Source organism: Melozone crissalis, unplaced genomic scaffold (assembly GCF_028551555.1).
Source record: "Melozone crissalis strain CALT ecotype California unplaced genomic scaffold, PUWL_Pcris_2 ptg000018l_1, whole genome shotgun sequence".
Classification (NCBI taxonomy): Eukaryota; Metazoa; Chordata; class Aves; order Passeriformes; family Passerellidae; genus Melozone; species Melozone crissalis.
In genome coordinates, this window is record NW_026535796.1 from 2958375 (window position 1) to 3028778 (window position 70404).

General features: G+C 51.6%; 4 protein-coding genes and 2 pseudogenes across 4 annotated transcripts; 5 read left to right on the plus strand and 1 right to left on the minus strand.

Annotated features, from left to right (window-relative positions):
• Nucleotides 1-6354: 6354 nt before the first annotated feature.
• On the minus strand, nt 6355-9071 carry LOC128937111 (mas-related G-protein coupled receptor member X2-like; annotated as a pseudogene).
• A 3007-nt stretch (nt 9072-12078) lies between these two features.
• On the plus strand, nt 12079-12998 carry LOC128936900 (mas-related G-protein coupled receptor member H-like; annotated as a pseudogene).
• Nucleotides 12999-14481: 1483 nt separating this feature from the next.
• LOC128937113 (mas-related G-protein coupled receptor member H-like) lies at nt 14482-26388 on the plus strand. Its single transcript, XM_054276478.1, is given in 5 exon segments — nt 14482-14543; nt 17949-18428; nt 18637-18784; nt 25445-25754; nt 25757-26388. Coding segments are annotated over 5 exon segments (1632 nt in total).
• An 8096-nt stretch (nt 26389-34484) lies between these two features.
• LOC128936898 (mas-related G-protein coupled receptor member A1-like) lies at nt 34485-35462 on the plus strand. The gene has a single exon (XM_054276178.1). It carries the CDS (start codon nt 34485-34487, stop codon nt 35460-35462), a length of 978 nt encoding a protein of 325 aa, XP_054132153.1.
• A 4726-nt stretch (nt 35463-40188) lies between these two features.
• Nucleotides 40189-41089, plus strand: LOC128936901 (proto-oncogene Mas-like). The gene is given in 2 exon segments (XM_054276181.1): nt 40189-40647; nt 40649-41089. Coding segments are annotated over 2 exon segments (900 nt in total).
• Nucleotides 41090-54597: 13508 nt separating this feature from the next.
• On the plus strand, nt 54598-55518 carry LOC128936899 (mas-related G-protein coupled receptor member H-like). The gene has a single exon (XM_054276180.1). It carries the CDS (start codon nt 54598-54600, stop codon nt 55516-55518), a length of 921 nt encoding a protein of 306 aa, XP_054132155.1.
• Nucleotides 55519-70404: the final 14886 nt, after the last annotated feature.

Genomic DNA, 70404 nt, shown 5'->3' on the forward strand with positions numbered 1-70404 from the left:
CTTTTCCATCTTTTCCCACCCACAGCTTCCATGTGGAGCAGCACAGGGAAGGGTGAGGGACAGGACAGATGGCAAGGAGGATGTGGCAGCCTGGTCCTGTGTGCCTGGCACAAAAGCCAGGGAGATACCTCCTTCCTGGCTGTGGACAGGACACAGCTGGAGCAGGAAAACAACTGGAGAAGGAGAGGATTGCCCATGGAAATATCAGAGAGAAAATGGCTTTGGGATGGATCTGAGCTGGACTCTCAGGTGTCAGTTGATATCACTGAGCTGCTGGATTCCTTCAGCAGGACACTCATTACAATATTCCCTCCCTTTTCCCACAGTGTTTATAGGTTTGAATTCCCTACAGACCTCAGTTCTGCCCCCAAAATCAATAACCAGGTTCCCCCAATGAGGGGGCCCTGGTGAAGGTGGGAGAGAAGAGTCTGACCTGGTTTCCTCTGGCAGCCTGGAGAACTTGCCCGCAGTGCACTGCCCTCAGCTGCCAGGCTCCAGCTGCTGTCCCTGGGCCGGGATCTGCAGGAGGTTCCCTGGAATGGTCCCTTGGCAAAGGGGAGCGCAGCCCGCGGGCTGAGCCCGAGCAGCGTCCGGCGCGGGCTCTGTCCCAGCTCCTGCCACAGCCCCTGCTCTCCGTGCTGCCTCGTGTTCTCCAGGGCTCTCACACACAGGCAGCTGCCTCAGAGCCTGCCACGGGCTCAGGGCTCTGCTCCTCAGCTGCTCTTCACTCTGCCTGGGAAATGAGCAATGGGAGAGAGCCTCAGCAACCACACCTGTGCCCAAAGCACTTGGGCTCCATCTCAGCTTCTCTTCGATTTTTAAAGCAACCCCAGTTCCAAAATTTTTGTCTTTTGAACTGCCTGAACTTCTTCCCTCTCATTCCTTGGCTGGATCCTTAGGACCCTGCACTACAAATGCCCTGTTAAACTTTTCTTTCTAAATCAAATCTAATTTTGCCGTGTATATGTCACAATTTCAGTGGCACATCTCCTTCACCACACAGTTTCCAAACAGATTTGTGCAATAATAAATTCTGTTTGTGGGCTGGAGTAGTGACACACATCTGATGGATTATTTAGGATGTCAGCAATGTCACTTCTTCTCAGAGGCAAATCCATGCTGCTCTCTTGGCTTTAATCCTTAAAAAACTGCAGATTTCATTTCAGTCATCTTCTACACTCCTCTGGCAGTCAGACAGCAGCGTACAGTGAATTACAAGGAATTCCCAGAAAGATGAGGTGAGATGATTCCTACCCAGGCTGACATGTGCCTCAGGGATCTGGGATGCTCCTGCTGGAAACTGCTGGCCCCTGTTTGTGTCCCCAGCTATGCAATCTCACATCCCCTCACCAGCCCAATCCTTTCAAGGGCAAACACTTCATGATCCAGGAGCTGATGGGGCTCCAGGAGAGGTGGAGAGGGACTTTGGACAAGAGCATGGAGTGACAGGACAAGGGGGAATGGCTTCCCACTGACAGAGGGTGGGGTAAGATTGGAAATTAGGGCAGAAATCCTTCCCTGTTAGGGTGCTCAGGCCCTGCCACAGGTTGCCCAGCGGGATGGGGTCAGGTTAAAAACAAACACAAGGGCTCCCATGTCTGAGGAGGAGGTTGAGCTCTAATGAAGGGGTAGAAAGGGGATCACAGCACCCCAAAACCTGGTCCCTAATAGCTTTTATTGCATCATCAAGGGGATAGGCACTAAACGGGGTGGGCTCTAAGTGCTGCTGACCTGCTTACCTGACTGCAAGCAACTGAGTTCTGTCCTTCCCTTGGATGTGTGAGCCTGCATTGCAATGACAGAAATGGGAATTCTCAGCTCTCTTTGCTTTCATGGGACCAGGGAAGCTTTTGGCAATGATCCTGAAAATCAACCCAGAATGGGAGTTGATTCTGAGAAGCACACACATGCTTGCACAGTGCTGTGAGCACTTCCAGCACTGCCAGCAGCATTCTAGCACCACCAGCAGCTCTCTGCTGCTGGAGGGACAGTGACTCCTCTGGGTAGATAAATGAGGAATGGTAGAAACTTGCTGAGAGAGGGAAAGCGTTTTGAGAATGTCCAATTTGGAAAAGAGTTTCTAATCGGGAGGAAATGAGGAGCCATGAAAAGAAATCTGCATGTCAAGCTACTTCCTCTATGGCAGGAAAAAATGTTCAAGACAACTCAGAGGAAGTGAAATACAGCTATAGACAAAGAGGCAATTTCCTACTCCCCCATGACTTCACCAAGCCTTGGGAAGCAACACCAGGACAGGGCACAGAGAGAGGAGCCAGCAGGACGGGAATGGGGAGCTCCTGGTGACCTGGGCACTTTCTCCTTCATGTCCCTGACCTGGCAGGAGCCGCTTTAGGACACGGATCCCAAAGGAGCAAGAGGGACCAGGAAGCGCCGCTGATCTGCACAGAGCCCTTTGCCTGCTGCTGCCCCACAGGGAACAGGACAGTGGAATGTTTGCCTTCCTCACTACCCCACCTTCCTCTCCTGCAGCAGCTGCTCTGTTCCTGACACCCACTCCTGCTGACCGCAGGGCCCTACCCAGGTCCCTCCTTGTCTGCCCTGAGCTTTGCTTCTGCATCCTCTGCCAAACAGCCAAACCCTCCCACCTCCCTCTCACACCCCACCATTGTCACTGCCCTCCTCCCCTGCACATCTCACTCCTCCCCACTGAATCCTTCCCACTGCAGGAAGCTGCTGAGGAGCCATACGGTCCATCCCTGGATTCTCCAAGCACCGACTGCCCAGCCACTCTGACCACAGCCAGGGCCACATCCCACTGCCTGCCCAGCGTCCATCCATGGAGGTGACCACCGTGTCCCCATCTCCTGCCTCACCCACTGAAGGAGATGATCTGTGTGAGACGGATGTCACCAGCGTGGCCATACACAGTGTGACACTGCTCATCAGCCTCTGTGGGCTGGCTGGAAATGGGGCTGTGCTCTGCCTCCTCAACCGGGAATGCCCCAACTATGGCTTCTTTGTCCTGGCTGTCACTGATTTCCTCTTCCTTCTCTCCACAGTCCCCTCCACCCTCCTCTTCCTGGTGGAGGAAGTGTCCTGCTCTCCTATCTTGCACCCGCTATACCTGAGTTTCCTTTTCCAGCTCTCAGTGGTCTCCTACTACTGGGCACTGTTCTGGCTGATGCTCAGCAGCCCTCTGCTGAATGCTTACAAGCTCTGCTGGCGCTGCTGCTGCAGGGAGCTTCCCGAGCGCCTGAGGTGGGTGGTAGACAGTGTCCAATACTGTGCCATCTTTGCTGTATTCACTGTCATTCCCACTGTGACATTCCTGTGCCCATCACACCAGCAGAAGCACTGCCAGGCAGTTTTCATCTCCACAAACATCATCATCTTACTCCTCTTTGTTGCACCCATGCTTGTTTCCAGCACAGATTTCATTAAGGCCAAGTGGTGCCCCCAGCTGCAGCAACCCAAGAGGCGCGACATTGTTATCCTCATCATGGTGCTCTTCACTCTCCTCCTCAACCTCTGCAATTTCCTGCAGCAGCTCAGTTACATCGCTGTGTCCTCACAGGTTTTTTTCCTGCTCACCTGCATCAACAGCAGCATCAAACCCTTCATCTACTTCTTGGCAGGGAGGTGCTGGAGGCCCTGCTCTGTGCAGTCCTTCCGGCTCACCCTCCAGAGGGTCTTTGAGGAGCCAGAAGGAAACACTGCCCACAGAGATGATCCTGCCATGGACATGGGGGTGTGAGCCTGCTGATCACTTCCACTGCTCTGCTGAAGGACCTCGGCACAGAGGCTGAAGGTTTCCTGGCTCTTCCCAGTTAATCAATACCCAGAGGATCACCCTACCCGTCATGTTGTATTCCTGCAGGAGAAGGGAGCACAGGCATTGCCTTGGGTGATTTTTGTGGTATGCGCTGCAGGGAGAACATTGCAGCATGGCTTTCCTCCTCCCTCCTGGATCCACATGGCTCCAAGCAGTGCAGCTGGGCTCAGTGCTGTTCCCCAGCTCCATTCCCCATGCAATGACCCTCATGGCCTCAGCCCCAGGGAATGAACTCCATCTCCTTTGGCTCAGCAGATGAGTTCCATGGTGTTTTCAGGGAGCTCTTGCCTGCAAAGAATGGGACACCTTAATCCCTGGGGACAGACCCAGCACTACAGGATGGCAGTGATTTCCCAAATCCGTGCAGGGCTGGTGCCTCTGGATGGCAGGAGAGGGGTTGGGATCACAGGGAGCATCCTTCCCCTTCTGTCCAGCAGAGCCGGCCCTGCATTCCCAGCTGATGGGAAGGGACACCAGGTAGGGCTGCAGAGCTGGGGAGGGACAGCAACATTCCCTTATCCTTTCACTGGGAATGTCTCACATTCTTCAATTCCAGAATTGAATCCTTCTGAGTAAAATGCAGGGTCCATGGGGAACTCCACTGAACTCCTGTGCTTGTATCCAGAAAGTACATGGAATATGGAAATTCCCATCACCAGATGCTTGGATCATTTAATTGCACAGAAATTAGGGGGTTATGCTGCTCTTGTGCAGAATGGGGCCATCCATCCTCTGGTTCCCCAGCATCAGTGTCCAGGGAAGCCCTTGAGCACCTCCATCCTGAACCTGGCCACCCTCAGGAGGAGCTGCACAGCCACTCTGCACAGCAGCTCCAGCCACAGCCCAGCCTCTCCTGATCTTTGTCATTCTGTAACCACCCCTCAGTCAGATTTGGATTCAAGGTTTCTGTTTCTTTCCACTCTGGTAGTCCCACCCTCTGAATTTGTTGAAGAAACAACATCCAGGCTTCACTGTAGAGCCTATCCCTGTTAAACAGTGTCCAAAATTGCTCATTTCAGACTTTTTTTCCCATTCTAAAGCCTCTGGCTGCTCTGGGAGCAGGGCAGGTTCCTGTCTCATACCAGAGCCCTTCCTAAGGCACGTGCCTGCAATGCTTGGGATGATGTTGGCAGTGCCAAGAGCTCCTGATTCCTGCTGGGACAGACCTGGGCAGCAGCCACATCTCTTGCTCAGGGGGAAGTTGTCCCTCCTTTTCCCACTGCCTTAAATCCAGGGGAAAGCAACGTGCCACTGCTTCTGGAAAGGGAAGTGAGAATGAAAGATGTGGCTGGTGAGTCAGGCTTTGGATACACACATGAGGTTAAACACCATAGGATCATGTATTAACAGATGTGTTAATAATTAATAGAAGAGAGAGACTTTGACATTTTAGAGGGTTTTTCTCTCTCGGTCTCCCATTTACTGTCCACTGGAGAGACAAAACTTTCCATGGTGAAACATCTTGTCCAGGGAAGAACAACTCAGCCAGAGCGTCCCTCCCAAGGCAAGTGCAGAACGATCATGATCCTCCAATCTCATTTTTCTACTTCCCAGCACCTTCCTTGTGTCCAGTGTCACCCAGGCCACTCCCTACCTGAGCTTCCTTTCAAAAGAACAAGACTTCAAAGCAAAACGTTTCCTGGCTGTCCATTCCCATGGAAGATGGACAGATAGAATGAGATGATCTCTACCATTGGTTCCAACCTGTCCTGGGATGACTTTATGATGCTGAATTGTGTCCCCATTCATCTGTTTAGCCCAGAAATAGGTTTTGCACATTTCAGACTGGCTCTTGAGCAAAGAGAGGCAGAGCAGATGCAGCAGTTTGTTTTCAGAAGCTGCGCTCACTCCTCCCCATTCCTGCTCCCAGACCGTGCTGTCTGCAGCACAGACATGCAGCACAGAGCTCTCCTTTGCTTTTAGGCTTTTTCAGCTAGCTGAGGCAGAGAAGTTCCCTGGACTGTGGTTTTCCTTTGGCTTGGAACTGTTCAAACCTGCTCTGGACTGAAAACCCAGAAGAGCACTGGGAGCTCACACCTGTGGCCCACCAGGGCCTGGGACGCGGCATTTTCCAGCACCAGAGGGACTGAGAAGGGACTGAGTGAGCCAAACTGCACTCCACAACAAGGAATGTCTGAATTTGCCAACTCTTCAGAACAGAAATAGATGTTATTGCTTAATATTGTTTTAATTCCTTATGCTTCTGAGTACTTTGCTTATTAATTAAACAGTTTTTTCACCTTCTCTAAGGAAATCTTTGCCTGAACCAGCTGGGAGGGAGAGGCTGCTTGAATTTGTTTACTAGAGGGATCCCATTTGAAGGTTTCCTCCAAATTTTCCCTAAACCAGCATGCAACACAAACCATTCCATGATGATTCCTCCTGTCACCCACAACTGCCCCAGGCAGGAGTTCCCCTGCTGCACACAGCACCAGCCTGACAGAGCTCAAGGAGCATTTGGAAAATGCTCTCAGGCACAGGCTGGGATTGTTGGGATGTCCTGTGCAGGGCCAGGAGCTCAACTCCATGATCCTTGTGGGTCCCTTTCAACTCTGGATATTTTATGCTTCTATTTTATGCTGACTATCTTGCATGATGATTCCACCTGATGATGACTGCTCCGTGTTATCTCTATGCCCTGGCTCTGGCACTAAAGCCTCAAAAGCCCTCTGCAAGGCAACACTACCAGAGGGGGTGAATTCCTTTGCACAGCTCCCAGCCAGGCAGTCAATCAGAGGGAGGGCACTGCTCTGGGCACAGGTGAGCAGGAGAGAGGGGCTGGGGGCAAAGACAGAGAAGTCAAACGCCCTCAGCAAGAGCCAGTGCCCAAAATCAGCAGTGAAGAAGGGGAAGGAGATGACAGGAGCAGCAGGAGCAGGGCACAGAGCTTCCCTGGCAGCTGTTTCCATGAGCAGCACAGGAGCCTGGCCAGCAGGGCCAGAGCAGAACAGGGCAGGCTGAGCACTGAGAAGGGGCAGCTCAGCACCAAGGCCATGGGCACCAAAGGGCAGCAATGGAGGGTGGCAGTGAGCAGCAAGGAGAGCAGCCAGAGCAGGGCACACAGGAGCACCGGGAAGCACTGGGAGCCGTGGCAGGGCCAGCAGGACACGGGAGGACAAACAGAGTTGTGACAGCACTGAGGGCTGTCAGAGAGGAGACAGCAGCAGTGAAAGCCAAGAGGATGGGGACCTTCAGCCCAGCTGGCACAGCCCACGAGCCCAGCTGGTGGCAGAAGCTCTCTGGGACAGAAAATATCCCCAGGGTGATGGTGATGGAGAGCAGGAAGGTGGAGGCAGCCATGGCCAGGCTGAGCACACAGGGGGTGATGGGGTTCCTGTGGATGCAGAAGCTGAGGAGCCAGAGCACAGCCCCATTCCCACCATCCCACACAGGCACAGCAGCAGCAGCAGCAGTGGGAGTGACAGAACAAGGGGCAATGGCTTCCCAGTGACAGACGGTGGGGTCAGATTGGATATTGGGAAGAAATCCTTCCCTGTGAGGGTGCTGAGGCCCTGGCACAGGCTGCCCAGAGGGATGGGGTCAGGTAAAAACAAACAGAAGGGCTCCCATGTCTGAGGAGGAGGAGGATGAGCTCTAATGAAAGGCGGGAAAGGGGATCACAACACCCCAAAATTTGGTCCCTAATAGCTTTCATTGCATCATCAAGGGGATTGGCAGTAATCAGGGTGGGCTCTAAGTGCTGCTGACCTGGCTGCAAGCAACTGAGTGCTCTCCTTCCCTTGGGCTGTGTGAGCCTGCATTGGAATGACTGAAATGGGAATTCTCTGCTCAATTTGTTTTCTTGGGGCCAGGGAAGGTTTTGCAATGATCCCAGAGCCCTTCCCAGAATGGGAGTTGTTTCTGAGAAGCACCCACTTGCTGGCACAGTGCTGCGAGCAATTCCAGCACTGCCAGCAGCATTCCAGTGCCACCAGCCCTACCAGCAGCTCTCTGCTGCAGGAGGGACAATGACCTCTCAGGGTAGATAAATGCAGAATGGTAGAAACCTGCAGAGAGAGGGAAAGCATTTGGAGAATGTCCCATTTGGAAAAGAGTTTATAATCAGGAGGAAATGAGGAGCCATTCAAAGAAATCTGTATGTTGACCTACTTCCTCTATGGAAAAAATAGTCAACACTAATAACTCAGAGGACGGGAAATTCTGACATTGCAAAAGATTTAATTTCTGTCTCTCCCACTGAGCCTTGTGAAACAACACCAGGACAGGGCACAGAGAGGAGCCAGCAGGATGGGAATGGGGAGCTCCTGGTGACCTGGGCACTTTCTCCTTCATGTCCCTGACCTGCCAGGAGCCGCTTTAGGACATGGATCCCAAAGGAGCAAGAGGGACCAGGAAGCGCCGCTGATCTGCACAGACCCCTTTGCCTGCTGCTGCCCCACAGGGAACAGGTCAGTGCAATGTTTGCCTTCCTCCCTACCCCACCTTCCTCTCCTGCAGCAGCTGCTCTGTTCCTGACACCCTCTCCCAGTGACCGCAGTGCACTCCACAGCTCCCCCCTTCTCTGTCCTCCGCTTTCCTACCACATCCCCTGCTGAACTGCCCAAACTTACTGCCTTCCTGTCCCATCCCACAATTTCCACTGCCCTCCTCCCCTGCATATCTCACTCCTCCCCACTGAATACTTCCCACTGCCAGGAGCTGCTGAGGAGCCACATACTGGGATTTTTCAAGCACTGACTCCCCATCCACTCTGACCACAGCCAGGGCCACATCCCACTGCCTGCTCAGCACCCATCCATGGAGGTGACCACCATGTCCCCATCTCCTGCCTCACCCACCGAAGGAGATGATCTGTGTGAGACAGATGTCACTGATGTGGCCATACACAGTGTGACCCTGCTCATCTGCCTCTGTGGGCTGGCTGGGAACGGGGCTGTGCTCTGCCTCCTCCGCATCGGCTTCACCACCAACTTCATCTTCACCGTGGCTAGTGCTGTCTTCCTCTTCCTCCTCCTCACGCTCCCACCCACACTGCTCCTCCTTGTAGAGGATGTGGTCTGCTCTGCCATTATGCCCCTGGGGTCCTTGAGCTTCCTTTTCCCGCTGTCACTCATGTGCTGGGGCTGTACTGTGTGCTCTTCATGAACAAGTCAGGGTTAGGCTCTGCAGCCTTCAGTTTCTTCTGCTGCTGCTCCTCTTTCTTTTCTGAGTGCCTGCCATGCATGGTGGTGAGTGTCCTGCTGTGGTTTTCTTTGCTGTCATTGCTCTCAATCCAACAGTGGCTTCCCTGGGCCAGTTTCATGAAGAGCACTGCCATGGCCTCTCATCTCCATGCGCACCCTCCACCTCCTCCTCTTTGCTCCCTTCATGCTCATTTCCAGTATATTCTTCTGCATTCAGGACTCATGTTGCTCAGACAAGGGCAAGCCCAAAAGGCTCCAAATTATTTTCTTCCTCTCTCTCCTCATCACTCTCCCCCTCAGCCTCTGAATTTCCTGCAGCAGCTCAGCTACACCATTCTGCCTTCCCAGCCTGGTTTCCTGCTTGCCTGAATCAAAAGCATCATCAAACTCATAATCTAATGCCAGGCAGGGAGATGCTGGAAGAACTGCTCCTTGAGGTCCTCAGGAAATCTCTCTGGAGGGTTTTGTGGTGCCAAAAGAAAACACTGCCAGCAGCAATGGTTCCACCAGGGAATGATTTCAGTGATTCCATGGCAGTCTGAGCCTGTTGATCCCCTCCACTGCACTGATGAAGCACCCCAGGACATTGCCTGAGGGTTTCCTTGAGTCACTTGATTAATAAACATCCACAGGGTCACCCTCCCACCTCAATTCCTGCAGGGGAAGGCAGCAGGGGCATTGCCAAGGGCCATGTGGGAGGGATGCTCTGCGGGGAGCACATTGGAGCATGGCTTTCCCTCCTCTCTCACACCTCCCAGAACACTTAAAACCTGCTTTCCTGAAAGGGATCCTTCCCAACACGGCTGTGACCCCAGAATTCCCCCTGGCACCTGGTTCCTGCATCCCACTGAGGTCTGATATCAATAAACAGCACCGTGAACCCTGAGCTGCCTTTGCCCCCTCTGCCAGCGCTTCCCGGCTTCCTCTGGCTGCTGCTGCCAGCCGGGAATGTGGCTGGAGGGAGAGGACACAGCCATGGCTTGTGCTCCCTGCAGCAGCCATGATGCCCAGTGCCAGAGCTGGGCTGGCACGGACACGATGGCCCAGGGGCTCAGCATTCCCCACCCCGAGGGCTCTGTGAGTGTCACAGCAGAGATGTCCCTGCTCCCGGGTGCAGCGGGGCTGGCGGGCAGGGGGGGCAGCGTCCCCGGGGGTCTGGGCGTGTGGGAGGGAGCAGGAGGCGCCAGGAAGGATCTGGATGGTGCTGATCCCAAATGTCCTGATTGGAGAGCAGCAGAGCCTGAGGGACAGGGCTTCAACACGGGGAGCGGCCATGGGATGGGATGGCATGGCATGGCATGGCATGGCACGGCATGGCATGGCATGGCATGGCATGGCATGGCATGGCATGGCATGAGGAGTGGAGATGGGAATTTGGAGTGATACCAAAATCAGCCAGAATGAACTTTCCAACACAATGAGAAGCATGAGGAAGCAGACGACACACAGAAGGATCACTCCAAATTTCTGTTTGGGGTGAGACTTTACAACAGGGGTTTTATCCATCACAACCACACAGAGTCAATAAAGTGTGTTTCTTATCTAATATATAAACATCACTTTCCTAGGACTCATTTCCATGCATCCACCTCCTTCTCCAAGTCCTTTCCTGGGCCTGGAGGATTATTCAGAGGGGTCTCTGGTGGTCTCATTCACTGAGTGCTGAGATATTAAAGGTGACCTTGCCTTGAACTTTTCCTTTGGCCATGTGCTCTTGCTGCTTGTTACAGAACTTGCCCCAAAACCCCTGCAGGCTTCCAAATCTGTTTTTGCACTGGCTCCAGCCACATTTATCATCCTGTGTGATCCTGAGGAGCACCTTGGAGCTGGGCTTTCCTCCTCCCTCCTGGGTCCTAGAACCCTATGGCCAGGAGGAGCAGGGCACTGCGAGGAGTCCCTGGTGGAGCAGGGGAAGATCAATGGTGTTCGGGGGGGGACGGGGTCCCAGGGGCATCTGGGGTATTGGAGTCATTTTTGGAGTGGCCAGGAGAGGGTCAGAGCGGGTTGCAGGGGGTCTGGAAGCCGTGAATCCCAAATCTCCGCACTGGAGGAGAGCAGAGCCTGACAGGCCACGCTCAGAGTGAGGGAACAGCTCCATCTGGGAAACCTGTGGGATGTGATAGGATGGGGTGAGGATGGAGCGGGGTGGGGATGGGGAGTGGGGGCAGGAATGAGGATGGTATGGGGTTAGAACAAGGAAGCAGCTCAACTGTGCTTCGTTAGGCCCAGGGCATCTTTTTGCAAGTATCATGGAGCCATTCCTAGACTCGGAGTTACTTCTGAGAAACACCCAGCTGCCTCACCAGCACTGCCAGCACTCCAGCGCCACCAGCAGCTCCAGCATTCTGTTGCTGCAGGAGGGAGCATGACCTCTCAAAGAAGAGAAGTGAGGAATGGTAGAAACCTACTGTGAGAGGGAAGGCAGTTACAGAATGCACCTTGAGCTGGGAAGGACTGTTTCTTATCAGAAAATATTGCACAGCCATTTAAAAATCGACCTCCTTTGTAGCAAAGGAAAAAAAAGTCAAGATCAGTAACACTAAGCTGTGGAAATCTGATACAGACAAAGTTGTAAAACCAATTCCGACTGCCCTGTGACCCCACTGAGTCTTGGGGAGCATCACCAGGACAGGGCAGAGAGGGATAGGAGTGGGGAGCTCCTGGTGATGTGGAGACGTTCTTCTGCATGGTTCTGACCTAGGAGAAGCTGCTTTAGGACATGGATGCCAAAGGAGCAAGAGGGACCAGGAAGCGCCGCTGATCTGCACAGACCCCTTTGCCTGCTGCTGCCCCACAGGGAACAGGTCAGTGGAATGTTTGCCTTCCTCCCTACCCCACCTTCCGCTCCTGCAGCAGCTGCTCTGTTCCTGACACCCTCTCCTGGTGACCACACGGCCCTCCCTAGGTCCCCCCTCCTCTGCCCTGTGCCAAACAGCCCAACCCTCCCACCTCCCTCTCACACCCCACCATTCCCACTGCCCTCCTCCCCTACACATCTCACTCCTCCCCACTGAACCCTTCCCACTCCAGGGAGCTGCTCAGGAGCCACATGGTCCATCTCTGGATTCTCCAAGCCCTGACTGCCCATCCACTCTGACCACAGCCAGGGGCCACATCCCACTGCCTGCCCAGCGTCCATCCATGGAGGTGACCACCGTGTCCCCATCTCCTGCCTCACCCACTGAAGGAGATGATCTGTGTGAGACAGATGTCACCACCGTGGCCATACACAGTGTGACCCTGCTCATCTGCCTGTGTGGGCTGGCTGGAAATGGGGCTGTCATCGGCCTCCTCAACCTGAAAATCCCCAACTATCGCTTCTTTGTCCTGGCTGTCACTGATTTCCTCTTCCTCCTCCTCACAGTCCCCTCGGCCCTCCTTTTCCTGGTGGAGGATGTGTCCTGCTCTCCTGTTATGCCCCTGCTCTACCTGAGTTTCCTTTTCCAGCTCTCAGTGGTCTCCTACTACTGGGCGCTGTTATGGCTGATGCCCAGGAGACGTGTTGTATATATGTACAAGCTCTGCTAGTTCTGCTGTCGCTGTAACCTTCTTCTACGCCTGACGTGGGCGGTGGAAAGTGTCCAATACTGGGCCTTCTTTGCTCTCTTTGCTGTCATCCCCACAGTGACATTCCTGTGCCCATCAGATGAGCAGGAGCTCTGCCGGGCAGCTCTCATCCCCATGTACATCATCATGCTGCTCCTCTTTGTTATACCCATGCTCATTTCAATCACAGTTGATTTCATTAATTCCAAGGTGGGCTCCCAGCAGCAGCAGCCCAAAAGGCGCGACATCGTTATCCTCATCATTGCGCTTTTCACTCTCCTCCTCAGCCTCTGGAATTTCCTGCAGCAACTCAGTTACATCGTTGTGTCATCAGAGGTTTTTTTCCTGCTCACCTGCATCAACAGCAGCATCAAACCCTTCATCTACTTCTTGTTGGGGAGGTGCTGGAGGCCATGCTCCATGGGGTCCCTCCGGCTCTCCCTCCAGAGGGTCTTTGAGGAGCAGAAAAAGAAACTGCATGGAGAAATGATCCTGCCATGAACACGGGGGTCTGAGCCTGTTAATTCCTCCCACTGCACTGCTAAGTGACCCTAGGACAGTGACTGAGGGATTCCTTGAGTCACCTGATCAATAAATATCCAGAGCATCACCCTCCCCGTCATGTTGTACTCCTGCAGGAGAAGGGAGCAGGGGCATTGTCTTGGCTGATTTTTGTGGGATGCTCTGCAGGGAGCACATTGGAGCATGGCTTTCCTCCTCCCTCCTGGATCCACATGGCTCCAAGCAGTGCAGCTGGGCTCAGTGCCGTTCCCCAGCTCTATTCCCCATGCAGTGACCCTCATGGCCTCGGTCCCAGGGAATGAACTCCATCTCCTTTGGCTCAGCAGATGAGTTTCATGGTGTTTCCAGGGAGCTCTTGCCTGCAAAGAATGGGACACCTTAATCCCTGGGGACACACCCATCATGGAGTGGCAGTGATTTCCCAAATCCCTGCAGGGCTGGTGCCTCTGGATGGCAGTAGAGGGGTTGGGATCACTGGGAGCATCCTTCCCCTTCTGTCCAGCAGAGCCAGCCCTGCATTCCCAGCTGATGGGAAGGGACACCAGGTAGGGCTGCAGAGCTGGGGAGGGACAGCAACATTCCCTTATCCTTTCAGTGGGAATTTCTTACATTCTTCAATTCCAGAATTGAATTCTTCGGAGTAAAGTGCAGGGTCAATTCTGAACTCCACTGAACTCCTGTGCCAAGTACATGGAATATGGAAATTCCCATCACCAGATGCTTGGACCATTGAATTGCACAGAGATTAGGGGGTTATGCTGCTCTTGTGCAGACTGGGACCATCCATCCTCTGGTTCCCCAGCATCAGTGTCCAGGGAAGCCCTTGAGCAACTCCATCCTGAACCTGGCCACCCTCAGGAGGAGCTGCACAGCCACTCTGCACAGCAGCTCCAGCCACAGCCCAGCCTCTCCTGATCTTTGTCATTCTGTAACCACCCCTCAATCAGATTTGCATTCATGGTTTTTGTTGCTTTCCCCTCTGGTAGTCCCAGCCTCTGAATTTGTTGAATAAACAAAATCCCGGCTTCACTGCAGGGCCTGTCCCTGTTAAACAGTTTCCAAAATGGTTCATTTCTTTCTTTTATCCCATTCTAAAGCCTCTGGCTGCTCTGGGAGCAAGGCAGGTTCCTGTCTCATACCAGAGCCCTTCCTAAGGCACGTGCCTGCAATGCTTGGGATGATGTTGGCAGTGCCAAGAGCTCCTGATTCCTGCTGGGAGAGACCTGGGCAGCAGCCACATCTCTTGCTCAGGGGGAAGTTGTCCCTCCTTTCCCACTGCCTTAAATCCAGGGGAAAACAACGTGCCACTGCTTCTGCAAAGGCAGGTGAGAGTGAAAGCCTTGTGCGGTGAGTCAGGCTTTGGACATACACATGAGAGTGAGACACCTGGACATCTGAGAAGGTTTTTCTCTCTCTGTCTCCCATTTTCCTGTTTATTGGAAAGACACTTTCCAAGGTGCAACCTCTTTTCCAGGGATGAACAACTCAGCCAGGGAATTTCTCCGAAGGCAAATGCAGGAGGATCATGATCCTCCAATGTACGTTTTCTACTTCCCAGTCACCCAGGCCTACCCCTACCTGAGCTTCCTTTCAAAAGAGCAAAGATTTCAAACATAAGTTTTCCTGGATGTCCTGTACCATGGTAGAAGGAAAGATGGAATGAGATGATCTCTAACGTTCCTTCTAACCCAAACAATTCCATGAGGATTCCTCACGTCAGTCTGCATCCAGCCAAGGCAGGAGTTCTCCTGCTGCACACAGCAGCAGCCTGACAGAGGTCAAGGAGCATTTGGACAATGCTCTCAGGCACAGGCTGGATTGTTGAGATGTCCTGTGCAGGGCCAAGAGCTCAACTCCATGAACCTTGTGGCTCCCTTCCAACACTGGGTTAGAGTGGCTCTATTTCATGATGGTTCTCTTTCATGATCATTCCACTTGATGATGACTCCCAGGTGTTGTCCCTATTTCCTAGGCACATCCTCAACAGACCTCTGCAATGCAACAATTACAGAAGAGGTGAATTCCTTTGCGCAGCTGCCAGGCTCCAGCTGCTGTCCCTGGGCCGGGATCTGCAGGAGGTTCCCTGGAATGGTCCCTTGGCAAAGGGGAGCGCAGCCCGCGGGCTGAGCCCGAGCAGCGTCCGGCACGGGCTCTGTCCCAGCTCCTGCCACAGCCCCTGCTCTCCGTGCTGCCTCGTGTTCTCCAGGGCTCTCACACACAGGCAGCTGCCTCAGAGCCTGCCACGGGCTCAGGGCTCTGCTCCTCAGCTGCTCTTCACTCTGCCCGGGAAATGAGCAACGGGAGAGAGCCTCAGCAACCACACCTGTGCCCAAAGCACTTGGGCTCCATCTCAGCTTCTATTCTATTTTATAGCAACCTCAATCCCAAAATCTTGTCTTTTGAACAGCCTGAACTTTCCCCCTCTCATTCTTGAGGTGGATCTTTGGTACCCTGCAGTACAAATGTCCTGTTAAACTTTGATTTCTGATTCAAATCTATTTTTCCCACTTGTATACTGCAAGTTCAGTGGTACTTCACCTTAAACATTCAGTTTCCAAGAGGATTCATACAATAATAAATTCTGTGCATGAGCTGGAGCACTGGCAGAGAGCAGATGGATGATTTAGGAGTTCTGCCAGGTCATTTCTTCTGAGAAGAGGCAAATCAATGCTACTCCCATGGTATTGGAATGTTGGGGGACACAAGACAGATGATGGACTTTGGACCTGGTTAACATAGGAGTTTGATAACAGAATGCCTTGGCAAAAGCAAACAGAACTTTGAAAATTAGACCTAGATTGCAAAAAGAATTAATAAGGCAGGTTTACCGGAAAAAGAAAATCCCATTAAACTCTGGAAGCAAGAGATGTTGTTAGATGCATAACATTGTGTATGTGATTTTAACCTAATCATTGTAGTACACATTACTAGTCCCCCTGAAATAGTATATAAAGATTTGTATCCCACAATAAAATTGGATTCTGATCACCAAGTCAGTCTCCCCATCTCTCTGCATTGACAACACCGTGGCTTTAATCCTTGGAACGTTGCAGGTTTCCTCTGAGTCATCCTCTACACTCCCTTGGCAGTCAGACAGCAGCCTACAGTGAATTCCAAGCAATTCCTAGAAAGCTGAGGTGAGATGATTCCTACCCAGGCTGACATGTGCCTCAGGGATTGGGATGCTTCTCCTGGAAACTGCTGGCCCTGGGACCAGAACTGTCACCTCTCTTCCCTGCTGACACCGTGTTTGTGTCCCCAGCTATGGAATCTCACATCCCCTCACCACCCCAATCTTTTCAAGGGCAAACACTTCATGATCCAGGAGCTGATGGGGCTCCAGGAGAGGTGGAGAGGGACTTTGGACAAGGGCATGGAGTGACAGGACAAGGGGGAATGGCTTCCCACTGACAGAGGGTGGGGTCAGATTGGATATTGGGAAGAAATCCTTCCCTGTGAGGGTGCTGGGGCCCAGGCACAGGTTGCCCTGTGAGGCTGTGGCTGTCCCTGGATCCCTGAAAGTCACCAAGGCCAGGCTGGATGGGGTTTGGAGCAATCTGGTATAGCGGCAGTTATCTCTGCTTGCAAAGGGACAGTCTGGGATCAGGTGTCACAAACAACCCCAAGCGTTCCGAGGACTGAGGAGGAGCAGGAGCAGCTCTGGTGAAGGGCTGGCAGGGAGTTCACAGCACCCTGGTCCCTGATAGCTTTCATTGCATCATCAAGGGGATTGGCAGTAATTAGGGTGGGCCCCAATTGCTGATAGCCTGGCTGCAAGCAACAGAGTGCTGTCCTTCCCTTGAGCTGTGTGAGCCTGCGGGAGAATGCAAAAATGGGAATTCTTGCCTCAGTTTTGCTTCATTGGGCAAAGGGGTAGTTCTGGCAATGATTCTGGAGCTTTTCCCAAAATGGGAGCAGTTTCTGACAAGAAGCCAGACTCTTCACCAGCACTGCCAGCACTGCCAGCAGCATTCCAGTGCCACCAGCACCACCAGCATCCCTCTGCTGCTGGAGGGACAATGACCCCTCAGGGAAGAGAAATGAGGAATGTTAAAGAGAAGGCAGTTGGAGAATGGGACATTGTGCAGGGAAGGAATGTTTCTAATCAGAAGAAATAGAGGAGCCATTTGCAAAATCCTTCATGTGGACTTGTGACAAAAGCCAATTCCTTTGGGGCCAAGAAAAAAAAATAATCAAGATAAATAACAATGAGGGAGTGGAGCTCTGACGTAGCTGAAGTTGTAAAACAATTTCCGCCTGCCCTATGACCCCATTTAGCCTTGGGGAGCAGCACGAGGACAGGGCACAGAGAGGTGCCAGCAGGATGAGAATGGGGAGCTCCTGGTGATCTGGGCACTTTCTCCCTCATGTCCCTGACCTGGCAGGAGCCGCTTTAGGACATGGATCCCAAAGGAGCAAGAGGGACCAGGAAGCGCCGCTGATCTGCACAGACCCCTTTGCCTGCTGCTGCCCCACAGGGAACAGGTCAGTGGAATGTTTGCCTTCCTCCCTACCCCACCTTCCTCTCCTGCAGCAGCTGCTCTGTTCCTGACACCCTCTCCGGCTGACCCCAGTGCCCCCTCCAGCTCCCCCCTCCTCTGCCCTGAGCTTTTCTTCCACATGCCCTGCTGAAAACCCTCGCACCTCACTCTTCCCCACTGAATCCTTCCCACAGCAGGGAGCTGCTGAGGAGCCACATGGTCCATCCCTGGATTCTCCAAGCACTGACTGCCCATCCACTCTGACCACAGCCAGGGGCCACATCCCACTGCCTGCCAGCGTCCATCCATGGAGGTGACCACCGTGTCCCCATCTCCTGCCTCACCCACTGAAGGAGATGATCTGTGTGAGACAGATGTCACCAGCGTGGCCATACACAGTGTGACACTGCTCATTGGCCTCTGTGGGCTGGCTGGGAATGGGGCTGTGCTCTGGCTCCTCAGACTGAAAACCTGCAACCTTGGCATCTTTGACCTGGCTTTCACTGACTTCCTCTTCCTCTTCTTTGCACTCCCCTCCGCCCTCCTCTTCCTGGTGGAGGATGTGTCCTGCCCTCCTATCCTGCCCTTGATGTACCTGGACATCCTTTTCCAGCTCTCAGTGGTCTCCACCTACAGGGTGCTCTGGATGATGCAGAACACCTTTATGTGGTACAAGCTCTGCTGGCTCTGCTGCTGCTGGAAGCCTTCTCTGCGCCTGGTGTGGCTGGTGCTTAGTTTCCAATTCTGTGCCTTCTTCGCTCTGTTTGTTGTCATTCCCACAGTGACATTCCTGTGCCCATCACAAGAGCAGCAGCACTGCCGGGCAGCTCTCATCTCCATGTACACCCTCATCCTTCTCCTCGTCGTTGCACCCGTGTTCATTTCCAGCACAGTCAGCTTCATTAACGCCAGGCAGAGCTCCCAGCAGCAGCAACCCAAGAGGTATGCCATCATTATCTTCCTCATTGTGCTCCTCAATCTCCTCCTCAATCTGTGTGATTTCCTGCAGCAGCTCGGTTACAGCACTGTGTCCTCACAAGTTGTTTTCCTGCTCACTTGCATCCACAGCAGCATCAAACCCTTCATCTATTTCTTGGTGGGGAGATGCTGGAGGCCCTGCTCCATGGAGCCCCTCCAGCTCTCCCTTCAGAGGGTCTTTGAGGAGGCAGAACAGGGTCTTTGAGGAGGCAGAAGAAAACAGGGTCTTTGAGGTGGCTGAAGAACACATCGCCCACAGCGATGAGTCCATCATGGACACAGCGGTCTGGGCACTTCTCGCGATCCGCCCTAGTGAATGGGTAACGTGGTGATTTTAAGGTGCAAAAAGAACACACAGAGGCACAGGGGATTTGCAGTAACAAAATCAACAAATGCAGTTTTATTGACTTAAACACAACAGAAATGCGTTGGTGAGGGGGGAACCAGGGAAAAAAGGAGAAGATAAGGAAAAGAGGGAGGAAAGGATGGGAGATGGGTATAGCTACCAAAACGTGATGCTGCTTTTATCCTTTGAGGTCCAGCCGTCAAAAGCTCACCAGGCCACGTCCAGGGAGATCCCAAAAGGCACAGCTGACCAGGACCCCAGTTATACCATCTTTCACTGGGGGAAGGGGAATGGTTTCTCAGCTGAAACAAAGGTCTGCGAGGGGGAAAAGAATAGGGGGTACACAAACTCAAGCCAGGCAACAGGTACCATTGTTTTCACGGCCCAGTGCTCACACTGCGCTTACTCTGGGCAGCTTTTCCTCCCCACACTGCACACCTCCCCCGAGTTGAGAAGGGTTCCATCCCAGTCTCTGGAAGAAGGTGTGAGGGGGGTTTTCTTGCACAGGGGTTTCTTGTCTTGGTTCCTTGATGAAGAGGCCTACATCTCTGCTTGTCTGTCATGATGGTGGAAGGCAGGCGAGAGGGGTCTTCTCTTGGAAGAGGGACCACCCCAAAGCTCAAACCAGCCAGGCCAGGAGGTGGGGAGAAAGTCCAGGTCCATTGTTCAGAAAGGGCAGGGTGCCCCTTCAAGATCAGCGTGGCGTGTTATCAAACAACACCTGTGGACACATTGAGCTAAGAAGAATGTGATTCCCCATATCCCACCCGCTCAACAGTTTTTGACTTTTTGGTGGTCTTCCTGGCAATTATGACGCAAAAATCAAGGATATTTCGAACAGACTCTCACAGCACTTTGATCCCTTCCACTGCTCTGCTGTAGGACCTGAGGAGAATGGCTGACGGTTTCCTTGAGCCTCCTGATGAATCAATACACACAGGATCACCCTCCCCATGGTGGTGTATTCCTGCAGCAAAAGGGAGCAGGAGCATTGCCTTGGGTGATTTTTGCGGGATGCTCTGCAGGGAGCACATTAGAGCATGGTTTCGTCCTTGATCCTGGATCCACATGGCTCCAAGCAGTGCAGCTGGGCTCAGTGCTGTTCCCCAGCTCTATTCCCCATGCAATGACCCTCATGGCCTCAGCCCCAGGGAATGAACTCCATCTCCTTTGCCTCAGCAGATGAGTTCCCTGGTGTTTCCAGGGAGCTCTTGCCTGCAAAGAATGGGACACCTTAATCCCTGGGGACACACCCAGCATGGGGTCGCAGTGATTTCCCAAATCCCTGCAGGGCTGGTGCCTCTGGATGGCAGGAGAGGGGTTGGGATCACAGGGAGCATCCTTCCCCTTCTGTCCAGCAGAGCCGGCCCTGCATTCCCAGCTGATGGGAAGGGACACCAGGTAGGGCTGCAGAGCTGGGGAGGGACAGCAACATTCCCTTATCCTTTCAGTGGGAATGTCTCACATTCTTCAATTCCAGAATCAAATCCTTCAGAGTAAAATGCAGTGTTGAGAGTGAACTCCACTGATCCTTTGTGCCTGTATCCAGAAAGTACATGGAATATGGAAATTCCCATCACCAGATGCTCGGACCATTGAATTGCACAGAGATTAGGGGGTTATGCTGCTCTTCTGCAGAATGGGGCCATCCATCCTCTGGTTCCCCAGCATCAGTGTCCAGGGAAGCCCTTGAGCACCTCCATCCTGAACCTGGCCACCCTCAGGAGGAGCTGCACAGCCACTCTGCACAGCAGCTCCAGCCACAGTCCAGCCTCTCCTGATCTTTGTCATTCTGAAACTACCCCTCAATCAGATTTGGATTCATGGGGGTTTTTTGCCTGCATTGGGGTAATATCGGACCCAAAATTTGTTGAATAAAAAGCATCCAGGCATGACTGCTGAGCCTGTCCCTGTTGAACAGCATCCAACATGGCTCATTTCCTTCTTTTATCCCATTCTAAAGCCTCTGGCTGGTCTGGGAGCAGGGCAGCTTCCTGTCTCATACCACAGCCCTTCCTAAGGCACGTGCCTGCAATGGTTGGGATGATGTTGGCAGTGCCAAGAGCTCCTGATTCCTGCTGGGAGAGACCTGGGCAGCAGCCACATCTCTTGCTCAGGGGGAAGTTGTCCCTCCTTTTCCCATTGCCTTAAATCCAGGGAAACCAATGCACCACTGCTTCTGGAAAGGGAACTGAGTGAAAGCCTTCTGTGGAGTGAAACTTTGAGACACACATGAGGTTTAAGATCTTAGGAACATTTATAATGCTCATAAGCATTTCTAACTCCTAACAAGTTGATTATAATTAAGAGAACAGAGACACTTTGACCTCTGAAAGGGGTTTTCTCTCCCTGTCTCCACTTTTTCTGCCCAGTGGAGAGTAGGATCTTTCCACAACATCTTATCCAGGGAATGACATTTCAGCCAAGGGGATTCTCTCAAGGCAAGTGCAACAAGATCATGATCCTCAATGTACTTTTCCAAGTTCCCAGCACCTTTCTTGACTCCAGTGTCACCCAGGCCACTCCCTCCCTGACCTTCCTTTCTAAAGAGCACCGACTTCAAACCAAAAGTTTTCCTGGGTTTCCCTGCCCATGGCAGAAGGAGAGATGGAATGAGATGATCTCTAAGGTTCCTTCCAACCCAAACTATTCCATGATGATTCCTCAGGTCATCCAGAAACCACCCCAAGCAGGAGTTCCCCTCCTGCACACAGCACCAGCCTGACAGAGCTCAAGGAGCATTTGGACAATGCTCTTAGGCACAGGCTGGGATTGCTGGGATGTCCTGTGCAGGGCCAGGAGCTCAACTCCATGGTGTTTGTGGCTCCATTCCAACTCTGGATATTTTATTGTTCTATTTTATGATGCCTCTCTTTCATGATGATTCCACTTGATGATGACTCCCCTCTATTGTCCCTATTCCCTAGCTCTGGCACAAAGACATCAAAAGCCCTCTGGAAGGCAACACTACCAGAGGGGGTGAATTCCTTTGCACAGCTCCCAGCCAGGAAGTCAGTCAGAGGGAGGGCACTGCAGTTGGCCAAGGAGCCAGAGCACAGCCCCATTCCCACCATCCCACACAGGCACAGCAGCAGCAGCAGCGGGACAGGCACTTTGCTCCACTGCCTGTTGTCACACTGGCTCCAGTTGTTGTGGCTCTCCTCATTCCAGCTCCCCTGGGATGCCTTCCCACCGGGCTGGCTGGAGCACAGGAACACAGCAGAGGGATGATTTAGGATTTCACCAATTACATTTCTTCTGAGAGAGAAGGTAAATCCATGCTGCTCTCTCGGCATTGATCCTTAGAAAGTTGCAGGTTTCATCTGAGTCATCCTCTACACTCTCTTGGCAGTCAGACAGCAGCCCACAGTGAATTCAAGGAATTCCTAAGAAGCTGAGGTGAGATGATTCCCACCCAGTCTCACATGTGCCTCAGGGATCTGGGATGCTCCTGCTGGAAACTGCTGGCCCTGGGACCACAACTGTCACCTCTCTTCCTGCTGACATCATGTTTGTGTCCCCAGCTATGGAATCTCACATCCCCTCACTAGCCCAGTCCTTTCAAGGGCAAACACTTCATGATCCAGGAGCTGATGGGGCTCTAGAACCGGTGGAGAGGCATTTTGGACAAGGGCATGGAGTGACAGGACAAGGGGGAATGGCTTCCCACTGACAGAGGGTGGGGTCAGATTGGACATTGGGAAGAAATCCTTCCCTGTGAGGGCACTGAGGCCCTGGCACAGGTTGCTCAGAGGGATGGGGTGAGGTAAAAACAAACACAAGGGCTTCCGTGTCTAAGGAGGAGGAGGATGAGCCCTAATGAAGGGCTGGAAAGGGGATCACATCACCCTGGTCCCTGATAGCTTTCATTGCATCATCAAGGGGATTTGCAGTAATCAGGGTGGGCTCCAAGTGCTGCTGACCTGGTTGCAAGCAACTCAGTGCTCTCCTTCCCTTGGGCTGTGTGAGTCTGCATTGCAATCACAGAAATGGGAATTCTCTGCTCGGTTTGCTTTCCTGGGGCCAGGGAAGGTTTTGGCAATGATCCTGAAAATCAACCCAGAATGGGAGTTGTTTCTGAGAAGCACACAGATGACTGCACAGTGCTGTGAGCACTTCCAGCACTGCCAGCAGCATTCCAGTGCTACCAGACCCACCAGCAGCTCTCTGCTCCTGTAGGGACAGTGACTCCTCAGGGTAGATAAATGAGGAATGGTAGAAACTTGCTGAGAGAGGGAAAGCATTTGAAGAATGTCCCATTTGGAAAAGAGTTTATAATCAGGAGGAAATGAGGAGCCATTCAAAGAAATCTGCATATCAAGCCACTTCCTCTATGACAGAAAAAAATGGTCAAGAAAAATAACTCAGAGTAAGGGAAATTCTGATGTAGCCAAAGATGCAATTTCCTGCTCCCCCTTGACTCCACCAAGCCTTGTGAAACAACACCAGGACAGGGCACAGAGAGGAGCCAGCGGGACGGCAATGGGGAGCTCCTGGTGACCTGGGCACTTTCTCCTTCATGTCCCTGACCTGGCAGGAGCCGCTTTAGGACACGGATCCCAAAGGAGCAAGAGGGACCAGGAAGCGCCGCTGATCTGCACAGACCCCTTTGCCTGCTGCTGCCCCACAGGGAACAGGTCAGTGGAATGTTTGCCTTCCTCCCTCCCCCACCTTCCTCTCCTGCAGCAGCTGCTCTGTTCCTGACACCCTCTCTGGGTGACCCCAGTGCCCTCCAAAGCTCCCCCCTCCTCTGCCCTGTGCTTCCCCTCTATATCGTGACACTGAGATCAGCTGAAATAAACTTTCTAACACAATGGGAAGCATTAGGAAGCAGGAATTCCCTAGCTGCAAGGCACATACAGAAGGATCTCTCCCTGGTCTGTGTGTGGTTACAGGGGTTACAACGGGGGTTTTATCCATCATAACCATACACGGTCATTTAAGTGTGTTTCTTAGCTAATACATAAATATAATATTCCTAGAACTAATATCCATGTGTCCCACTCCAAGTCCTTTCCTGACCCTAAAGGATCATTCAGAGGGGTCTCTGGTGGTTGCATTCACTGAGTGCTGAGATATTAAAGGTGACCTTGGCTTGAACTTTTCCTTTGGCCATGTGCTCTTGCTTCTTCACAGAGTTCTTGTTACAGAACTTGCCCCAAAACCACTGCAGGCCTGCAAATCTGTTTCTGCACTGGCTCCAGGCACATTTATCATCCTGTGTGATCCTGAGGAGCACATTGGAGTTGGGCTTTCCTCCTCCCTCCTGGGTCCTAGAACCCTGTGGCCAAGAGGAGCAGGGACACTGCCAGGGTCCCTGGTGGAGCAGGGGAGGAGTGTGACTGTCAGGGGAAAAAATCAGCCCTGGGTGGGTTCTGGGGTGTCAGAGCAGGCTGGAGGGGTCAGGAGAGGGTCAGAGGGGGCTGGAGGGGGTCTGGATGCTGGCAAAGGCAGAGGAGAGCAGAGCCTGACAGGCCACGCTCAGAGTGGGGGAACGGCTCCATCTGGGAAAGCTGTGGGATGTGATAGGATGGGGTGAGGATGGAGAGTGGGGTGGGGATGGGGTGCAGAGATTGGGATAGGATAGGATAGGATAGGATAGGATAGGATAGGATAGGATAGGGACAAGCTCAGCTCTGCTTCTTTCCACCCAGGGGAGGCTTTGGCAATGATCCCAGAGCTCCTCCCTAAATAGGAGTTACTTCTGACAAGCAGCCAGCTGACTCACCAGCACTGCCAGCACTGCCAGCATTCCAGTACCACCAGCACCACCAGCATCCCTCTGCTGCTGGAGGGACAGTGACACCGCAGGAGAGAGAAGCAAGGAATGGTAGAAACCTATCAGGAGAGGGAAGGCAGTTGGAGAATGGGACACTCTGCAGGACAGGAATGTTTCTCATCAGAAGGAAATGAGGAGCCATTTGCAAAATGTTTCATTTGGTGCTTTTCTCAAAAGCTACTTCCTCTGTAGAAGATAAAAACCAAGACAAAAACACTGAGGAAGTGAGGTTCTGAAATACCAAAAGCTGCAATTTCCAACTCCCCTTTGACTCCACTGACGTCTGGGGAGCAACACCAGGACAGAACATACAGAGAGGAGCCAGCAGGACGGGAATGGGGAGCTCCTGGTGATCTGGGCACTTTCTCCTTCATGTCCCTGACCTGGCAGGAGCTGCTTTAGGACATGGATCCCAAAGGAGCAAGAGGGACCAGGAAGCGCCGCTGATCTGCACAGACCCCTTTGTCTGCTGCTGCCCCACAGGGAACAGGTCAGTGGAATGTTTGCCTTCCTCCCTAGCCCACCTTCCTCTCCTGCAGCAGCTGCTCTATTCCTGCCACCCTCTCCCAGTGACCGCAGGGCCCTCCCCAGATCCTCCCTCCTCTATCCAGCACTTCCCTTCTGCATCTCCTGCTGAACAGTCCAAGCACACTGCTTCCCTCTCCCAACCCACAATTCCCACTACCCTCCTCTTCCCACTGCCCTCCTCCCCTGCACATCTCACTCATCCCCACTGAACCCTTCCCACAGTAGGGAGATGCTGAGGAGCCACATGGTCCATCCCTGGATTCTCCAAGCACTGACTGCCCATCCACTCTGACCACAGCCAGGGGCCACATCCCACTGCCTGCCCAGCGTCCACCCTTGGAGGTGACCACCGTGTCCCCATCTCCTGCCTCACCCACTGAAGGAGATGATCTCTGTGAGACAGATGTCACCAGTGTGGCCACCCACAGTGTGACCCTGGTCATCTGCCTCTGTGGGCTGGCCAGGAACGGGGCTGTGCTCTGGCTCCTTGGGTCCCACTTTTTGTCCAGGAACAACACCATCCTTTACATTCTGATGCTGACTTTTTTGGACTTCCTCCTCCTCCTCTTTGTGTTGCCCTCCACTCTGCTCTTCCTGCTGGAGAATGTGTCCTGCTCTAGCATCATGCCCTTGCAGTACGTGGGTTGCTTTTCAGGATCTCAGCAGTGTCACACAGCGTGTGGTTGTGCACACTGACATTCATCAGCATCAAGAGGTGCAGGTCCACCCACTGCCTGCTCTGGCACTGCTGCCACCATCCCAAGCAGCTGTTGAAGGTGATCCATGCCATGCTCGGGGCCTTCTTCATCACTTTCATCATTGTCATTGCCATAATATTTTCTCCATGCATTGTCCTGCTATCTGAGCATTGCTGGGTTTCTTACATCTCCATGCACGCCTTCAACCTCCTCCTCTGTGCTCCCTTCATCCTCATTTCCAGCAAAATTGTCTTCACTCATTTCAAGCCTGGCTCCCATCAGCAGCAGCCCAAGAGACTCGATATTGTTATCTGCCTCTTTGTGCTCTTCACTCTGCCCCTCATCCTCTGCCATTTCCTGCAGGAACTCAGCTACACCATTTTGCCCTCCCAGGTTCTTTTCCTGCTCATCTGCATCCACAGAAGCAGCAACCCCATCATTTGCTTCTTGGTGGGGAGGTGCTGGAGGCCCTGCTCTGTGGAGTCCCTCCTGCTCTCCCTCCAGAGGGTCTTTGAGGAGCCAGAAGAAAACACTGCCCACAGCCATGAGACCACCATGTACAGAGAGGCCTGAGCCTCTTGATCTCTTCCACTGCACTGCTGAAGGACCCTGGGACAGTGGCTGAGAGATTGCTTGAGTCTCCTGATCAATAAATACCCACAGGATCACCCTCCCTGTGCTGCTGCATCCCCAGCCCCTTTCCAGGCCACTCTGAACTCTGATCTGTGCTTGGGAGGCCTCAGCCTTGAGGAGCAGCCCCTGGGCTCAGCTCCTGTGGCGCTGATCAGAAACACCCTCTGCTCCCAGCAACTGCTGCTGTCCAACCACCTCCTGGGCTTTTATCAACAGCCTTGCAAATTATTGTACTGCCCTGGATGCCACAGCATCCCTGCTCTGCCACTGTCCCAGGAAGCTGCCGGCCCCAAGTGTGGCCAGGCTGAACCATTGCTGTGAGTGCCGCCCATGCCTTGGGGCCCTGTGAGCAGCGGCCCCAAAGGAGAGCCTTGGAGCTCTGCTGGGCCCAGCAGCGCTGAGCAGAAGCTCCCTGGCACTGGGGCCTCTCCCAGCTGGGATCTCTCCCGGCTGCTGCCCTGGGCTGATCCCTGAACGCCGACGGCTCCTGGGCCCATCCCCCCAGGGCTCCAGGCCCAGCCCTTGGCCCAGGGAGATGCAAAGGGATCCGCAGGGAGCATTTCACTGCCTGCCAGGGCAATTGCTCACAGGCACCTTGCACTCACTCTGCCTGGCTGGCTGTGTGCACACACGTCTGCATCTGCTCTGGCAAATGTGGCAGAAATGCTGCTCTCTCAGCTGTGTTAGTAGTACCTGAGACATCTCACTGGGGCAGGCCTGGAAGGAAGTATAAGACGTAAGTTAAAGCAGTTAAGAGATGTTCCTCTGTTGAATGGCTAACTTGAAACTATAAATGGAATACTGTTAAGTTGGAGTGCTGTAAATCTTTTAGGCTCTTTTCTTTTTTATCCTTAACCTTCTTTTTATCCCTACCCTGTGTCCTTTTGTCAGATGCCCTTGAACACACACAAAAACACACACAGGGACAGCACTTTGGTGTGCTGTTGCTCATTGTTAAACCTTTTTACTGATTTTACTGTTTTTACTGATATCCTTGCTGGTTCTTTGGTGCCTTCAGAAATTCTTCCTCTGCCCTGGCTTTGGCCTCTCCCTCAGCAGGCTCAGATGGTGCAGCTCCAAGGGGAGGAGACGTCCGTGCTCCTCAGCACAGCCACCCCCTTCCAGGAGCAGGGTGACATCTGTGTTTGTCACCATTGTCTCCACGGGGCATCAACCCCCTCCCTGTGGCTTCTCTGAGGTCTCTGAGCTGGGGCTGTTCAGCCTGGAGAAGGGAAGGCTTCAGGGAGACCTTAGAGCCCCTTCCAGGGCCTAAAAAGGCTCCAAGAACTGGAGAGGCGCATTGGACAAAGGCCTGAAGTGACAGGACAAGGGGGAATGGCTTCCCACTACCAGAGAACAGGGTTAGATGGAATATTGGGAAGAAATTCCTCCCTGTGAGGGCAGAGAGGCCCTGGCACAGGTTCCCAGAGATGCTCTGGCCTCTCCATCCCTGGAATTGTTCCAGGCCAGGCTGGATGGGGTTTGAAGCAGCCCGGTCTAGTGAAGGTCTCCCTGCTTGCAAAGGGTGAGATCAGGAATAAACAACCACAAGTATTCCCAAGGCTGAGGAGGAGGAGGATGAGCTCTGGTGAAGGGCTGCAAGGGGCACCCCAGCACCCCAACATCTGATCTCCAATAACTTTTATTGCATCATCAGGGGTACTGTCAGTAAGAAATGTGGGCTCTGATGCTGATAACCTGCTGCAAGCCTGTCGTGGTTTGGCACTGGCCAAACGCCAGGCAGCCATGAAAGACATTCACTCACCTTCTCCTGCTCTCAGCTGGGCAGAGGAGAGGGAAACAAAAATTAAGAAAGGGCTCATGAGTTGAGATGAGGACTGGGAGAAAAAACACCCCAAGAATAGAAAAATTTGTTCAAATTTAATGGTATTAAGTAAATTTATTATTAACAGATTCAGAGGATGATAATGAGAAGTAATATAAAACTTTAAACCACCCTTTTTTCCCCAGCCTCTCCCTCCTACCCACAAACACTGCAGGGAGCCAGGGCAAGGGGGTTCTTCACCAGCATTCGTGTACTGCCAGTAAAAAACTATTTGCCTGGGAAAAACACGGGTTATCCATTAAACAAAGAGATTCTGCAAGTTCTGGTAGGAATTAAACAAGACATCAATACCATGAGGTAAAAAATTTGGAGCACTTTGGGGAGCATCTATAAAAAATGTTGGATATTATGGTGTATAAAAATGCCTGAAAATTGTTGTTTCTTCGGAGGTATCTATGGCAAATAAATTTCCAATATGTTCACAATTTTGATGGAAAATTGTTATTAGTCTAACACACTTATTTGGTTAGACGTAAAATGTCTTGATTTCAGAGGGGACACAGCCATGGCTTGTGATCCCTGGAGAAACCATGATCCCCAGTGCCCAGAGCTGGGCGGGCACAGACATGATGGCCCAGTAATGAGCCTTAATCTGGTCTTATCAGGAGCAGAGCATTAGCCAGGGAGCTCCTTCCCCAGAGGGAGAGAGCGCCATAGGCTGCTTGCTCAGACCAAGGCCACAGAGTCAAACCCCTAGCAAGCTTGTGATATATTCAGCTCTTAAACTGATTAGCCAGCTTTAGATTTCAGCTTGCTGCTAGAAAGTTTGCGCTTTGGCTTGAGGTTCCAGCAGACTGAGAGAGAGCAGAAGGAGCCGAGGCTGAGTGATTCCACAGCGATGTCTTTATTCAGGGTGCTGTGAAGGGTTTCAGCTCCTCTTCTTCAAGGTTAGTAGGGTACAGTATGCTACTTTTATAGCCTTGGCAGCCTTCCAAGCCTGACCAATGGCATAAGGTTGGAAGAATCATAAGTGACCAATAGGTAGGAGTTACAAGATTTTTCCTTAAAAGGGTATAGATTCTGGGTCAGGGGGACAGGAACTTCTTTGCTGCATCAGCATTCCTATTGTTACATTCTCCAGGGCACCTTTGCTAGGCCTGTGGGGTTTACTACAGCCCAGGGGCTCAGCATTCCCCACCCTGAGTGCTCTGTGAGTGTTACAGCAGAGATCTCCTCAAAGATCTTTAATTTTTAATTTTGTGAGCCAGGTGCAAAGGTGTCTCTGCCTTCAGAAATTCTTCCTCTCCACTGCCTTCAGCTGCTCCCTCAGCAGGCTCAGGTGGTGCAGCAGCAAGGAGAGGAGGAGGCCGTGATCCTCAGCACAGCCACCCCCTTCCAGGAGCAGGGTGACACCTGTGTTTGTCACCATGGGCTCCACGGGGCATCACCCCCCTCCCTGGGGCTTCCCTGAGGCCACCAGCCCCACCACATCCCACACCTTCTCTCCAGCCCCACCACACCCCACACCTTCCCACCACATCTTCCCAGCAGCTCCATCATGTCCCACCCCTCCCACACCACCCTCCCATCCCACTCCCCATGCAGCCCACCCACCTCCCGTCCTTCCCATCCCTCCCAGCCCCGGGGCTTAGGCTCCACTCCACTCCCTCCCCACGGGCTGCTCACCCCAGCCTGCCCCGGAAGGCTTTGGGGCCGTCTTTCTCTTGGAGATGCCCCTCCCCAGCTCCATCCCTGCTCTCCAGCCCCCCAACCTCCTTTGGACACAAACAAGAGGCACTACAGGGATGGCTCCACTGCTGTTCATTGCACTGCAGAAGCATGGAATTGCCAGGAGGAGCACAAACACTGCTGGGGCTCCTGAGTGGGGCAGGAGAGGAGCGGGGCTGTCTGGAGGGGCAGGCAGCCTGGGGGGAATTTCTAGAGGATGTCAGAGGGGGCATGAGGCCTTAGGATTTTAGCCTTTCTCTTTTTCACATCTCGTACTGCATTAGTGCATAACCCTAAACTGCATGGAAAGTGTTAGTTAACTGTCTGCACATTTTGGTCAGACATAACAATCCCTCTAGGCCTGAAATTCAAGGACACTGCCATCAGCATGGAAAAGTACAGACAAAAATGAATTGGGGGAGGGCAAACTGGGGCTAAATGACTTCATTACCTGAAGCTGTAAATGGAGGATTAACCTCTGATCTGTAAATGGACCAAACTTACATCTGTCTGAAAAACTCATGACCATTGTCCATTTTGGGTGCAGCCCCTCTTGCAGGCTTTGAGAGCCCAGGGTGAACCTTTTGAAGGCCTTTCATCAATGCCTCCTTTTATGCTCTTCACCTGCTCTGGCCTCTGTTCCAGGGAGCCAGCCCAAGGCATCAGGCAGACAGGGGCTGGAGGGGGCAGGAGGACTCTGGGTGCCACCAATCCCAAATCTGCCACTGGACAGCAGCAGAGCCCAACACGCCACACCTGCAGCCAGGGAGAGGCCAGGAACTGGGAACCCATCGGCATGCGATGGGATGGGATGGGATGGGATGGGGTGGGATGGGATGGGATGGGATGGGGTGGGATGGGATGGGATGGGATGGGATGGGATGGGATGGGAATGGATGGCTTGGCATGGCATGGGGAAATGGGTGGAGATGGGAACTGGGAGTGATACTAAATTCAGCTGGAATAAACTTTCAAAAACAATGGGAAACATTAGGAACCAGGAATTTTTTACCTCCAAATGACACATAGATGGATCTCTCCATATATCTCCTTGGAGTGAGACTTTACCACACGGGTTTTATCCATCATAACCACACAGAGTTATTAACGTTTGCTCCTTATCTAATACATAAACATCACTTTCCTAGGACCCATTCCCAGGCATCCACCTCCTTCTTGAAGTCCTTTTCAGATCCTGGAGGATCATTCAGAGGGGTCTCTAGTGGTTGCATTCACTGAGTGCTGAGATATTAAAGGTCACCTTTCCTCTAACTTTTCCCTTGGCCATGCAGTGTTGCTTCTTGTTACAGAACTTGCCCCAAAACCACTGCAGGCCTCCAAATCTGTTTCTGCACTGGCTCCACCCACGATTATCATCCTTTGTTCTCCTGAGAAGCACATTGGAGTTAGGCTTTCCTCCTCCCTCCTGGGCCCTAGAACCCTATGGCCAGGAGGAGCAGGGACACTGCCGGGGGTCCCTGGTGGATCAGGGGAGGATCGGGGCTGTTGGGGTTCTCGGGCTGGCTGTCTGTTCTCTGCCCCGAAATGCGTGGGATGGTTCTGCAGCAGCCCGCACTCTGAAGAATGAGTCTGGACTCTTCACTTTTCAGTCTTCACGTTGTTTCATAATTCTTATCTACAAAATTTTCTTTCTGCCCAGCCAAGATCTGGTCAGCACATCAGCCACAAGCACTCTGACCGCCCCCGAGGTGCTGTTGTCTTTTTATACTACAAACGACATATATGATATTTACTTTTAATTCCCAATACCTATCACCTATGTTAGACAATGCATTTCTATTCTAAACCATCCCCAAATGCCAACATCACAGCAGAAAATGGAGAACAAGAAGAAGAAAGAAGCGGGACTAGACACGCTCTGATTCCTCCATCTTGTCCCCATAACCCCTATACCAAAAATCCCAAAATCTACATTTTCACCCTGTGAATATTCTAGTATTACACCATTCAAACCTGTGTGGCTTTCACATCCCCATGCCAAGCTGGCAATTCATTGCAAGGATCAAAATCAAGCCACCAGGTGTTCCGGGCAAAATGCCCGGGTCTCCAAGTCCCCCGACGTGGTTCTCGGCAACTCTGGACATCCAGAGGGATGTGCTGAATTCCCAAAGGGGTGAACAGGGGGCCCTGGGGACGGTCTGGAGTGTTGGAGGCGGTTTCGGAGGGGTCAGGAGAGGCTCGGAGCGGGTTGGAGGGGGTCTGGATGCCAACAATCCCAAATCTCCCCACTGGAGGAGAGCAGAGCCGGACAGGCCACGTTCAGAGTGGGGGAATGGCTCTGTCTGGGAAACCTGTGGGATATGATAGGATGGGGTGAGGATGGAGAGTGGGGTGGGGAGAGGGATGGGGATGGGCATGGGGATGGGGATGGGGATGGGGATGGGATCGGGATAGGAGGAGGAAGCATCTCAATTGTGCTTCCTCGGGACCAGAGCATGTTTTTGCAATGATCTCAGAGCCCTTCATGGAACAGGAGGTGTTTCTGAGAAGTACCCAGATGCCTCACCCACACTGCAAGCACTGGAAGCAGCATTCCAGTGACACCAGCATCCCTCTGCTGCTGGAGGGACAATGACCCCTCAGGGAAGAGTAATGAGGAATGGTAGAAACCTATTTAGACAGGTCAGGCAGTTGGAGAATGGGACACTCTGCAGGGAAGGAGTGTTTCTCATCAGGAGAGAAAGAGGAGCCGATCACAAAATATCTTCATTTAGAACTTCTGACAAAAGCCACTTCCGCTGTCAGAAAAAAAAACCACCAAGAGAACCCCCACACCCAACAGAAATAACTAAGAGGAACTGAATATCTGAATTACGCAAAGTTGTAATTTTTGACTTCCCCAAACCCCCATGACGGCACCAAGCCCAGAGAAACAACATCAGAACAAGGCGCAGAGAGGAGCCAGCAGGATGGGAATGGGGAGCTCCTGGTGAGCTGGGCACTTTCTCCTTCATGTCCCTGACCTGGCAGGAGCCGCTTTAGGACATGGATCCCAAAGGAGCAAGAGGCACCAGGAAGCGCCGCTGATCTGCACAGACCCCTTTGTCTGCTGCTGCCCCACAGGGAACAGGTCAGTGGAATGTTTGCCTTCCTCCCTACCCCACCTTCCTCTCCTGCAGCAGCTGCTCTGTTCCTGACACCCTCTCCCGGTGACTGCAGGGCCCTCCCCAGCTCCTCTCTTTCCTCCTGTGCATCCCGTCTCTATCCCAATACTGAAATGGGCCAGAACAAACTTTCTAACACAATGCAAAGCATGAGGAAGCAGGAATTCTTGACCTGCACAGGACACAGAGGGATCTCTCCTTGTGTTGGGTGTATGGTGAGACTTTACAACAGGGTATTAATCCATTAGAATCGGCTGTAGGAATTTGGAAGTTTTTCTTATCTCATACATAAACACCATTTTCGTAGAACTCATTTCCATGCGTCCACCTCTTCCTGGAAGTAATTTTATGATCCTTGAGGTTCATTTAGAGGGGTCTCTGTGGTGGTCACATTCAATGAATGCTGCCATATTAAAGGTGCCCTTGCCTTCAACTTTTCCTCTGGCCATGCACTGTTGCCTCTTGTTCCAGAATTTGCCCCAAAATCACTGCAGGCCTCCTTATCTGTTTCTGCACTGGTTCCTGCCATGTTTGTCATCCTGTGTGCCAGCCTTTACATCCTGTGAGAAACAACCACCCACGTTTTAAAATTTTAAAGGTTTATTAAACCTTAACAAAAAATGCAACAAAAGGACTAAATAAGGAGAAGCAGGCCTGGGAGCTTCCCTCATGGCTGCCCACTATGTGGCTGGCTGATCTTCAGGATGGATGCTTCACCTTTGATACCCCGGAGGTTGCATCAGCTAAACCTGGCTCCTCCCAAAGTCTGTCAGTCAGCCCTTCTTTGTGTTTATTGCTGGAGCCTGCTTTCCTGCAGCTTGACTGGAGGGTCAGGTGTTCTCATGCTGCGACTCTTCCCCCCCCAGCAACAAGCTTTTGTACAGCCCTTCTTTCCACCTGTCCTAGATGACTCAGGCTCTCTGATGGCAACAACACAGTAAGGGGAGAAGGGGACTCTGGGGACAACAGGGGACATCTAAACAACAGACTGCAATAACGTACATCAATAAAACTTCTCTTAATATTCACACAGTATTCATCCCTTAACTGTGAGAGGAATCATCCCATTATCTATCTATTACACATCCTTTAAAATTTTGGCCACTTTACTTTTGAAAAACTTCAGAAGAACTGAAAATGTTCATTCTCTATGTTATTTATCAGCCTCCAGCTAACCAGCCCGACCCTCCCACCTCCCTCTACTACACCACAATTTCAACTGCCCTCCTCCCCTGCACATCTCACTCCTCCCCAGTCCTCCTCCACCCACACCCTTCCCACTGCAGGGCGCTGCTGAGGAGCCACATGGTCCATCCCTGGATTCTCCAAGCCCTGACTGCCCATCCACTCTGACCAGAGCCAGGGGCCACATCCCACTGCCTGCCCAGCGTCCATCCATGGAGGTGAGCACCGTGTCCCCTCTTTTCACCTCACCGACTGACACACCTGCTCAGTGTGAGATCAATGTCTCCAACATGGCCATAGACTTCATGATGCTGCTCGTTGGCCTCTGTGGGCTGGCTGGGAATGGAGTTGTTCTCTGGCTCCTGCACGTTAATGCCATCACCCACTTCATCTCCAAACAGGCCAACGTTGACTTCCTCTTCCTCATCTTCATGTTGCCCTCCACCCTGCTCTTCCTTGTGGAGGAGGTTTCCTGCTCTGCTATAATGCCCCTGATGTATTTGAGCTTGCTTTTCCAGCTGTCGCTGTTCACCTACATTATAGGGCTGTACCGGCTGACGTTCATCAGCATTCAGAGATGCAGATCCATCCTCTGCCTGGTATTCTGTGGTTGCCAGCTGTCCGAACACTTGTTGTGGGTGTTGATGACTCCCCTGTTCTGGGTCCTCCTCTTCATTTCCTTCGCTGTCAATCCCACGGTGACTTCCCTGTGCCAGTCACACGAGCAGGAGCAATGCCAGGTGACTGTCACCTCCATGTACGCCCTCAACCTTTTTCTATTTGCTGTACCCATGGTCATTTCCAGCACAATCCTCTTCATTCATCTCAAGCCTAGCTCCCAGTATCAGCCACACAAGAGGCTTGACGTTGTTATCTTCCTCGTTGCACTCGTCAGTCTGCCCCTCAGTCTCTGGTTTCTCCTGCAGCAGCTCGGTTACACAGTTGTGTCCTCCCAGGCGCTTTTCCTACTTGGCTGCATCCACAGCAGCATCAAACCCTTCATCTGCTTCTTGGTGGGCAACTGGAAGAGAGACTGCTCCATGGGGAGCTGCTGGAGACACTGCTCCATGGGGAGCTGCAGGAGGTACTTCTCCATGCAGTCCCTAAGGGAGGCAATCCACAGTGTCTTTGGGGAGCCAGAAGAAAACACTGCCTGTGGAGGTGATCCTGTTGTGAACACAGTTATCTGAGCCTATTGATCCATTCCACTGCACTGCTGAAGAATCTCAGGACAGTGGCTGAGAGATTCCTTGAGTCTCCCGATCAATAAATACCCACAGGATCACCCTCCCTGTGCTGCTGCATCCCCAGCCCCTTTCCAGGCCGCTCGCTCCTCTGATCCGTGCTTGTGGGGCCTCAGCCTTGAGGAGCAGCCCCTGGGCTCAGCTCCTGTGGCGCTGATCAGAAACACCCTCTGCTCCCAGCAACTGCTGCTGTCCAACTGCCTCCTGGGCTTTCATCAACAGCCTTGGAAATTATTGTACTGCCCTGGATGCCACAGCATCCCTGCTCTGCCACTGTCCCAGGAAGCTGCCGGCCCCAAGTGTGGCCAGGCTGAGCCATTGCTGTGAGTGCCGCCCATGCCTTGGGGCCCTGTGAGCAGCGGCCCCAGAGGAGAGCCTTGGAGCTCTGCTGGGCCCAGCAGCGCTGAGCAGAAGCTCCCTGGCACTGGGGCCTCTCCCAGCTGGGATCTCTCCCGGCTGCTGCCCTGGGCTGATCCCCGAACGCCGACGGCTCCTGGGCCCATCCCGCCAGGGCTCCAGGCCCAGCCCTTCCTTGGCCCAGGGAGGAGATGCAAAGGGATCCGCAGGGAGCATTTCACTGCCTGCCAGGGCAATTGCTCACAGGCACCTTGCACTCACTCTGCCTGGCTGCCTGGCTGTGTGCACACACGTCTGCATCTGCTGGGGCAAATGGGGCAGAAATGCTGCTCTCTCAGCTGTGTTAGTACCTGAGACATCTCACTGGGGCAGGCCTGCAAGGGGCTATCAGGCATAAATAATGTTAAATGCTTCTAAGTGATATTCCTCTGCTGAATGGCTAACTTGAAGCTATAACTGAAGTATTATTAAGTTGGAGTGTTGTAAATCTTTTAAATTTTTTTCCTTTTTATCGTTACCCTACATTTTATCCCTACCCTGTGTCCTTTTGTCACACGCCCTTGAACACACAAACAAATACACAGGGATAGAACTTGGGTGTGCTGGTGCTTATTATTAAAACTTTTTACTGATTTTACTGGTTTTTACTGATATCCTTGCTGGAGGTTTTGTACCTTCAGAAATTCTTCCTCTGCCCTGGCTTTGGCCTCTCCCTCAGCAGGCTCAGATGGTGCAGCTCCAAGGGGAGGAGCAGTCCGTGCTCCTCAGCACAGCCACCCCCTTCCAGGAGCAGAGTGACATCTGTGTTTGTCACTGTTGTCTCCACGGGGCATCAACCCCCTCCCTGTGGCTTCTCTGAGGTCTCTGAGCTGGGGCTGTTCAGCCTGGAGAAGGGAAGGCTTCAGGGAGACCTTAGAGCCCCTTCCAGGGCCTAAAGAGGCTCCAAGAACAGCATTGGAGAAAGGCCTGAAGTGACAGGACAAGGGGGATGGCTTCCCACTGCCAGAGAACAGGGTTAGGGGGAATATTGGGAAGAAATTCCTCCCTGTGAGGGTGGAGAGGCCCTGGCACAGGTTCCCAGAGATGCTCTGGCCTCCCCATCCCTGGAATTGTTCCAGGCCAGGCTGGATGGGGTTTGAAGCAGCCCAGTCTAGTGGAAGGTGTCCCTGCTTGCAAAGGGTGAGATCAGGAAAAAACAACCACAGGTATTCCCAAGACTGAGGAGGAGGATGATGGACTCTGGTGAAGGGTTGCAAGGGGCACCCCAGCACCCCAACATCTGGTCTCCAATAACTTTTATTGCACCATCAAGGGTACTGTCAGTAAGAAATGTGGGCTCTGATGCTGATAACCTGCTGCAAGCCTGTTGTGGTTTGGCACTGGCCAAACGCCAGGCACCCATGAAAGCCGTTCACTCACCTTCTCCTGCTGTCAGCTGGGTAGGGGAGAGGGAAACAAAAATTAAGAAAGGGCTCGTGACTTGAGATGAGGACTGGGAGAAAAAACATTCCAAGAGCAAAAAAACAGGTTGAAATTTAATAGTAATTAATAAATTTAATATAAACTGAGGCAGAGGATGATAATGAGAAGTAATATAAAACATTAAAACACTTTTTTTTCCCCCAGGCCCCTCCCTCCTACCCACGAACAGTGCAGGGAAACAGGGTGAAGGGATTCTTCACCAGCATTGAAGCACTGTCAATAAAACACTGTTTGCCAGGGAAAATCAGGTAATTCATTAAACTAAGATAGAGGGCATCTTCTGGTAGGAATTGAAACAAACAAAACACCGATATCAGAATGTAATAAATTGGAAGCATTTGGAGAGTATCTATTAAAAAATCTTGGATACTATAGTGTTTGAATATGCCTGGAAATTGTTGTTTCATTGGACGTATCTATGTCAAAAAAATTTCCAATATGTTCACAATTTTTTATTAGTCTAACACACTTATTCAGTTAGACTTAAAATGTCTTGATGTCAGAGGCGACATAGCCATGGCTTGTGCTTTCTGGAGCAACCATGATCCCCAGTGCCCAGAGCTGGGCTGGCACAGACACGATGGCCCAGGGGCTCAGCATTCCCCACCCTGAGTGTTCTGTGAGTGTCACAGCAAAGATCTCCTCAAAGGTCTTTAATTTTTAATTTTGTGAGCCAGGTGCAAGGGTGTCTCTGCCTTCAGAAATTCTTCCTCTCCACTGCCTTCAGCTGCTCCCTCAGCAGGCTCAGGTGGTGCAGCAGCAAGGAGAGGAGGAGGCCGTGATCCTCAGCACAGCCACCCCCTTCCAGGAGCAGGGTGACACCTGTGTTTGTCACCATGGGCTCCATGGGGCATCACCCCCCTCCCTGGGGCTTCCCTGAGGCCACCAGCCCCACCACACCCCACACCTTCTCTCCAGCCCCACCACACCCCACACCTTCTCTCCAGACCCACCACACCCCACACCTTCCCACCACATCTTCCCAGCAGCTCCATCATGTCCCACCCCTCCCACACCACCCTCCCATCCCACTCCCCATGCAGCCCACCCACCTCCCGTCCTTCCCATCCCTCCCAGCCCCGGGCCTCAGGCTCCAGTCCCTCCCCACGGGCTGCTCACCCCAGCCTGCCCCGGAAGGCTTTGGGGCCGTCTTTCTCTTGGAGATGCCCCTCCCCAGCTCCATCCCTGCTCTCCAGCCCCACAACCTCCTTTGGACACAAACAAGAGGCTCTACAGGGATGGCTCCACTGCTGTTCATTGCACTGCAGAAGCATGGAATTCCCAGGGGGAGCAGAAACACTGCTGGGGCTCCTGAGTGGGGCAGGAGAGGAGCGGGGCTGTCTGAAGGGGCAGGCAGCCTGGGGGGAATTTCTAGAGGATGTCAGAGGGGGCATGATGCCTTAGGATTTTAGCCTTTCTCTTTTTCACATCTTGTACTGCATTAGTGCATAACCCTAAACTGCATGGAAAGTGTTAGTTAACTGCACATTTTGGTCAGACAAAACAATCCCTCTAGGCCTGAAATTCAAGGACACTGCCATCAGCATGGAAAAGTACAGACAAAAATGAATTGGGGGAGGGCAAACTGGGGCTAAATGACTTCATTACCTGAAGCTGTAATTGGAGGATTAACCCCTGATTTGTTAATGGACCAAACTTATATCTGTCTGAAAAACTCATGACCACTGTCCATTTTGGGTGCAGCCCCTCTCGGAGGCTTGGAGAGCCCAAGGTGAACCTTTTGAAGGCCTTTCATCAATGCCTCCTTTTATTCTCTTCATCTGGTCTGGCCTCTGTTCCAGGGAGCCAGCCCAAGGCATCAGGCAGACAGGGGCTGGAGGGGGCAGGAGAGCTCTGGGTGCCACCAATCCCAAATCTCCCACTGGACAGCAGCAGAGCCCAACAGGCCACACCTGCAGCCAGGGAGAGGCCAGGAACTGGGAACCCAGGAACTGGCATGGCATGGCATGCAATGGGATGCAATTGGATTGAGAGTGGGGTGAAGATAGGGATGAGGTGTGATACAAAAGACAGACAGAATAAAGTTCCTAACACCATCTAATGGTGGTTCCAAAGGAAGCATTAGGCAGCAGGACATGCAGCAGCATCTATCCTTTTTTCTGTTTGTGTTGTGATACTTTAAAACAGTGTTTTTAACTATTAAACCCATACACATATAATAAATTTTTTTCTTGTCTACTACATAAATACTATTTTTCTAGAACTCATTTCCAGGCATCTACTTCCTACTGAACAGCCCTTCATGTCCTGGGGTTCATTCAGATGGCTCCCTGGTGTTCATATTCACGGAATGCTCCGATATTAAAGGTGACCTTACTTTGAACTTTTCTTTTGGCCATGTGCTCTTGCTTCTTGTTACAGAACTTGCCCCAAAACCACTACAGGCTTCCTTATCTGTTTCTGCACTGGCTCCAGCCACATTTATCACGCTAGGTCCACATCTTTACATTCATTTATCTCTCTGACCTGTTAGTATTGGAGCAAATACAGGGGAGTTGAAAATGTTTATTCTCTCTAATTTATCTATCCTCTGCAAAGCAGCCCAAACCTCCCACCCCACAGTTTCCACCACCCTCCTCCCCTGCACATCTCACTCCTCCCCACTGAATCCTTCCCACTGCAGGGAGCTGCTGAGGAGCCACATGGTCCATCCCTGCATTCTCCAAGCACTGACTGCCCATCCACTCTGACCACAGCCAGGGGCCACATCCCACTGCCTGCCCAGCGTCCATCCATGGAGGTGAGCACTGTGTCCCCTCTTTTTAGTTCACCAACTGACAGACCTGGTCAGTGTGAGATCAATGTCTCCAGCATGGCCATGCACATTGTGATGCTGCTTGTTGGCCTCTGTGGGCTGGCTGGGAATGGGGTGTTCCTCTGGCTCCTGCACATTAATGCCATCACTGACTTCATCTTCTATCAGGCCATCACCGACTTCCTCTTCCTCATCTTCATGGTCCCTTCTACCCTGGTATTCCTTGTGGAGGAGGTTTCCTTCTCTGCTATAATGTCCCCACTGTATATGAGCTTGCTTTTCCAGCTGTCACTGTTCAGCTACAATATAGGGCTGTACCGGCTGACATTCATCAGCATTCAGAGGTGCAGGTCTGTCCTCTGCCTATTTTTCTGTGGTTGCCAATTTCCTGAGCGCTTGCTGTTGGTGGTGAGGAGTGTCCTGTACTGGGCCCTCCTCTTAGTTGTCATTGCTGTCAATCCCACGGTGACTTCCCTGTGCCAGTCACACGAGCAGGAGCAATGCCAGGTGGTTCTCATTATCCATGTACGCCCTCAACCTCTTCCTATTTGCTGCACCCATGGTCATTTCCAGCACAATCCTCTTCATTCATCTCAAGCCTGGCTCCCAGCAGCAGCAACACAAGAGGCTTGACATTGTTGTCTTCCTCATTGCACTTTTCAGTCTGCCCCTCAGTCTCTGGTCTCTTCTGCAGCAGCTCGGTTACACAATTGTGCCCTCCCAGGTGGTTTTCCTGCTCACCTGCATCCACAGCAGCATCAAACCCTTCATCTATTTCTTGGTGGGGAGCTGGAAGAGAGACTTCTCCATGGGGAGCTGCTGGAGACATGACTCCATGGAGAGCTGCAGGAAGCACTCCTCCATACAGTCCCTAAGGAAGGCGATCCACAGGGTGTTTGAGGAGCCAGAAGAAAACACTGACTCTGGAAATGATCCCTCTGTGGACACGGGGGTCTGAACCTGTTGATCCCTTCCACTGCACTGCTGAAGGACCCTGGGACAGCAGCTGAGAGATTCCTTGAGTCTCCTGATCAATAAATACCCACAGGATCACCCTCCCTGTGCTGCTGCATCCCCAGCCCCTTTCCAGGCCACTCTGGGCTCTGATCCGTGCTTGGGAGGCCTCAGCCTTGAGGAGCAGCCCCTGGGCTCAGCTCCTGTGGCGCTGATCAGAAACACCCTCTGCTCCCAGCAACTGCTGCTGTCCAACCACCTCCTGGGCTTTTACCAACAGCCTTGGAAATTATTGTACTGCCCTGGATGCCACAGCATCCCTGCTCTCCCACTGTCCCAGGAAGCTGCCGGCCCCAAGTGTGGCCAGGCTGAACCATTGCTTTGAGTTGTTATAAAGAAAAATCTGCCAATTTTTTTTGTGAGAAAAAGGTTACCACTGTTGCTGTTTGGATACTGCTGTTATGGTAATTACGGGTCGTTGTCGTTAATAGTTGTTTTTGTATCAGTAAAAGCCCTTGCTGGGGCCAAGTTAATGGCTCTCCTCTGAGACAGTGAAGGGCAGGGACCTCCCCGAACAGTGAGAAGAGACTTAGGAGGGGGGGAGACATGCAAAATAACTCCAGGACCAGCATGCCATGAGAAGCTACTGCTCCAAAGGTACTGAGAAAACCCCAAAACAACGAGCCAATATAGAGCTGAGAAGTCAGAGTGATGCCTGGATGTGAGGAGCAGAGTGCTGGACCTGCAGAGATGCTGAAAACCTTTGTAGCTCCTCACCCTGAGCACGGGAGTCGTCCGGAAACCGGGAGTGGACGGGGTGAAGCTGTGAACAACAACAGCTGAGGGGTCACCATGCCCTAAAGCCTCTCATGAGCACTGGACTTCCTAGCTCTGCCCCTAGTGGATGAAGCTGCGCATATGCTCCCCCTCCTCGTCGCTCTGGGAGAGACAACAGGAGACTGCAGACCCATCGAGCTGCCCAATCATGAGCTGATCACTTTTAATAAAGGCATTAAAAGGAGAAAAAGTCTCCTGCCCTGTTTATTTCAGCTGCGGCACTCGTCCGGGATAGCCACGCCGGAAGAGGACACCAGGACTGGCCATCTTGGACCTCCAGGACAGTTGGCTATCAGGACCAGAGGGATCGGCTCAGGACCAGCGACGCTGAGGAGCTCCGGAGCACCGGACTGCTGAGAAATCTGGGGGCAGGAGTGGGAGATGAGCGTGTGTGTGTGTGTGTGTGCGCGTGTGAGTGAGACGAAGGCCAGCAGCTGGACCTTCGAAGTGAGAGCACACCCCTCAGTACCGCGTTTCCGAACTTTCACGAGGAAGTGGGCCGTGAACAGTGGGAAGTGAGTGGAATTAGCGTGAGTGAGTCGTCTCCTAAGGGGGAAAGAGGCCCCCCCCGCTCTCGGTGTGCGGAGGGAATAGTTGTATGAGTGGCACGCACCCCAAAAAAAAAAGTCCTGACAGAGGGAAGTCAGGCAGATTGTAAGTCCTGAGAAGGATTCGGGCAAGCTCACAAGCCCTGCAGGCAAAGTAAGTCCTGACAAAGGGTTCAGGCACAAATCCCAGTGAAGGAGGCTACGGTTTGTTTTTAAGTCCTGATACGGTGAAGCCTAAAAACTGGCAGGTTAGGCAAACTAAAAATCAGGCAGTTGTTTTTCCTGACAGAGGGGAGTCAGGCACGACCCGGCTTCTTACACCAAGGTTTTGTGTGTTCAAGTCCTGATAGATATAAGACCTGATGTTAAGAAAGTTAGGCAATCAAGAGATCAGGCAGTTGTTTCAGTATAAAGGCAATATTTGCATCAGGCAAATAAATTTTTCTTGAAATTACCTGTCAGTAGAGGCACCTTTGGGATTTTTTACTGTTGAGACCTGAAAAATGAGAGGGTGTAATAGTAAAAAGACCGGCAAGAGACTGAGGAATATACATCCCAATAGTCCCTTAGGAGAACTGTTAGAGAAATGGGATTCTATAGAGGCCACGGAGGGATTAGATAAAGTGAAGATGATCCACTACTGTGTAGAAGTCTGGCCGGAACTAGAGGTGCAAGGAGGATGGCCTTGGTGTGGGACAAAGGATAAGTGGATGTGCCAACAACTGAGTCATTATCTGACAGCTCAAGGAGATACCGATCCTGAGCAATTATTGTGTGTAGCTTGCTGGTTAAAGAGCGCTATTGGGGATGAGGAGGTGTGAATTTGTAAGGTACAGAAGAAGAAAGAGGGGAATGAAGGAGGGGATGATGGAACTAGTAAAAGATGGGACCCCCTGGATTATTTGCCTCCTTCTGCCCCTCCACCTTATAATCCTCTTACTCAAGCACCTCAAATGGCAGGTCCGGTTCTTCCCCCGGCTGCCATCTCATTACCACCTGCTCAAATTCCTCCTTCTACCTCTTCAGCTTCCCCTATGATAAACCCAATGTCTCCTCCAGTAACCACTCCCTCACCACCTTCAGCTCCTCCAGTTCCTTCTGCATCACCACAAGTGCCTACTCCACCTGCTGCATTCTCCACCCCTTCTCCAGCTCCACTTAATATCCCCTCAGGCTCTTCTCCCCCTTTTATTGCTGTCCCTTTACCTCCTCCTAGTTGGGACACAGATATCTCCTTGGCCGGTAAACAGCTATCAGCAAATACACCTGCTGATGGGCAGAAAGTTCAGGGTAACCCAGATACCCCTCAAACTAGTAGTTTGGCATCTGAAGATGGGCCGTACTGTAGCACCAGATCCAAGACCTCCTAGGCTCTCTCTGCCTAGACTCTTTCCCCTCAGAGAGGTTCCTATGGGAGGAGTAGTAAGAGGTGTTGGCTTTGTGAATGCTCCCCTAACTGCTTCTGAGGTGAGAGGATTCAATAAAGAGTTAGGGCATTTAGTTGAGGACCCAGTGGGCATAGCCAACCAAGTGGATCGATTCTTACACTTGGGGGGAGATTAATTCCATCCTGAGTATATTATTTTCCCCAGAAGAGGTCCAGATGATAAGGGTGGCTGGCATAAGAATATGGGAGAAAGAGAACCATACAGGACCCCAGGTGCCAACAGGTGAACAGAAATTGCCACTAACGGATCCCAGCTGGAACCCTAACCAGGAGGAGGGGAGGAAGGCCATGAGGGAATATAGGTCTTTAATAATATGGGGGATCGAAGAGTCAGTTCCCAAAGGAACTAATACCAAATTGGCATTTGAGGGTACACAGGAGAAAGATGAAGCTCCGGCTGCCTGGCTTAATCGCCTAAAGCGGAACTTCTGACTGTACTCTAGAATAGACCCAGACACCCCAGAAGGTCAAATGCTACTAAAGGTCCGATTTGTTACCAAATCTTGGCCAGATGTATAGAGAAAACTGGAAAAAATTGAAGATTGGCAAGAGAAGGACATTTATGAGTTATTAAGAGAAGCATTGAAGGTGCATCTAAGGAGGGATGAAGAAAAAGCACAGGTCAAGGCTAGGATCATGGTTGCTGTAGCTAGAGAAAGTGCAGGGTGGGCGGGTCCACCACCAGGAGGAGGCAAGGATAGGCCAGTACTGTCAGGTACAAGAGGCATGGAGAGACCCCAAGTCCCTTTGAGAGAACAACGTTGCTATTACTGTGGAGAGGCAGGACACATCAGGAGGTTTTGTAGAAAGCTGAGTCTTGATGAGGCAATAGCCAGGGAACAAGATAATTTAGGGAAGATCCTTAGAGGTGACGATTAGAGGGTCAGGGGCTTTACACTTTAGGGGACCCGATGCAACATCTAGAAGAGCCCTTGGTAAACTTTGAGGTGGGACCCCTAAATGAAAAATTCGAATTTTTGAGTAGATACAGGAGCAGGTAAGTCCTGTCTCAACAAAGTACTAAAAAGTATAGTATAGTGAAAAAACATCTGAAGTTAGGTAGAAAAAAACAGCTGGGTAGAAAGGATATCCAATAGCACCAAAAACTGGCCAGTAACACTAAACTAGTAATAAGTAATGTGAAAATAAAAGGTATCTTATTGTTGTCTTGTTGTGTGTGTGAGAGTGAGTCACAAAGTCAGTCTCAACTTCCCGGGCAGGTGGGAAGGGGACAGTGGAAGTGTGTGTATGTGTGACCTGCAAACCAGACTAGTGTTCCCCAGGTGTGTGAGGGAGCCGTAGCTGTAAGAGCATGACTGACACGCAGACAGCCTCACAGGTGAATGTGCACCAGAGGCAACCAGAGTCAGGGCCCTTCCAAGAGGCCCAGAGATACTGAGACCTAGAGGCCAACCCCAAAGTGAGGGGGGGCCACAGAGATTTTCTAGCAATAAAGATCCAGTTTGTGTCTTGAGGCTGTGAAAGAATGTGTGAAAGTGAATGAGAAATAAAAGAGAGTGAATGTAGACGAATTAGAATAGAGGTAATATAGATTGTGCATTATAAGTGTTACCACATCTCCTTAGAGGGAAGTGTATTGCATGGAAGAATAGTGTGAGAAAAAAAAATTAAATAAATAAGTGTAAGGGGTTGAAAGAAAAGTAGTATTTAAGCTGTAAGTGAAAGTAGGAAACAGAAGCAAGAGATAAATAGATAAGATCTTGAAAATAGAACAGAAAACTGGCAAGTTAAATACACAGAAAAATAAGAGAATAAAAGCACTTTGGGAGTTAAGTTAGCTAACAGAAATACAACTCTCTGCAAAATACAGAGTATGCAGAAGTTGATGAGAGAAACATGCAAGCTATGGAAAAAGAGAAATTAACCAATCACATTAAACAGAGAAACTGAGTTTTGATAGAATCATAAAATAGCAGACCATTAATGCCTATATTTGGAAGCCCGTTTCAGGCACTAATTCGACTGTGCAGACCAAAAGAAAAAGGTTGGACCCACATCACTCTCACCCCCTGGCATTGGACCAGGATTCAACATCAGGTTTTTTTCCCTCTGGCATTCTGGCATTGGACCGGACTCCACCCCATTCTCCCTCTGGCATTGGACCGGACTCCACCCCATTCTCTCTCTGGCATTGGGCCAGACTCCCAGTTTTTCCCTCTGGCATTGGGCCAGAGTCCACAGCACTCTCACCTCCGGGCACTGGATAAGGATTCAACCACATCACAAGTTAATTCACCTGAGTATACTGTGATTTAAAGTTGACTCTCAGAAGGAAGAGTCAAAAAGACTGAAGTGTATGCAAAAATAATTGGTATCAGAGCTCTAACATTGCTTAAAATGTTTCAAGACAGTTCTGTGTAAAATATGTTGGTAAAAAGTTTAAGACTGTAAATAAGTAATTCTGGTTAAGTTCCCCAACTTGGTTCTAAAGATTCCAGGTTAATCCTCTACAGAGTACTCCCCTAAGAGAAACCAAAATTGGTAGGGAACAGACCAAGAGAGGTTTAACCAGAGAAGCAGGTGGAAGAGACTCTAAAGAGCTTGGAAGCTTCTTCTCAGTAAAATTCCCCAAGAGGCAAGGCCGGGTGGGCAGGCTGTGCAGGATGACCCATACCGGACTCCTGGGAAGGGTAGTAATGATGGCTCTGATTGCTGGTGGTGCTCTGGGAAGCCCAGCTGAGCGGTGCAGTGAATGCTACCAACCCCTCTATGAGGAGGAAGAAGTGAGCTCCTGCTCTAGAGTCCACATCAGTTCTAACCCAAATTGTATTAACCTCTCCCAATTGGTCCTTTATCAGAAAAATAAGAGAATGCATTGGATAGCACAAAATACTGCCACTTTTAGGCAGCCACTCCTAGGAGAGCGTCCTATAGGAGAAGCCTGGTTGTGTTTTGAATGTAATGCTGCTGAAACAAGCTCAGTAGGTCTAGTAAAAAGAAAGGAAATGGTGAAAATGGTAAGAAGAATTGTTTGTTACAAGTATTTAGCAGTGAAGTATTCAGCCACCCAGTGGATCCCAAGAGATCCAAACAAATCAGAGTCTGTTGAAAAAAAGGAAAGAGGCAAGGGTGATCACCATGAAGTTTATGAATGTTATGAGTGTACTGAAAAAGAGATAAACCCCTTTTGGAACACATTTCAGGGGAGCTCTAAACTCCTAGGTTTGATCTCTGATACCACAGCACACACCAAGTTGTCAGGAGACTGGTCTGGCAGCTGCACCGCTAGAATGATAAAACCAATTTTCTTCCTATTACCCAAAGAAACTGGATCAAGTTTGGGAGTTCCTATATATAATGATTTGGGAGAAATTAAACAAAACAGGTGAAGTGAAATAGAAATTGAGAAAATCCAAAATTGTAAAAGCCAAGTTCGGATCCCAATATCTATGTTAAACAAAGTCATCCAGCTCCAGGCAGTATTAAAATAAAGAATTCGATTATTAGGAACATTTCAAATGAAATAAAAAGATTAGCATGTGTAAATAATCAAGACCAAACTCCTACACTTGATCCCAGTTGGTGGGAGGACCTGGAGATTTTCAAAAAGGATGTATGGGAAAAGGTAGTTTTTCTCACTGTGTGTATACTTGGAGGATTACTCTTTTTACTATGCTTATTTATCTGTTTCCGTAAAATGGTATTTGCCGTGCAGACCAACCTGAAGAAACCAAGGAAAGTAACAAGGTTAAGTAACCATGGTTACCAAAGTACACAAGAAATTTATAGTCGATTAAAAAATAAATTATTATTAAATATGAAACCCATGAGTCAAAAATTGTAAGTTGATGCAAGCTTAAAATTTAAGCTCAATCAGAGAAAAAGAGGGGGGACTGTTATGAACAAAAATTCTGTTGCTTTTTTTCTGTGAGAAAAAGTTACCACTGCTGCTGCTGGGCTGCTGCCTGTGTTATGGTAATTAGGGGTCATTGTTGTTAATAGTTGTTTTTGTATCAGTAAAAGCCCTGGCTGAGGCGAGTCAATAGCCCTTCTCCTGAGACAGTAGAGGATGGGGACCTCCTGAACAGTGAGGAGAACAGATTTTGGAGGGGAGGGATATGCAAATTACTCCAAGGACCAGCATGCTGTGTGGGACCCCTACGTGCAGGAAGAACCCCAAAAACAACGAGCCACCTAAGAGTTAAGAGACTGGAGTGATGTCTGGATGTGAGGAGCCGAGTGCTGAGCCTGCAGAGATGTGGAACACCTGCGGAGTCCCTCTCGCCCTGACCACAAGAGTTGTCCCCAGTGCTGAGATGGAGCAGGATGGGGCTGGGAAAAGTAACATTGGATGGGATCACCACACCCTAAAAGGCTCCCACGAGGACCTGATCCCCAGCTCTGCCCCTAGAGGATAAAGCTGTGAATATCCTCCTCTTCTGAGTCGCCCTGGGAGAGATGACGGGAGACTGCAGCCCCGCCGAGCTACCCAATCCGGAGCTGATCACTTATAATAAAGGCACTAAAGAGGAGAAGAAGTCTCCTGGCCCTGTTTATTTCAAAGTATATGAATGTTATGAGTATACTGAAAAAGGGATAAACCCCTCTTGAAAAATGAAAGAACTGTGTAAATATAAGGAATGTCTAACAGAAACTGATAACACATTTCGGGAGAGCTCTAAACATCTGGTTTTGATCTCTAGTATTACAGCATACATTAAATTGTCAGGAGACTGGTCTGGCAGCTACAAAGCTAGAATAATAAAACCAGCTTTCTTCTCATTACCCAAAGAAACTGGATCAAGTTTAGGAGTTCCTAGATACAATGATTTAGGAGAAACCAAACAGAAGAAGCAAAGTGCAATAGAAATTGAGAAAATCCAAAATTGTAAAAACCAAGTTCAGACTCCAATATCTATGTTAAACAGAATCATCAGGCTCCAGGGAGTATTAAAAATAAAGAATGCAATTACCAGAAACATTTCAAATGAAATAAAAAAATTAGCATGTGTAAATAACCAAGAACAACCTCCTACACTTGATTCCAGTTGGTGGGATAACCTCTGGATTTTCAATAAGAATGTATGGGAAGAAGTTTTTCTCACTGTGTGTATACTTGGAGGATTGCTCTTTTTTCTATGCTTGTTTCCCTGTTTCATTTAAGTAGTATTGGCCATGCAGACCAACCTAAAGAAACCACGAAAGGTTAACAAAGTTGAGTGAGCACCAGAGTGCTCAAGAAATTTATAATCAATACAAAAAAATAAAAAACGGAGCTCATAAGTGAAAAAATTGTAAGTTGATGCGAGCTTAAATTTAAGCTCCATCAAAGAAAAAGAGGGGGTACTGTTATAAACAAAAATCTGCTGTTATAAACAAAAACCTCCCCGAACAGTGAGAAGAGACTTAGGAGGGGGGGAGACATGCAAAATAACTCCAGGACCAGCATGCCATGAGAAGCTACTGCTCCAAAGGTACTGAGAAAACCCCAAAACAACGAGCCAATATAGAGCTGAGAAGTCAGAGTGATGCCTGGATGTGAGGAGCAGAGTGCTGGACCTGCAGAGATGCTGAAAACCTTTGTAGCTCCTCACCCTGAGCACGGGAGTCGTCCGGAAACCGGGAGTGGACGGGGTGAAGCTGTGAACAACAACAGCTGAGGGGTCACCATGCCCTAAAGCCTCTCATGAGCACTGGACTTCCTAGCTCTGCCCCTAGTGGATGAAGCTGCGCATATGCTCCCCCTCCTCGTCGCTCTGGGAGAGACAACAGGAGACTGCAGACCCATCGAGCTGCACAATCATGAGCTGATCACTGTTAATAAAGGCATTAAAAAGAGAAAAAGTCTCCTGCCCTGTTTATTTCATGAGTGCCGCCCATGCCTTGGGGCCCTGTGAGCAGCGGCCCCAAAGGAGAGCCTTGGAGCTCTGCTGGGCCCAGCAGCGCTGAGCAGAAGCTCCCTGGCACTGGGGCCTCTCCCAGCTGGGATCTCTCCCGGCTGCTGCCCTGGGCTGATCCCCGAACGCCCACGGCTCCTGGGCCCATCCCGCCAGGGCTCCAGGCCCAGCCCTTGGCCCAGGGAGGAGATGCAAAGGGATCCGCAGGGAGCATTTCACTGCCTGCCAGGGCAGTTGCTCACAGGCACCTTGCACTCACTCTGCCTGCCTGCCTGGCTGTGTGCACACACGTCTGCATCTGCTGGGGCAAATGTGGCAGAAATGCTGCTCTCTCAGCTGTGTTAGTACCTGAGACATCTCACTGGGGCATGTGTGCAAAGAACTGTAAGACGTATGTTAACTGCTGTTAAGTGATATTCCTCTGTTGAATGGCTAAGTTTATGGTGTAACTGAAGTACTATTAAGTAGGAGTGCTGTAAATCTTTTAGGTTCTTTTTCTTTTTTTCCTTACCTTCCTTTTTAATCCTACCTCGTGTCCTTTCATCATATGCCTTTGAACAGACACACAAACACACACACAGGGATAGAACTTTGTTCTGCTGTTGCTTATTATTAAACCTTTTTACTGATTTTACTGGTTTTTACTGATATCCTTGCTGGTGGTTTTGTGCCTTCAGAAATTCTTCCTCTGCCCTGGCTTTGGCCTCTCCCTCAGCAGGCTCAGATGGTGCAGCTCCAAGGGGAGGAGGAGTCCGTGCTCCTCAGCACAGCCACCCCCTTCCAGGAGCAGGGTAACATCTGTGTTTGTCACCGTTGTCTCCACGGGGCATCAACCCCCTCCCTGTGGCTTCTCTGAGTCTCTGAGCTGGGGCTGTTCAGCCTGGAGAAGGGAAGGCTTCAGGGAGACCTTAGAGCCCCTTCCAGGGCCTAAAGAGGCTCCAAGAACAGCAGAGGCACCTTGGACAAAGGCCTGAAGTGACAGGACAAGGCAGAATGGCTTCCCACTACCAGAGAACAGGGTTAGGGGGAATACTGGGAATAAATTCCTCCCTGTGAGGGCAGAGAAGCCCTGGCACAGGTTCCCAGAGATGCTCTGGCCTCCCCATCCCTGGAGGTGTTCCAGGCCAGGCTGGATGGGGTTTGAAGCAGCCCGGTCTAGTGGAAGGTGTCCCTGCTTGCAAAGGGTGAGATGAGGAAAAAACAACCACAGGTATTCCCAAGACTGAGGAGGAGGATGATGAACTCCGGTGAAGGGCTGCAAGGGGCACCCCAGCACCCCAACATCTGGTCTCCAATAACATTTATTGCACCATCAAGGGTACTGTCAGTAAGAAATGTGGGCTCTGATGCTGATAACCTGCTGCAAGCCTGTCGTGGTTTGGCACTGGCCAAACGCCAGGCACCTGTGAAAGACATTCACTCACCTTCTCCTGCTCTCAGCTGGGCTGAGGAGAGGGAAGCAAAAATTAACAAAGGGATCATGAGTTGAGGTGAGGGTTGGGAGAAAAAACACCCCAAGAATAGAAAAATTTGTTCAAATTTAATGGTATTAAGTAAATTTGTTATTAACAGATTGAGAGGACGATAATGAGAAGTAATATAAAACTTTAAACCACCCTTTTTTCCCCAGCCTCTCCCTCCTACCCACAAACACTGCAGGGAGCCAGGGCAAGGGGGTTCTTCACCAGCATTGGTGTACTGCCAGTACAAAACTATTTGCCTGGGAAAAACACGGGTTATCCATTAAACAAAGAGATTCTGCAAGTTCTGGTAGGAATTAAACAAGACATCAGTACCATGAGGTAAGAAATTTGGAGCACTTTGGGGAGCATCTATAAAAAATGTTGGATATTATGGTGTATAAAAATGCCTGAAAATTGTTGTTCTTCGGAGGTATCTATGGCAAATAAATTTCCAATATGTTCACAATTTTGACGGAAAATTGTTATTAGTCTAACACACTTATTTGGTTAGACGTAAAATGTCTTGATTTCAGAGGGGACACAGCCATGGCTTGTGATCCCTGGAGAAACCATGATCCCCAGTGCCCAGAGCTGGGCTGGCACGGACACGATGTCCCAGTAATGAGCCTTAATCTGGTCTTATCAGGAGCAGAGCATTATCCAGGGAGCTCCTTCGCCAGAGGGAGAGAGTGCCATAGGCTGCTTGCTCAGACCAAGGCCGCAGAGTCAAACCCCTAGCAAGCTTGTGATATATTCAGCTCTTATACTGATTAGCCAGCTTTAGATTTCAGCTTGCTGCTAGAAAGTTTGCGCTTTGGCTTGAGGCTCCAGCAGACTGAGAGAGAGCAGAAGGAGCCGAGGCTGAGTGATTCCACAGCGATGTCTTTATTCAGGGTGCTGTGAAGGGTTTCAGCTCCTCTTCTTCAAGGTTAGTAGGGTACAGTATGCTACTTTTATAGCCTTGGCAGCCTTCCAAGCCAGACCAATGGGATAAGGTTGGAAGAATCATAAGTGACCAATAGGTAAGGGTTACAAGATTTTTCCTTAAAAGGGTATAGATTCTGGGTCGGGGGGACAGGAACTTCTTTGCTGTGTCAGGATTCCTACTGTTACATTCTCCAGGGCGCCTTTGCTAGGTCTGTGGGGTTTGCCCACCCTGAGTTCTCTGTGGGTGTTACAGCAAAGATCTCCCCTGAGATATCTAATTTTTATTTTGCGAGCCAGGTGCAAAGGTCTCTCTGCCTTCAGAAATTCTTCCTCTCCACTGCCTTCAGCTGCTCCCTCAGCAGGCTCAGGTGCTGCAGCAGCAAGGAGAGGAGGAGGCCGTGATCCTCAGCACAGCCACCCCCTTCCAGGAGGAGGGTGACACCTGTGTTTGTCACCATGGGCTCCACGGGGCACCACCCCCCTCCCTGGGGCTACCCTGAGGCCACCAGCCCCACCACACCCCACACCTTCTCTCCAGCCCCACCACACCCCACACCTTCTCTCCAGCCCCACCACATCCCACACCTTCCCACCACATCTTCCCAGCAGCTCCATCATGTCCCACCCCTCCCACACCACCCTCCCATCCCACTCCCCATGCAGCCCACCCACCTCCCGTCCTTCCCATCCCTCCCAGCCCCGGGCCTCAGGCTCCAGTCCCTCCCCACGGGCTGCTCACCCCAGCCTGCCCCGGAAGGCTTTGGGGCCGTCTTTCTCTTGGAGATGCCCCTCCCCAGCTCCATCCCTGCTCTCCAGCCCCCCAACCTCCTCTGGACACAAACCAGAGGCACTACAGGGATGGCTCCAATGCTGTTCATTGCGCTGCAGAAGCATGGAATTGCCAGGAGGAGCAGAAACACTGCTGGGGCTCCTGAGTGGGGCAGGAGAGGAGCGGGGCTGTCTGGAGGGGAAGGCAGCCTGGGGGCAATTTCTAGAGGATGTCAGAGGGGGCATGATGCCTTAGGATTTTAGCCTTTCTATTTTTCATATCCTGTACTGCATTAGTGCATAACTCTAAACTCCATGGAAAGGGTTAGTTAACTCTCTGCACATTTTGGTCAGACAAAGCAATCCCTCTAGGCCTGAAATTCAAGGACACTCTACGGCCTCAGGCCCAGAAAAGTACAGACAAAAATGAATTGGGGAAGGCAAACTAGGGCTAAATGACTTCATTTCCTGAAGCTGTAATTGGAGGATTAACCCCTGATTTGTTAATGGACCAAACTTATATCTGTCTGAAAAACTCATGACCATTGTCCATTTTGGGTGCAGCCCCTCTCGGAGGCTTTGAGAGCCCAAGGTGAACCTTTTGAAGGCCTTTCATCAATGCCTCCTTTCATTCTCTTCACCTGGTCTGGCCTCTGTTCCAGGGAGCCAGCCCAAGGCATCAGGCAGACAGGGGCTGGAGGGGGCAGGAGGGCTCTGGGTGCCACCAATCCCAAATCTGCCACTGGACAGCAGCAGAGCCCAACAGGCCACACCTGCAGCCATGGAGAGGCCAGGGACTGGGAACCCGATGGGATGGGATGGGATGGGATGGGATGGGATGGGATGGGATGGGATGGGATGGGTGGCGTGGCATGGCATGGCATGGCATGGATCTGGAGTGACACCAAAATCAGACAGAATAAAGTTCCTAACACCAACTAATCATTTTACCAGTGAACTATTAGGCAGCAGGACACGCAGAAGTTTCTCTCATTATTTCTGTGTATGTTGTGAGACTTTACATCAGTGTTTTTATTCATTATAACCATATATAGACATTAAAAGTTTTTCTTATCTAAAGAACACCATAAACATAAACGTAAATACCATTTTCCTACAACTCATTTCCATGCATCCACTTCCTACTGAGCGTCCTCTGATGGCCCTTGAGGTTCATTCAGAGGGGTCTCTGGTGGTTGCTTTCACTGAGTGCTGCGATATTAAAGGTGACCCTGCCCTAAACTTTTCCTTTGGCCATGGGCTCTTGCTTCCTGTTACAGAACTTGCCCTAAAAATACTGTGGACCTCCTTATCTGTTTCTGCTCTGGCTCGAGCCACATTTATCACCAGGGTCCACATCTTTACATATTTTTATCTATTTGCCCAGTTAGTCTTTAAGCAACTTCAGGAGAGTTGAAAATGTTTATTCTCTCTTCCTTATCAATCCCCTGCACACCAGCAAACACCCCATCCTCCTTCTCCCACCCGACAATTTCCACTGCCCTCCTCCCCTGCTCATCTCAGCTCCTCCCCACTGAATCCTTCCCACTGCAGGGAGCTGCTGAGGAGCCACATGGTCCATCCCTGGATTCTCCAAGCACTGACTGCCCATCCACTCTGACCACAGCCAGGGCCACATCCCACTGCCTGCCCAGCGTCCATCCATGGAGGTGACCACCGTGTCCCCATCTCCTGCCTCACCCACTGAAGGAGACGATCTGTGTGAGACAGATGTCACCAGCATGGCCATACACAGTGTGACCCTGCTCATCTGCCTCTGTGGGCTGGCTGGGAATGGGGCTGTCATCGGCCTCCTCAGCCTGATATTCAAGAACAAGGGCATCTTTGACCTGGCTCTTGTCGACTTCCTCTTCCTCCTCTTTGCAGTCCCCTCTGCCCTCCTCATCCTGATGGAGGACGTGTCCTGCTCTCCTGTCTTGCCCTTGATGTACATGAACTTCGTTTTCCAGCTCTCAGTTTTCTCCTGCTACTGGACACTGTACCGGGTGACGGTCGGCAACAACGAGCGATATATGCGGAACTTCTCCAAGCTCTGCTGCTACTGTGACCCTCCTCTGCGCCTGCTGTGGGTACTGGTCCATATCAGATACTGGGCCTTCTTTGTTGTCTTCACTGTCATGCCCACGGTGACATTCCTGTGCCCATCACACCAGCAGGAGCACTGCCAGGCAGCTCTCATCTCCGTGTACCTCATCATCTTGCTCCTCTATGCTGTACCCATGCTCGTTTCAAGCACAGTCGACTTCATTAGGGCCAAGTGGGGCTCCCAGCAGCAGCAGCCCGAGAGGCGTGACATCATTATCTTCGTCACTGTGCTCTTGTCTCTCATCCTCAGCCTCTGGAATTTCCTGCAGGAGTTTGGTTACATCGATGTGCCCTCTCAGGTTGTTTTCCTGCTCGCCTGCATCAACAGCAGCATCAAACCCTTCATCTACTTCTTGGTGGGGAGGTGCTGGAGGCCCTGCTCCATAAAGTCCCTCCGGCTCTCCCTCCAGAGGGTCTTTGAGGGGCAGAAAATAAAAACTGCACACAAAAATGATGGCACCAGGGACACTGGGGTGTGAGTCTGTTGAATCCTCCCACTGCTCTGCTGAGTGAACCCAGGAGAGTGACTGAGGGATTCCTTGGGTCACCTTATTAATCAATACCCACAGGATCACCCTCCCTCTGGTGCGGTATTCCTGCAGGAGAAGGGAGCAGGAGCATTGCCTTGGCTGATTTTTGTGGGATGCTCTGCAGGGAGCACAATGCAGCATGGCTTTCCTCCTCCCTCCAGGATCCACATGGCTCCAAGCAGTGCAGCTGGCCTCAGTGCTGTTCCCCAGCTCTATTCCCCATGCAATGACCCTCATGGCCTCGGCCCCAGGAAATGAACTCCATCTCCTCTGGCTCAGCAGATGAGTTCCATGGTGTTTTCAGGGAGATCTTGCCTGCAAAGAATGGGACACCTTAATCCCTGGGGACACACCCAGCACGGGGTGGTGGTGATTTCCCAAATCCCTGTCGGGCAGGAGAGGTGTTGGGATCACAGGGAGCATCCTTCCCCTTCTGTCTTTTTTTTTCTTCTTCTTCTTTTTCCTTTTTTTTTTTCCTTTTTTTTTTAAATTTGGAGTTTTTCTAATACGAGTACTGTGTTCATGTTTAGAGTTGTAATGCTGATCTCTGACCATTGCTGGCAGTTGAAGCCCGAAGCGCTGCACAAGCTCCGGGAAGGCGGGACGGAGGAGGCACTTTGTTGGAAAAGCGGAATGTGTCTGAATGTGGGGGTTGGATTACCCGGATGTGATTTACAAAGAGAGCACAAATCTTGTTTCTGTTTTGGGCCTCTTGTTTCTGTGTCCCGCTGGCCGTGCCTCTGCCTGCAAGTGCGCACTGCGCACTTTTCCTTTTACCTTGTCCCTTGTTGTAGCTTAATAAATTTTTAAAATTTTAAGAAGTGAGGCGTCGTTTCTCACAACAAAGAAAAAGACCATTTGATTTTTAGGGGAAAATGAAAACAATCAAGATCAACAACCCCGAGACTGTGGAACTGTGTCGAAGCCAAAGATGCAAAACCATTTCCAACTGCCCTGTGACTGCACCGAGCCCTGGGGAGCAACAACAGGACAGGGAACAGAGAGCGCGAGAGGGACAGGAATGAGGAGCTCCTGGTGAGCTGGGCACTTTCTCCTTCATGTCCCTGACCTGGCAGGAGCCGTTTTAGGACATGGATCCCAAAGGAGCAAGAGGGACCAGGAAGCGCCGCTGATCTGCACAGACCCCTTTGCCTGCTGCTGCCCCACAGGGAACAGGTCAGTGGAATGTTTGCCTTCCTCCCTACCCCACCTTCCTCTCCTGCAGCAGCTGCTCTGTTCCTGACACCCTCTCCCGGTGACCGCAGTGCCCTTCCCAGTTCCTCTCTCTCCTCTGCCCTGTGCTTCCCATCTGTATCTTGACACAGAAATCAGCTGAAATAAACTTTCTAACACAATGGGAAGCAGCATTATAAAGCAGGAATTCCTTACCTGTACAGAAGGATCTCTCCCTTATCTGTGTGCAGTGAGACTTTACAACAGGGGTTTTATCCATCATAACCACACAGTCATTAAAGTGTGTTTATTATCTAATACATACATATCACTTTCCTAGAACTCATTTCCAGACATAGGAACAGGGGAAAGAGCCAGTGGGGTGTAACAGCTTTCATGAAAACTTCTTGTGTCTCCCTAACTTAGGGGATGCTCCCCAGGGCCTCCACAACTCCCAGTTTTTATATTATTAAGAAAGCTTCTCTGAAGGATTAACTGAATTAACACAAAATGACAAAAACCATCAAAACCACACATAAGACAATTTTCATAATGCAAACTATTCTGAGTTCTCAATGTCCAAACAGATTTCCTGGAGTGTGTTAGAGCTGGCAGGAGGAATGCAGGGTTTTCTTAGTACGGTTTATCAGGAAACTGAGTCAGGAGAAGGTTCCCTCAGCAGGGACTGGTTCTCTGCTGCGTGTGATAGCGTTGCTGGCTGTAATTGGCTCTGTACGAGGCAGTGTAGGTGCTGGTGTGCCTGCTGGAAACTCCAAATAGAAATCATTAACTTTTCAGAAAAAGATGGTTACTTTAGGGGAGCTTTCCTTTCTTTCCCTCCCAATTACCCTCCCTCTGATATTACTAAGGAACTCTGGGGTAAGGGATTAGTTAAGGGAGGGTATGGAAAGGGGGGAAAGGTGGTAGGAATTTGTGGGAACATAAAAAAGGGGTAATAGGACAATGGAAAGGAAAAAGTGGGAGGGAGGCAGGGAGGCCACTGGACTTTACTAGCAGGGAGGAATTGAGGAAGGGTATTAGAAGAAGTGGGACTTATTGGACTGCAAGGTTCTTTCATTATCAGTCTGGACTTTTGGATGCTGGACACCTCATTGGTGTTCTGTATTCTTCTTGCTTTTAGGGTATTGCTGGGACTTGATGGTTGTTGGTTTGGGGTTCTATTTCCTTGGTAGGTGTGTGGAGGACTTCTATGGTGTGGATAATATTTTGCAGGTTTGCAGTCTGATGCATGTTTACTACCTTGCACTGGAACTCCACCAGGTCCTGTCACATTGGCTGCTTGGGTGCCTTTTCTTCCTTGTATTATATTCCACAATTCCTCCATTTCCTGGACTGTGGAGGTATTTCACAGGGTTATTCTTTGTAGCAGTCTGATGAACAAACACATCTTTGTTATCACTCTGGGTACACATTGATCCATTACACATTGATCCATTTTACTGTCCCCAAAATGTTCATGGCAAGGATTTTATACCTTTACCAGTGGGTTTGTGTTTGTGGTGCTGGTGCTGGATGTGGTGCTGGTGCTGGATGTGGTGCTGGTGCTGGTGTGCTGCCATGTGAAGTTTGTCCCACTGCCAGTACCGGTGGCTGTGCTGGAGCTCGGCCCCCTCCCGGGTCTGTCTCAGATGGTGCCCAGGGCGCTGCCAGCACGGGGCTCTCAGGGCAGCCACGGTGGGCAGGGGATGGTGGTTTCACTGAGCCACTCGCTGCTTTTTCCCTGATGGGCCCTGATCTTTGTACTGCCCCAAGAGCAGGGTCAGCCCACCAGGCCCCGAGAGAGTAAAACCTGGACTACCCTCCATGTGTGTGGGTGGGGGGAACTCCGAACATGTCACCTCACAGCAGAATTAAACATCTGTGGATGCTGTGCAAAGGCCCTTTTTGCTTCTTTGCACTTCACTAGTAGCAATGCAGGGTGCTACAAATGGTGCCGCACGTTGGGTGCCAGCTGATGCCAGCCACTGGAGCCTTTAGCTTGCTCTTTCAGGACACCCGCAGCCATGCCAAGGTGTATGGAACAGCTCCAGGATGAATTCACCAGGAGCCGAACCTCAGAGCTGCAGCTCTACAGTGGGATTAACTCTACCAGCATCCGGGATTAAAGTAAAAGAGTCGAAGGATACTCTCCACCTGGTCTCCCAATAGTCCTTTAATGCAGAGATTTGGAAGGGAAAGAGGGAGAGAACAGCTCTCTAGTGGTTTATAGCAGGCCAAAACCAGTGGGCAGGTACAAACAGCCAGCCAAGGGGATAACCTCAGGGGAGGAGCAAGGGGAGAGGTTTACATCAGGTGTAGATACATCTTAGGGGGAAACCAACTTGGAACATAGCGAGGGATTTGGAAGCAACCATTGTCAGAGAACCTGGATTATGAAACTGAAGGCTGGGGTAACCTCAGTGATTGTGTTCACTGAGTGCTGAGATATTAAAGGTGACCTTGCCTTGAACTTTTCCTTTGGCCTTCTTGTTACAACACTTGCCCTGAAACCATTGCAGGCCTCCTTATCTGTTTCTACAATGGTTCCAGGCACATTTATCATCCTGTGTGATCCTGAGGAGCACACTGGAGCTGGGCTTTCCTCCTCCCTCCTGGGTCCTAGAAAACTATGGCCAAGAGGAGCAGGGACACTGCTGGAGTCCCTGGTGGAGCAGGGGAGGAGAAAGACTGTCAGGGAAAAACGTCAGCCCTGGGTGGGTTCTGGGGTGTCAGGGCAGGCTGGAGGGGTCAGGAGAGGGTCAGAGGGAGCTGCAGGGGGTCTGGATGCTGGCAAAGCCAGAGGAGAGCAGAGCCTGACAGGCCACGCTCAGAGTGGGGGAGCAGCTCCATCTGGGAAAGCTGTGGGATGTGACAGGATGGGGTGAGGATGGAGAGTGGGGTGTAGAGATGGGGAGAGGAGAGGAGAGGAGAGGAGAGGAGAGGAGAGGAGAGGAGAGGAGAGGAGAGGAGAGGAGAGGAGAGGAGAGGAGAGGAGAGGGACCAGCTCACATCGGCTTCCTCAGGCCATAGGAAGTCTTTGGCAATGATCCCAGAGTTCTTCCTGGAACAGGAGTTACTTCTGAGAAATACCCAGCTGCCTCACCAGCACTGCCAGCATTCCAGAGCCACCAGCACCACCAGCATCCTTCTGCTGCTGGAGGGACAATGACCCCGCAGGGAAGAGAAACAAGACATGGTACAAGTCTGTCAGGAGAGAGAAGGCAGTAAGAGAAAGAGACAGTCTCCAGGGAAGGAATGTTTCTCATCAGGAGGAAATAGGGAGGCATTTGGAAAATGTTTCATTTGGAGCTTTTGACAAAAGTCACTTCCTCTGTCTGAAAAAAAACCCCAGGACCAAAAACTCAGAGGAAGTGACATTCTGACGTAGTCAAAGATGCAATTTCCAACTCCCCCCATGATTCCTGGTGAGCAACACCAGGACAGGGCACAGAGAGGAGCCAGAGGGACAGGAATGGGGAGCTCCTGGTGACCTGGGCACTTTCTCCTTCATGTCCCTGCTCTGCCAGGAGCCGCTTTTGGACACGGAACCCAAAGGAGCAAGAGGGACCAGGAAGCGCCACTGATCTGCACAGACCCCTTTGCCTGCTGCTGCCCCACAGGGAACAGGTCAGTGGAATGTTTGCCTTCCTCCCTACCCCACCTTCCTCTCCTGCAGCAGCTGCTCTGTGCCTGCCTCCCTTTCCCGTTGACCGCAGTGCCCTCCCCAGCTTCCCCCTCCTCTGCCCTGTGTTAGAACAACCCAACCCTCCCACCCCACCATTTCCACTGCCCTCCTCCCCTGCACATCTCAACTCCACCCCACTGAACCCTTCCCACTGCAGGGAGCTGCCGAGGAGCCACATGGTCCATCCCTGGATTCTCCAAGCACTGACTGCCCAGCCTGCAACACAAACCATTCCATGAGGATTCCTGGTGTCACCCACTACTGCCCCAGGCAGGAGTTCCCCTGCTGCACACAGCACCAGCCTGACAGAGCTCAAGGAGCATTTGGACAATGCTCTCAGGCACAGGCTGGGATTGTTGGGATGTCCTGTGCAGGGCCAGGAGCTCAACTCCATGCTCCTTGCGGCTCCCTTCCAACTCCGGATATTTTATGCTTCTATTTTATGCAGACTCTTTCTCATGATGATTTCACCTGATGATGACTCCCCTGTGTTGTCCCTACGCCCTGGCTCTGGCACAAAAGCCTCAAAAGCCCTCTGCAAGGCAACACTACCAGAGGGGTGGAATTCTTTGCACAGCTCCCAGCCAGGCAGTCAATCAGAGGGAGGGCACTGCTCTGGGCACAGGTGAGCAGGAGAGAGGGGCTGGGGGCAAAGACAGAGAAGTCAAACGCCCTCAGCAAGAGCCAGTACCCAAAATCAGCAGTGAAGAAGGGGAAGGAGATGACAGGAGCAGCAGGAGCAGGGCACAGAGCTTCCCTGGCAGCTGTTTCCATGAGCAGCACAGGAGCCTGGCCAGCAGGGCCAGAACAGAACAGGGCAGGCTGAGCACTGAGAAGGGGCAGCTCAGCACCAAGGCCATGGGCACCAAAGGGCAGCAATGGAGGGTGGCAGTGAGCAGCAAGGAGAGCAGCCAGAGTAGGGCACACAGGAGCACCGGGAAGCACTGGGAGCAGGGGCAGGGCCAGCAGGACACGGGAGGACAAACAGAGCTGTGACAGCACTGAGGGCTGTCAGAGAGGAGACAGCAGCAGTGAAAGCCAAGAGGATGGGGACCTTCAGCCCAGCTGTCACACCCCACGAGCCCAGCTGGTGGCAGAAGCTCTCTGAGACAGAAAATATCCCCAGGCTGATGGTGATGGAGAGCAGGAAGGTGGAGCCAGCCATGGCCAGGCTGAGCACACAGGGGGTGATGGGGTTCCTGTGGATGCAGAAGCTGAGGAGCCAGAGCACAGCCCCATTCCCACCATCCCACACAGGCACAGCAGCAGCAGCAGCAGCAGCAGCGGGACAGGCACTTTGCTCCACTGCCTGCTGTCACACTGGCTCCAGTTGTCGTGGCTCTCCTCATTCCAGCTCCCCTGGGATGCCTTCCCACCGGGCTGGCTCCAGCAGGCAGGGCTGGCTCCCTCCGTGCCAGGGGACAAAGTGCTCATGGGGACACCTCTGCTGCTTCTCCTGCCCTCACACAGCTGCAGGGGTGACAAACAGACACACCAGAGCAACGCTGCTGTCCCCCAAACGTGGCTTTTCCCATCTTTTCCTACCCACAGCTTCCATGTGGAGCAGCACAGGGAGGGGTGAGGGACAGGACAGATGGCAAGGAGGATGTGGCAGCCTGGTCCTGTGTGCCTGGCACAAAAGCCAGGGAGATACCTCCTTCCTGGCTGTGGACAGGACAGAGCTGGAGCAGGAAAGCAATTGGAGAAGGAGAGGATTGCCCATGGAGATATCAGAGAACAAATGGCTTTGGGATGGATCTGAGCTGGACTCTCAGGTGTCAGTTGATATCACTGAGCTGCTAGATTCCTTCTGCAGGACACCCATTTCCATATTCCCTCCCTTTCCCCACACTATTTATAGCTCTTAATTCCCTACAGACCTCAGTTCTGCCCCCAAAATCAATAACCAGGTTCCACCCAATGAGGGGGCCCTGGTGAAGGTGGAAGAGAAGAGTCTGACCTGGTTTCCTCTGGCAGCCTGGAGAACTTGCCCGCAGTGCACTGCCCTCAGCTGCCAGGCTCCAGCTGCTGTCCCTGGGCCGGGATCTGCAGGAGGTTCCCTGGAATGGTCCCTTGGGAAAGGGGAGCGCAGCCCGCGGGCTGAGCCCGAGCAGCGTCCGGCGCGGGCTCTGTCCCAGCTCCTGCCACAGCCCCTGCTCTCCGTGCTGCCTCGTGTTCTCCAGGGCTCTCACACACAGGCAGCTGCCTCAGAGCCTGCCACGGGCTCAGGGCTCTGCTCCTCAGCTGCTCTTCACTCTGCCTGGGAAATGAGCAACGGGAGAGAGCCTCAGCAACCACACCTGTGCCCAGAGCACTTGGGCTCCATCTCAGCTTCTCTTCCATTTTAAAGTAACCCCAATCCCAAAATTGGTCTTTTCAGCTGCCTAAACTTGCCCCCTCTCATTCCTTGGCTGGATCCTTAGGACCCTGCACTACAAATGTACTGTTAAACTTTTCTTTCTAAATCAAATCTAGTTTTGCCGTGTGTATGTCACAATTTCAGTGGCACATCCCCTTCACCACACAGTTTCCAAACAGATTTGTGCAATAATAAATTCTGTGTGTGGGCTGGAGTACTGCCCCAGAGCAGATGGGTTATTTAGGATGTCAGCAATGCCACTTCTTTTCAGAGGCAAATCACTGCTGCTCTCTTGGCTTTGATCCTTAGAAAGTTGCATGTTTCATATGAGTCATCTTCTACACTCTTCTGGCAGTTAGACAGCAGCATACAGTGAATTACAAGGAATTCCCAGAAAGCTGAGGTGAGATGATTCCTACCCAGGCTGACATGTGCCTCAGGGATCTGGGATGCTCCTGCTGGAAACTGCTGACCCTGGGACCACAACTGTCACCTCTCTTCCCTGCTGACACTGTGTTTGTGTCCCCAGCTATGGAATCTCACAACCCCTCACCAGCCCAACCCTTTCAAGGGCAAACACTTCCTGATCCAGGAGCTAATGGGGCTCCAGGAGAGATGGAAAGGGACTTTGGACAAGGGCATGGAGTGACAGGACAAGGGGGAATGGCTTCCCACTGACAGAGGGTGGGGTCAGATTGGAAATTAAGGCAGAAATCCTTCCCTGTGAGGGTGCTGAGGCCCTGGCACAGGCTGCCCAGAGGGATGGGGTCAGGCAAAAACAAACAGAAGGGCTCCCATGTCTGAGGAGCAGGAGGAGGATGAGCTCTAATGAAAGGATAGAAAGGGGATCACAGCACCCCAAAACCTGGTCCCTAATAGCTTTCATTGCATCATCAAGGGGATAGGCAGTAATCAGGGTGGGCTCTAAGTGCTGCTGACCTGGCTGCAAGCAACTGAGTGCTGTCCTTCCCTTTGGCTCTGTGAGCCTGCATTGGAATGACAGAAATAGGAATTCTCAGCTCAGTTTGTTTTCTTGAGGCCAGGGAAGGTTTTGGCAATGATCCTGAAAATCAACCCAGAATGGGAGTTGTTTCTGAGAAGCACACAGATGACTGCACAATGCTGTGAGCACTTCCAGCACTGCCAGCAGCATTCCAGTGCTACCAGCCCCACCAGCAGCTCTCTGCTGCTGGAGGGAAAAGGACTCCTCTGGGTAGATAAATGAGGAATGGTAGAAACTTGCTTAGAGAGGGAAAGCGTTTTGAGAATGTCCCATTTGGAAAAGAGTTTCTAATCAGGAGGAAATGAGGAGCCATGAAAAGAAATCTGCATGTCAAGCTACTTCCTCTGTGGCAGGAAAAAATGTTCAAGAACACTCTGAGGAAGTGAAATACAGCTATAGACAAAGAGGCAATTTCCTACTCCCCCATGACTTCACCAAGACTTGGGAAACAACACCAGGACAGGGCACAGTGAGAGGAGCCAGCAGGACGGGAATGAGGAGCTCCTGGTGAGCTGGGCACTTTCTCCTTCATGTCCCTGACCTGGCAGGAGCCGCTTTTGGACACGGAACCCAAAGGAGCAAGAGGGACCAGGAAGCGCCACTGATCTGCACAGACCCCTTTGCCTGCTGCTGCCCCACAGGGAAGAGGGCAGTGGAATGTTTGCCTTCCTCCCTCCCCCACCTTCCTCTCCTGCAGCAGCTGCTCTGTTCCTGCCACCCCCTCTCGGTGACTGCAGGGCTCTGCACAGCTCCCCCTTCCTCTGCTCTATGCCAGAACAGCCCAACCCTCCCACCTCCCTCTCCTACCCCACCATTCCCACTGCCCTCCTCCCCTGCACATCTCACTCGTCCCCACTGAATCCTTCCCACTGCAGGGAGCTGCTGAGGAGCCACATGGTCCATCCCTGGATTCTCCAAGCACCGACTGCCCATCCACTCTGACCACAGACAGGGGCCACATCCCACTGCCTGCCCAGCGTCCATCCATGGAGGTGACCACCGTGTCCCCATCTCCTGCCTCACCCACTGAAGGACATGATCTCTGTGAGATAGATGTCACCACCGTGGTCACCCACAGTTTGACCCTGCTCATCTGCCTCTGTGGGCTGGTTGGGAATGGGGCTGTCGTCGGCCTCCTCAGCCTGAAGGGTGATAACTTTTTCATCCGTGGCATGGCTGTCACCGACTTCCTCTTCCTTCTCCTTACAGTCCCCTCTGCCCTCATCCTCCTGGTGGAGGACGTCTCCTGCTCTCTTATCCTGCCCGTGCTGTACCTGCGTTTCCTTTTCCGGCTCTCTTTGTTCTCCTGTTACTGGGTGCCGCTCTGGCTGATGACTTTCGGCCTTGCAATGTATATCAAAAAGCTCTTGAAGCGCTGCTGCCGCCGTGACGTTCCTAATGATCTGCTTTGGGTGGTGATGATTGTCCAGTTTTGGGCTTTCTCTGCTCTCTTCACTGAGATTCCCACACTGACATCCCAGTGCCAATCAAATGATCACGAGCACTGCCGGGCAGCCCTCATCGCCGTGTGGGTCATCATCCTGCTGCTCCTTGTCACACCCATAACTGTGCTGGTCATTTCCAGCACAATTAATTTAATTAAGGCCAAGTGGGGCTCACAGCAGCAGCAACCCGAAGGGCTCAACATTATTACCGTCTCCATTGGTCTCTTCACTCTCCTTTTCATCCTCTGCCATTTCCTGCAGCAGCTCGGTTACATTGCTGTGCCCTCCCATTTTTTTTTCCTGCTCACCTGCATCAACAGCAGCATCAAACCCTTCATCTACTTCTTGGCAGGGAGGTGCTGGAGGTTCTGCTCTGTGGAGTCCCTCCGGCTCTCCCTCGAGAGGGTCTTTGACTAGCCAGAAGAAAAAACTGCCCGCAGAAATGATCCTGCCATGGACAAAGGGGTCTGAGTCTATTGATTCCTCCTACTGACTGCTGAAGGACCCTGGGACAGTGGCTTGGAGATGCCTTGAGTCTCCTGATCAATAAATACCCACAGAATTACCCTCCCTGTGCTGCTGCATCCCCAGCCCCTTTCCAGGCCGCTCTGGGCTCTGATCCGTGCTTGGGAGGCCTCAGCCTTGAGGAGCAGCCCCTGGGCTCAGCTCCTGTGGCGCTGATCAGAAACACCCTCTGCTCCCAGCAACTGCTGCTGTCCAAACACCTCCTGGGCTTTCATCAACAGCCTTGCAAATTATTGTACTGCCCTGGATGCCACAGCATCCCTGCTCTGCCACTGTCCCAGGAAGCTGCCGGCCCCAAGTGTGGCCAGGCTGAACCATTGCTGTGAGTGCCGCCCATGCCTTGGGGCCCTGTGAGCAGCGGCCCCAAAGGAGAGCCTTGGAGCTCTGCTGGGCCCAGCAGTGCTGAGCAGAAGCTCCCTGGCACTGGGGCCTCTCCCAGCTGGGATCTCTCCTGGCTGCTGCCCTGGGCTGATCCCCGAACGCCCACGGCTCCTGGGCCCATCCCGCCAGGGCTCCAGGCCCAGCCCTTGGCCCAGGGAGGAGATGCAAAGGGATCCACAGGGAGCATTTCACTGCCTGCCAGGGCAATTGCTCACAGGCACCTTGCACTGACTCTGCCTGGCTGGCTGGCTATGTGCACACACGTCTGCATCTGCTGGGGCAAATGTGGCAGAAATGCTGCTCTCTCAGCTGTGTTAGTACCTGAGACATGTGAGCGAGTCAGGCCTGGAAAGAACTATCAGGCATAAACAGGGTTAAATGCTGCTAAGTGATATTGCTCTTCTGAATTGGTAAGTTTAAGGCGTAACTGAAGTAGTTTTAAGTTTGAGTATTGTAAAGCTTTTAAGCTATTTTCCTTTTAATCCTTACCCATGCTGTCCTTTTTTCATACACCCTTTAATACACAGAAGCACACAGATATGGATAGCACATTGGTTTGCTTAATATTAAACCTGTTTTATACTGATATTCTTGCTGGTGGTTTTTTTTGTCTTCAGAAATTCTTCCTCTGCCCTGGCTTTGGTCTCCCTCAGCAGGCTGGGATGGTGCAGCTCCAAGGGGAGGAGGAGTCTGTGCTCCTCAGCACAGCCACCCCCTTCCAGGAGCAGGGTGACATCTGTGTTTGTCACCATTGTCTCCACGGGGCATCTACCCCCTCCCTGTGGCTTCTCTGAGGTCTCTGAGCTGGGGGTGTTCTGGGGGTCTCTGAGCCTGGAGAAGAGAAAGCACCATGGAGCCTTCACCTTGGTGCTGCCATCTTGTTTCTCCTCACATGTCCTCACCTCCCTCTCTTCTCTGACTAGAAGAAAAACTGCTGCCCTTAATAACCGTTGCCAAGAAATTCTACCTGTTCAAAGATTCTTCCAATATTCCGCAGTGCCCAGAGTTTGGTCGTGTCCAGGATCCACATTGGGAAATCGCTCGCCATGTTTTCACCAGCGCCCACATGATCCCGCCACCACCACGCAGGCAGCAGCGCCCGCCGCAGGTGCTGGTGCAATTCAGCACATCTCTTTATGTGGGGTGCTGAGAAGGAGTAGCTGCCACTGCTGCCCCTGCCCTTCTGCCACAGCACGGCTGGCTAGGGGCAGCCAGGCAGGCAAGGCTTGCCACAGGCCACACCAAGATGGCAGCGGCCGCAGCAGGATGGCCCCAGCAGCGGTGCCTCGCCCTCCCTGGTAAAAACTGTGTGTGTGCTGCTTTGATTTTCTTCTTGAAAATGTCACAATGGAGGTGTCACCAACCTTTCTAATTGGGCCAGCAGCATGTCCATCTTCAGTGCCATCAGAAACTGGCCCTGTGGGAAAGGGTGGAAGATTCCGGCAGCTTCTAACAGGTGCCCCCTTCTGTGGCTATCTCCTCCTACCAAAAAACCAGGCTGTGCCAAATCAACACAAAGCAACTGTTTGTGGCCCTTCCCTTGGGCAGTGTGGGCCTGCATTTGAATAAAAAAATGGGAATTCTTGCCTCAGCTCTGTTCCCTTGGGCCCAGGGCAGGTTTTGGCAATGATCCCAGTCCTCTTATCAGCAAGGGAATTGTTTCTGAGAAGCAGCCTGATGCTCCAGCAGCACTGGCAGTGCTGACACCATAATGGTGCCACCAGCACCACCCACATCCCTCTGCTGCTGGAGGGACCATGTCCCTTCATGGAAGAGAAATGAGAAATGGCAGAAACCTGTCAGGAGAGGGAAGGCAGTCAGAGAATGGGACATGGTCCAGGGAAGGAGACTTTCGAATCAGAAAGACAAGATGACCAATTCTATTCTTTGAGTGGAGTTTTGACAAAACTCACTGTCTTTGTAGCAAAAAGAAAACTAACCCAACCCAACCAACGGAAGTGAAACTCTAATGCACCCAAAGTTGCAATTTCTTACTCCCCGTGATCCCACCAAGTCTTTGGGATACAACTGTGAGATAGGGCACGAAAAGAGCCAGCAGGATGAGAATGCAGCGCTCTCGGTGACCTGGGCACTTTCTCCTTCATGTCCCTGACCTGGCAGGAGCCGCTTTAGGACATGGATCCCAAAGGAGCAAGAGGGACCAGGAAGCGCCGCTGATCTGCACAGACCCCTTTGCCTGCTGCTGCCCCACAGGGAACAGGTCAGTGGAATGTTTGCCTTCCTCCCTACCCCACCTTCCTCTCCTGCAGCAGCTGCTCTGTTCCTGACACCCTCTCTCGTTGAACCCAGTGCCCTCCCCACCTCCCCCCTCCTCTTCCTTGAGCTTCCCATCTTTATCTTGACATTGAAATTGGCTCAAATAAACTTTCTAACACAATGGGAAGCATTAGGAAGCAGGAATTCTTTACCTGCACAGCACACACAGAAGGATCTCTTTTTGATCTGTGTGTAACGAGACCTTACAGCAGGGCTTTTATCCATTATTAACACACATAGATATTTAAAAGTCTTTTTTATCTAGTACACAAACACCATTTTCCTAGAACTCATTTCCATGGATCCATTTCTCACTTGGAGTCTTTTGATGCTTCTGCAGGTTCACTGAGAGAGGCCTATGGTGTTCGTATTCACTGATATTAAAGGTGACCTTGCCTTGAACTTTTTCTTTGGCCATATGCTCTTGCATCTTGTTATGGAACTGGCCCCAAAAATACTGCAGGCCTCCTTATCTGTCTCTGCACTGGCTTCAGCCACATTTATCACCCTAGGTCCACATCTTTACATCCTTTAATCCCTTTGGATACTTAGGGGCCACTAACCTTTGAGCAAATTCAGAGGAGTTGAAAATACTTATTCTCTCTGATTTATTATCGATCCCCTGCAAACCAGCCCAATGCTCTGACCGCACCATTCCCACCACCCTCCTCCCCTGCTCATCTCAGCTCCTCCCCACTGAATCCTTCCCACTGCAGGGAGCTGCTGAGGAGCCACATACTCCATCCCTGGATTCTCCAAGCACTGACTGCCCATCCACTCTGACCACAGCCAGGGCCACATCCCACTGCCTGCCCAGAGTCCATTCATGGAGGTGACCACCGTGTCCCCATCTCCTGCCTCACCCACTGAAGGAGATGATCTCTGTGAGACAGATGTCAGCAGCGGGGCCATACACAGTGTGACCCTGCTCATCTGCCTCTGTGGGCTGGCTGGGAATGGGGCTGTCATCGGCCTCCTCAGCCTGAAAAAAAGCAGGAAACCCTGGCATCTATGACCTGGCTGTCATGGACTTCCTCTTTCTCCACTTTGCGGTCCCCTCCGCCCTCCTAATCCTGGTGGAGGACGTGTCCTTCTCTCTTATGATGCCCTTAATGTACGTGAATTTCCTTTTCCAGCTGTCAGTGGTCTCCCACTGCTGGGCACTGCTCTGGCTGATGCGCAGCAACAAGGTGCTGTACATGGGAGAGATCTGGAAGCTCTGCTGCTGCCGCCACGATCTTCCCAAGCACCTGTTGTAGGTGCTGGACACTGTCCAATACTGGACCTTCTTTGCTCTCTTCACTGTCATTCCCTCGGTGACATTCCTGTGCCCATCACACCAGCAGGAGCACTGCCAGGCTGCTTTCATCTCCATGTACACCCTCATCCTGCTTTTTTTGGCTCTACCCTTCGTCATTTCCAGCACAGTTGATTTCATTAAGTCCAAGCGAGGCTCCCTGCAGTAGCCCAAGTGGCACAACATCATCATCAATGTGCTGTTACTCTCCTCCTCAGCCTCTGGAATTTCCTGCAGCAGCTCGGTTACATCACCGTGGCCTCAGAGATTGTTTTCCTGCTTACCTGCATCCACAGCAGCATCAAAAGCTTCATCTTCTTTTTGTTGGGGAGGGGCCAGAGGCCCTGCTTCATAGGGTCCCTCCAGCTCTCCCTCCAGAGGGTCTATGAGGAGCCAGAAAAAAACACTGCCCAGAGCCATAATCCTGCCATGGACACGGGGGTCTGAATCTTCTGATCCCTTCCCCTGCTCTGCTGAATGAACCCAGGAGAGTGGCTGAGGGTTTCCTTGAGCCTCCTGATGAATAAATATCCACAGGATCACCCTCCCTGTGGTGCTGTATTCATGCAGGAGAATGGAGAAGGAGCATTGCCTTGGCTGATTTTTGTGGAATGCTCTGCAGGGAGCACATTGCAGCATGGCTTTCCTCCTCCCTCCTGGATCCACATAGCTCCAAGCAGTGCAGCTGGG

Excerpts from the sequence above, each read along its gene's own strand:
- LOC128936899 (XM_054276180.1), top strand. The coding sequence starts at position 54,598 with ATGGAGGTGACCACCGTGTCCCCATCTCCTGCCTCACCCACTGAAGGA.
- LOC128936898 (XM_054276178.1), top strand. The coding sequence starts at position 34,485 with ATGGAGGTGAGCACCGTGTCCCCTCTTTTCACCTCACCGACTGACACA.